Source organism: Elaeis guineensis, chromosome 13 (assembly GCF_000442705.2).
Source record: "Elaeis guineensis isolate ETL-2024a chromosome 13, EG11, whole genome shotgun sequence".
Classification (NCBI taxonomy): domain Eukaryota; kingdom Viridiplantae; phylum Streptophyta; class Magnoliopsida; order Arecales; family Arecaceae; genus Elaeis; species Elaeis guineensis.
In genome coordinates this window covers 61,047,320-61,119,408 of record NC_026005.2, presented here as the reverse complement: position 1 = coordinate 61,119,408, position 72,089 = coordinate 61,047,320, and the positions used below count along the sequence as shown (strand labels likewise).

Here is a 72,089-nt window from a genome sequence, read left to right as displayed (position 1 = left end):
GTCTATATTTATTTCTAGCCCTAGATCTAACCCTGTTAGATAACCTTATTCAAGTTAACCCATAGCCTCTTTAGTTTATGAGATATCTTAAGATCTTTAATTCTCAAATCTAGATCTTTTGATTTTTATATCTTAATTCTCAATTAAGGATATGTAATCATATATTGAAACAATTTTAATTGTAAAATTATTTTATAAAAATTTTCATACAAAACTTTACATCATATGTCATTAATTTTAGATTATAAAATTAATTTTTAGATCTGAATAAATTATAAATCTTTTAGATCTAATCTAAACTAATTTATGATTAGAACAATTCTAGGATTTTCTTTCGCTGTTCTTTTTTATGAGATATAATCATATCGGTACCCCCATACGTCATAAGAGAATCTGTCGATTGGATAAGAGAAAAATTTTAATCCCTGCTTACATTTATGACCAGATGGCTATGGTGATCAACTCAACCCGAGTGCTTCACTACTAAGAAAAATCTACACTACATATCTCATATGCAAAACATGTATAGAATAAAACAATTGTAGATTCTTATTTAATCTAATTAGATCATGATACTATAGCATTAAATTTTCAGATTTGAACCTTAATCATATCATCACATGAATTATTATTTTTAGATCTAAAAAAACTAAGAAATCTATTCAAATATTATGTATGATTGCATAGAAAAAATTCTGATTTGAGGTATGATCAAATATATGTAGATATATTGCTCAAATCAGATCTGAAACTTTGTCAAACAGATTCAGATCTGAGCCTGATTCAAGCATCAATTCTATAATTGAAATACATCTATAGAAATCTATCAAAAATAAATTTAAATCTATGTATAATCAGGTTGTAAATCAGAACAAAAAATCTACACAAAATTTTTACTAAAACAGATTTTTAACAGACTATTTTCAGGGGCTGATTTTTGATCTGATAAACTGGTCAAAATCATATCAGAAAAATACAAAAAATATTAGATTAAAATAAGGTTTAAACACATCAAAAATTTTAATTCAAAATTACATCAAAAAAATTCATAAAAATTAAGAAATTCAACTATGCAATCATGGCATGAGAACCTACTCTGATACCAATTAAAGAAAACATGCGATCCGTATCGCATGGTCAAGAGAAAAAAATTGAATAGATTAGAATTAAATTTTTTTTATAATATTTATAAAAATATATCTTGATACGCAGTGGAAAGAAGATCAAGGTTGGAAGAATTCTTGAAACTGGTTGCTTCGTGAGATCCAGATGTCTAGACCCTCTACTTCGCTCGCATGCCAAGCAATATAGGAGAGAGGAAAAGATTTCTTCAGAAGAAAAGAAGAAGAAGACTTTGAGATCTGATCTCGAAGTAAGGAAGGAGGCCACATGCCACACCACCAAGGGAGAGGAAGGATGCCCAAGAGAAGGTGATGCCCAAGAGAGGGGGATGCCCGAGGGGACACGTTTAGATCAATGCTTGATTGATTTCTCTCTTCTCCACGCCCCTCCTTAAATAGATAAAAAGTTCTAGATCAAATCAAATATCTTCATGGATTAAGAATAGGACCCTCTTAGCTTAAATCAAATTCAAACTTCCTAAACCATGAGGGTTCCTAAGGGAAGTAGGAGAGGCACTAACTTGCATCTCTCTCCCTTATGCCGCAAGCCCAAGGGGAGGGGCCAATTTTTAGTGCCCTCTCCTCCATCTTGGTTAGCCAAATAAGTAAGAGAATACGAAAAAAATATGGTTGAGTGCATCAAAATCAATTTGGTTCAGATTCAAATTCAATTCAAATCTAATTCGAATCCGATTCGAACCAAATTCGAAATGGCTGCTAATCCTAATCTATTTAGGATTTAGGTCCCAGTTCAACTTGGATAATTAACCCAATTTAGCCTTAATAAAATCAAGTCTAATTAAATTTATATCTAATCTAAAGTAAGTAGGACTTGAATTCAGTCTCTCATAATTTTTTGAATCATAGATTTGATCAAATTTATCTTCAAAATTAAATCTGCACCTCATGTGTAGTGCTAGCTAGACATAGTCAATGTTTAATTCTGTATGACATATAACTTAATTTTTAATTAAATTAATCTATATATTTCATCAAATCTCATACTTTCAAATTGAACACATAAGTCTTCGATCAATTCTTTCCTACGTCATTTGACTTTGTGCGTGACTCTATAGGTTCGAATACTAAGCCGATAGTATAGAAACTCTTTCTATACTAATCGAAGTGACCATCTAGTAATGATACCTAATATCCAGATAGATCGAATAATTGTAAAACAATATTCAAGAATCTAAGTATATGATTACCGTATAATTCATCCCTTTGATCTTAATGCTTAAGATGACCTAGGATTTTATTGTCAATCCTGGATGAGTCATCTACATTGTATTTCAATCTTTCTTAAATCTTATAATAGATCACAAGGATTATCTTAACCAAAATTTTACTAGATTGAAATACAGTGATGCATTAACTCTTGTAATCTAGAGGGATCAATTTTATCTTAACTCACACACCAACTTTACAAGTACTTAACTGTACCTAGTAGCCTTCCATCACTGTATTAAAAATATAGATAGTCCGACACCAAAATACAGTGAGTTGCTTGTAAGTCACCATGATGATATCAGATCGGAGGGATATTTATTCTCATATCCTTCATGAGCTATCCTTGACAGTAGAGCACTTCACAGATGAGATACAATGATCTATACTCAATAAACATTATTATCCTTATTAATAACATATCATTTGGTCGTGAATAAGTTTAAGAACTATTCAATAAATCTTCCTTTATTGATTATATTATAGTTTTAAGAACTTCATCATAATACAAGAGTTCAAAGGAAGATACACATTTATGATGAACTTATCAAAAATAATTTTTATTTATTAATAATTTATATATAAATTATAAAGAGCACAATCATCTATAGATAATTAGCTTTAGGATATATTTTTCAATAGTGTTACCGTAAACTTGATATAGGATTATATCACTAACATATTTTGTTTGAAGTTTATTGATTTCTTGATTTTTTTTAAAGCTAACATTATTTTTTGAAAAAAAGGAGGGAGCCCAATCCATGTTACTATTATCTAAGTCTAAATACATAGAGATACACCATCTAATTAGTCTTCAATCTAGAATCTTTTAGTTGTTAAGTAGAAGATCATGACCCTTGTTCTCTTGCTATATAAAGGCAGGTATAGATATTGGACCAAGGATTCCCGACTCGAAATCGAATCCGTGTTGGCTGACTGGTGGTATGAGTTGGTGCAGTCCCATATCGGATCGCATTGGATCTGAATCAACGCAGAAATGAGGGATGAATTGAGAGGAAAATAGAGAGAAAGAGAGAGGATGGGTAGGGAGGGAGGGAAAGGGAAGGAAAGAGAGGCTAGTGGAGATATTGAGAGTAGTCACTGAAGGGCTACAGAGGCTATCGGAGGGCCATCGAGATTTTTCGGACTCCATACTCCTTGACGAGAGAAAATGAGAGCAAAGAGAGATAGAGAGAGGAAGAAGAAGGGAGGGAAGAGGAGGGAGGAGAAGGCAGTGGAGAGGCTGTCGGAGGATCGTTGGGTAGCCACTGAATAGCCCAAAAACTCTCCACCCCTATTTCATTATGGTTTTGCAAAAAAGTTAATAAATAATGAAGCCTGTTGCAAGATTACTTGTTAATTAGTATGAAATCCAAAATAACAACAAATAATCACATGTAGAAAAATAGGACATAATGATTTATGTGGTTCATCCTTTGGTCTACATCCATAGGTGAAAATGAGGAGAATTTCACTGTATTAAAAAGATGAAGTACAAAGAATATGCGGCGGCTCAAATAACAAAAGATGACCCCTATCTAACAAAAGAGGTAACTATAATATATATATATAGCCATTAAATCTTAAAACAAAGAGAAAAGACCAAAATACTCAAATGGATCAATAAAGTCCAAAATGAGTCAGATTCGTACTGTGGGTCACATCAAATTTAAGCCACACTCAGCAAATCTCTATTTTGGCTTGAATCCTATTAAGCTGCAATACAAAATAGTGAATTCCTCTCAATCTTCTCCAATAATGCCCTTAAGGGTTTAGCTTAATACCTTGAAACACAAACCAAGTCCAAGCAATATTTGAACTTGAGAGTGGTAAGTGACTTGGTTATCATAATCTACTGGATTATCTATTATAGGAATCTTCTATGCAATAACCTTTTATGGTACAACATCCTGAATGAAGTGGTATCTGACATCAATATGTTTGATCTTCTCATAATACATCTAATTTTTAGTTAGATATATGATACTTTGACTATTACAATAAACAATAGTCACATCCTGCTTTAAGTATAGATCACCAACCAACCCTCGAAACCAAATAGCCTCTTTAAATGCCTTTGCTACTATTATATACTTTGTCTTTGTAATAGACAAAGTACTAGTAGATGGTAAATTCACTTTTCAACTGATGGTACAATTTGAGAGAGTGAAGATATAGTCTGTCGAAGACATCCTCTTATCCAAATCATCTGCATGATTAGAGTCCACATAACCAATAAGACTACTGCAAGTGTCTGAACCCCAATTATATATCAAACAAACATCCATAGTGCCTCTCAAATAGTATAAAATCCATCCCATTGCCTACTAATAGACCTCTTCTGAATGCCCCATGTACCTGTCAACGATACTAATGGCTTGTGAGATATCTTGATGTGTGCAAACTATGACATATATGATACTCCCAATTGCACTAACTTATGGAACACATGACAAATATTCCTTCTCCTCATCTGACTATAGATACAAAGTAACTAAAAGTCTGAAATATGCTCCAAGTGGAGATTCATTGGCTTGCAATCTTATATTGATAATATAATTTTTTTTAATAAGAACAATCTGCTTGTGCATTGATCTTTATGAATCTTCATATCCAAATTCTTCTGTGGTGCATTCAAATCCTTCATCTTAAATGCACTACTAACATGAGCTTTTAACTTCTTAATCTTAAATAATATCTTTTCTATAATGAACATGTTATCGACATAGAATAACAAATAAACAAAAGAACCATCTAAAAACTTTCTATGATAAACACAACTATCATAATCACTTTGAGAATAACCAGGCCCAAGCATAAATGTATCAAACTATTTATACCACTACCTCGAAGGTTGCTTCAAACTATACAATAATTTTTTCAACAAGCAAATATGGTCCTTCTTATCCAAAACAACAAATCCCTTTAGCTGCTATATGTAAATCTATTCTTTTAACTCATCATATAAGAAAGATATCTTAACATCAAGTTGCTCAAGCTCTACTCAAACAATGAAACAATGACAAGCGACATATGATAGAGCTATGTTTCACAATGATAGAGAAAACTTCATTAAGGTCTATACTTTTTCTCTAACTGTAGCCCTTTGCAACCAAACATGTTTTGAACCTTGTTGCTTCAGCCTTTGGGATTCTTTCTTTTTTCATGAAGACTCATTCGCATCCAACAATCTTCTGGCTTGTGGTGGTTTCACTAGCTCTTATATCTAATTCTTGTGAAGAAACTCAATATCCTCACTCATAGTAATAGACCACTGTGTAGACTCACTGCTAGTGATGGCTTCATGATAACTGATAGAATTCTGAATCTCAATAAACTCTATCACAGATAATGCAAAAGAGATCAAATCTATATATCCATATCTCTGAGGGGGCTTGATTTATCTCCTCGATCTTTCAATGGCTATGGTGTACTGCTGCTCCTATGAGGTACTCTTTCATCAACAATCTTAGGCTCATCATCCTAAACTAGCTGAACTAAAGTATCACCCTATGATGGATGAACTAAAAATCTAATCTTAAGCTCCACCTGCTTATCAACATCATGATCTTGATTATAGCAACTGGCTCATTCTCGAATGAAGCATAGTCTTTTCATTAAATGTAACATCTCTATTAACTATAAATTTTTGAGAACCCGATTAACACATCACAATATGTAGCCTTTCATCCCAAATTAATAATCAAGAAAGATATATTTATGTACTATTTTTCTTAGTTTACTGCACTGACATGTGCATAAATAGGATGATCAAATATCTTCAAAATAGAATAATTAGTAGGTGCACCATATCATACTTCAATAGGAGTCTTCAACTCAATAGCAATGGATGGAGACCTATTCATTAAATAGCAAGCCATATTAATAGTTTTAGCTCAAAAATTCTGAAATAAACCTGATCAAGAAAGCATACATTATGCTCTCTCCGAAAGAGTCCTATTCATGTGTTTTGTAATACTATTCTGTTGTAGTATTTTTCTAACTGTGCGGTATCTCACAATGCTTTCAGTCTCATAGAACTCATTAAATTGATCCTCATACTTCTTTTTTTTTTTTTTGAATTTTAGAGAATCAAATTTTCAGTACCCTTCCTTTTTACAATAATTGCATTTGCCTTTCTCCTCTTTGGATTTTGATTTGCCTCTATTACTTTCCGAATTTGAATTTGAATTCGAATTCTTTGTTCATATACCCCTAGCAATCAGATTGTCTAGTTTTCATCTCAAGTTTCAGACATCTTTTTCTTTAACTCTCTCAAATTGAATGAAGCTCTCACATCTTCTACAGAAAGAGTATCCCAACCATATAGCATAGTATTGATAAAATACTCAAATGATGGAGGTAATAAACACAACAAATTATGGACTTGATCTTGATAATCAATTCACACATCAATATTTTTTAAATCTAAAAAACTTTATTGAATTCATCAAGGTGGTCATTAAGAAGCATACCTTCTTTCATCTGAAGAGTATAGAGCCACTGCTTAAGATGAAGCTAATTTGTTAAAGATTTGGTTATATAAATACTCTCCAGCTTGAATTACAATGCTGTAGCAGATGACTCAACATCTTATAGAACCTCATCTGTCAGAGACAACTGAATCACAGTGTGTATATACTTTAGAAGATCATCCATATCCTCCTTTGATAATATTGTTGATAAAGCATCTCTATCCTTTAGTGCCCTCAACAATCCCTATTGAATTAATAGAGCTCACACCTTCACACACTAAAGACTAAAATCATTCTTACTATTGAATTTTTCGATCTCGAATTTCATAGCCATCATGAAGAAATTGCAAAAAATAAAAAATAAATCAATAAATAATCAAAACTCAAAACAAATTTAATAAATAAATTTGAACCTCAGGCTCTGATGCCAATTTGTTGCAAGATTACTTATTAATTAGTGTGAAATCCAAAATAACAACAAACAAGCACATGCAAAAAAAATATGACACAATGATTTATATCGTTTGGCCTTTGGCCTACATTCATGGGTGAAGATGGGGAGAGATTTCATTATATCAAAAAGATAAAGTACAAAGAGTATATACAGTAGTTCAAATAACAAAGATGGTCCCTTTCTAACAAAAGATGTAATTACAATATATCTATATAGCCACCAAATCCTAAAATAAAGAGAAAAGATCAAAATATCCAAACAAACCAACAAAATCCAAAATGGGTTGGATTCATACCATGGCACACATCAAATTCAAGCCACACTCAATAAAGCCGATAGATAATTGCCCTTATTTTGAACCTACGAAGACTGGAGGGAGTTTTTGGGGCATCCAGCGGTCATGGTGGCCACCTGATGGTCCTCCGATGACCTCTACACCGCCTTCCCCACCCTCCTCTTTCCTCACTTTTCTTCTTTCTCTATCTCTCTCTCTTCTCGTATCTTGTGAAAGATTGTGGAGCCCCGAAGGCCTCGGTGGCCTCGCCAGGCCACTACTAGCTACCTCCGATTTTTCCCTCTCCTTCCCTTCCCTCCTCTCTCTCTTCCTCTCTTTCTTTTTTCCTCGTTCTATTTTCGCCAATGTTTCAAATCAAACATCCGAACCATACCAATTACTTGCCAGTATGGTTTGGCACATCTCAAATCATTTGGTTCAATAAATCCTGCATTGGACAAAACCTCAGTTCACCATCAACATTTTAGTAATATCAATCCTTTTGTCGTGCTAAATCCTTGTTAAGAATTTATATATCCCCTCAAATCATCTAATTTAATATTTTTAAATAGCTTTCTTTAGAAATACAACTTCATCTGCATCAAGACCTAATCGTCATCATTCAGTCACTATCAATTTTAACTGTCACAAAAATTCAAGGAGGTATGCTCCAATATCCTGAAAATAAATTCTTTTTGAAAAATTAAATTCTTATAGCATTTATGCATGCCTTACTATCACTCCATTCCTACTACATGCATCAATCACCTTGCATCAGACTTAACTGTGACTCCATGCAACTCCTTTGATTCTTAACTTTCAAAGCATTAATCGAGATGTTTAAACTTTCTAATAAAGTAGACAAGTTCTTATCTAAAGCAAGGAAAAAAATAGAGTCAATGAATTCACAGGTATCATGAACTCATTATCCATTTCTTGCACATTTTTTCACCCATATCTTTCATAACCATTTGTTAATCCAATTTAGCAATCAATTGTTTATGTTTCCAAGGGTATGAATTTTGCTCTACTATTCTAATTCATTCCTTCCCTCCAATGTGCTGCCTCACTGGTTCTATCAAAGTCATTCATCAAAAATTTATGGCCAATCTAGTTATGATTGAACAGAAGGGCAGTTTACTTGGTCAGCCAAATAGAACTTAAATTTTATGTTCATTTTAGTCTTCGCTTATCCATACTTAGTTTGGAAATCACATGACCACATCTTTCAACAGGGCTTAAAGTTGAAATTATCACAAACTTACTCAGAAAATCTCACCTGTGTCTTCTCAAGAAAGCAACCAGACATCATGCTTTATAGCAAATACCTCTTTATCAAACCTTAAAGCTTTGAGTTGTTTCATTGATCTTTCATGACATATTTTATAGAAAAATTACAATTACATCTCCTTGACTTTGACCTTTTGCAAATGCAAACCCTCGACTTTAAAAGTTTCAATTAGGCATCTTAACTTTTGAAGTTTTTTGTGAATATAATCCTTCTATTTGTCTAGTCTATGATGCCATGAATATACATTCAAAATGACCTAAGGGCTAGTTCAAGAGTGAAGGAAAATTAGGAATTGGGACAAAATCCCAACTCTCTTTATCATGCCCTACAAGATGACCAAAATGCCAACCCCCATTATCAACCTTGACCATCCTCCACTCTGGTAAGATCTTTCTCCAACGACCCTCCACTCCAATGAGGTCCTTCTCTAACAGCCTTTTTTCAAGTATCCATTCCCACTATCTCTTTTTAGACTTAGAATTCCATATAGAGTCAAGAAATTCAAATAATACTTTCTACCTAGTTTTCTTTAGGTGAGATCTTGAGTTATTATAAATGGTATGGGCCTGTAGATTAGGAAATACAGTGGTATGGGCCTGTTGACTATGAGTTAATTGTGGTTCTTGTGATTGAACTTATGGTACTTCTAATTAGATTTAAATAAATTTGGATCTTTTTCCATGTAAGGACATCAAGACTTAAAAGAGGGATTATATAAAACCTTGTGCAAGGACATGTTTAATCTCACATTAGTTATACATTGGATATATCTTGAATACCTATACAGGACTAAGAAATTCAAATAATGTCTTCTAGCTAGTATTTTCAAATAAGGTCCTAGGTTATTACACTTTCCAACCCTCCAATGCCTCCACCTTCCAACCCATGCTAGACCCTCTCAAATAGCACAACCGATGAGCAAGCCACTCCATCGAGTATGCCATATGCTATCCAAGAGATGGTCAAAGCAAAATATCAAGAAGACAAGGAATCTTTGGAGGAAAAAATCTCTCTCGCTTACGTTCTTAGTTTTTTTCACAATCAAATCTATGCTACAAAGAAAAGGTTAGGCTTTCTTTTATTTATTTATTTATTTCTATATTTAGCTTGGCATTAGCATTTGGTTACATGATAATTTATGCTAGTGCAGAGCAAAGAAGTACAGATAATTTTTCTGAAGTTTACTAAGGGTCCATTTGGTTGGGGGTAATCTATCATGAAAAAATAAATCTTATGTCAAATTATCATATTTGACAGAAAAAATAAAAGAGAGAGATGGTAAAAAAATTGATGGGCCCCATGTTTATTTTTCAAAGAGAGAAGGTAAAATAAATACCATGTGATATTGATATTTAGTAAATTTTTGAGTAGTGGTAATCCATACTTGACAAAAATATCTTAATAAAGCTGCATATGTAATCATTAAATTTGTTATGATGCCTTTTCAAATTCATTCAATAAAGAGTATTTACAAAAATATTTAGATAAAGATAGCATCATGCAAAGGGCTATATGATTGTAGTCATTATATAAAAACTAATTGAAGATGAGAATATTATCCTAGTACTAAAAAATTATTTTATCTTGAAAGGTATATTTATAAATTTAGCCATATTCCTATATATATTTACCTCCAACTAAATATAGTAATTTTTTTTCAGTATCATTTTTCGTATTAAATTTTTCACCATCCAAATATAGTAAAAGTTATTTTCTTTCATAATTATTTTTTTAATTAAGTGATTTCTAAAAATTATCAGATTATCCCATAATTTAACATACCCAAACCAAATGGACCCTAAATGATTTAGTTTGAACACTTCAAATGAATTGTTATTAGACTATCATGGACTAGAAAAGCTACTGTAGTCATCAAATTTTTAATTTGAAGACTCATATAAATATGGGAATAGTCTTTTTCATTTGTTGTAATAGACAGGCAAGTATCCTCCTCCCTAAGGAATAGCTTTCATGTAAACTTTTGAGCTATTGGAAACTATGGAGAAGAATTATCGAAGGACCTCTCCTATCCTAGAAAGAGAGAAAATGATACTACATCCATGCTTACACCCTTACATTTTTTTTCATTTTTCTTAAGTGAAAAACCTTTACATTGGTGAAATACCTATTGGAGAGAATCCAAAGAGAAAACTAAAAATTTTATTTAATTTTTTTAAAATATTTTAATCTCTTTATTATCATAATTTTAATTTTTGATCGTTGGACTCCTAATTACCAACCATCATATGTATTTATCTTATTTTTATTTTCTGATCATTCGACTCTATATTAAAGATTCTAACCGTTGGGATATTAAAGGTCTTGATGGATCATTAAAAGCCCCAATGGTCATAAACAGTCACAAATGGTCATAAATGGTCACTTTGATTCGCTATAAAAGGACCTCCTTGAGAGCTAATCCAATAAGCTATCTAAGAGCCTTTTAAACTTTTGTCTTCAATGATTCTCTCTCTTCAATTACAAAATTTTTTTTTCTCTTCATCTTTCTAGGTGCTAAAAGAGTCTTCATCAATCTTCTCCATAGTCGAACTCACAGGTGGAGGATAACAGTCATATCTTCTGATGGTATTTTTGGAGTTTTCTGCATAAGGGATAGAAATATGCTTTAGGACAGTGCCTCACATGATGTCGGTTTGATCAGTTTATATTCTTGAATTTTTGTAAGTTATTTACAATATTTTTTTACAATCAAAATTTTTATTAGTTTTCTTAAATCACACCTGATTTTTAAATATTGTTCTAACATTCTAAGACATATTTATACATAGAACTTGTTGGACCGTATTTTATCCATCCGATGACGTGTCCGACACACAAAGATGTGGTGAGCACATGGCATCATGAACTGGCAATCCAGATTGTGTGATCTAAATGACATCACATGGAACCTCAAAAAGCTCCAAAGACTTCAGCTCTTACTTGACCTCTCACTGGAGGTTGACAGCTCGACAAGACCCATATCGTCGGGCAACCACTGATCTTACTCAGTCTCCATTCCAGTCCTCTGCGAGCCATATCGAGACTCTAGAAGGCCTATAGTATGTGGGATGTCCCACTCTGACGGCCAATAGCATTGCCAGCTTTCTCTTACTCATGGAAGGCTGGTCCTATCAGGACCAACTGACATCCACTACTCTGACCCCCTAATGGCCACCTCTCCGATGGATGGTGATCAATCACCTGACAGTCCTCCCACCATAAAAGAGATTCGGATTGATACTATAGGGGGTCCTCTCTCTCCCTCTCGATCGCTCTCACTATCTCTCTTTCTTACCATTCTCTCTCTCTGATCAATTCTGACTTAACCAACAGGGTCCCTTGCCAGAGAATCCCCACCTTCTTCTTCAGTGTTCGATAATGGACTTTTCTTATAGATCCGTAGTGCTTCAATTGTATACCAATGACTCTAGCATGGCAAGAGCCAGCACAGCCTAGTCTGGCTGCTCTCACCAAACCCCCTAATCGAAGAGATGCAACAACAGGGCTAAAAAAAAATAAACAAGAGGGGGAACAAATTTTTTTTGTGCTGTTTCTAAGCTTTTTGGCTCCTATAGATGCTTTAGACACCTTGGTCCTACTTTTTTTACTCTACTTTCTTGATATCTGTTGCTAAGATATAGCCACCTCCGTGTTTGGTTAATTAGAGAAATATTTATTCAGTCATAGATTTTGCCATGTTTACTTTTGTTGAACTTTTAAGCTAAGTGCAAGACCATCAATTCTAATGGTGCGGGAGATTCCTGACTTCGATTGGAGTAGCTGGACATGGACAGAGATGATTGGTGTGGTGAGACCTATAAAACAAGTCTCGACCAGAGTTGGCTCCGATGGAGATCCTCCGACGATCAAGTCAGAAAAATGCAATAGATGAGAAGGAGAGTGAGAGGGGTAGAGGGCATACGTATGAGCATACCTAAAGGGTCTCGTTTTTACTTCTATTTATAGGGAGGTGAGAGCCACAAGGAGAAAGTGATGGAAGACCATTCTGACCTTTCTACCCGTACCCCTCGTGATGCCTGAATTTGTGAAATATAAGGGTTACTCTAGCATGTTACCCATCGTGGGAAGTGATTTACCCTGACGTGGTCCAGATAATGATTTCTCTCGATTTGGATTTTGATGGCGGACGTCACTTTATCTGGCGCGCAGTCAGCCACTCACAGAAGTGGCTTGATTTGATGTGGCATCCCTTGACGTGCAGCCAGCCATTGGAATGGTATGACCCTACATGGGATGATGTGACTTGATGTGATAGTATGGGAATTGACTTTTTCAAACATGGTAGCTGGTGTGTGTTGAAGAAAATGTTGCCTGTGGCTAAAAGCAAGGATCGATGTGGGATCCTTCGATCGAAGTGGATGTCGGGCTTAAGACCCCTCTTGGATTGATGTCTGTGTCTGAGTGTCACCATGGTGTCAGTGGTTAAGGATCTATAGGTGGAGCTATGATGGACAGCCAGAGCCAAGCTTAGCAGCCGAATCTAGGGTGGGCGGTTGAAGTCAGGATTGGTCGGATCTTCTACCAACCGTCATGATAGCTTCATCCAAAAGGGTCGGTGAGAGAGTGAGGATTGATGGGACCAGACATGAGGACCATTGCTTCATTATGTATTGAATGACTTCCTTCGGTATGGCTTTTTTCATATTTCTAGGATGGCATATCGACCATTGGATTATACTCATTTACCTTCGCAAGACACTGTGGTGGCAACCTTGGAGAGTGAAGATCGGAGAAGTCCAAAGTAAGATCCCCATTGCCACGTATCTTCGGCATGGGCTATATACTTCCCCCCAACATATGCCCCCTACTTTCGAGTTTGAATAGAGTAGGGTTTAGATGAAGGAAGTATGCTGATCGGCGATTGCTGAAGACATGCCCCTGTCATGGCTAAGATGACATGTCCATGCCTTTTCGAAGAATGGAAGGCTCATGTCAGGGGTTAATCATGACTGAGAAAAGTAAGATGATTTTGTGGGATTCGAAGGACAGTGTGCTTCATTCTGGGTGTTACCCATAAATGAGCTGTCTATCGATTTCTGCAGATCAATAGGGGTGTGCTAGATGTCAACCATCCGATAGTCAGGGGGGATTTGGTATTCAGACTATACTGGCCTTTCTGTGCCTATAAAAAGGAGCTCATCTCCTTTCTGGCTTCTCTTATGCTCCCAAAATTTTTTCTTTCTTCCTGACCAAGTTTCCAACTTCCTCCAAAATCTAAGAGAAGTTTCCCTTTCGACTGTCTCCCCCAGTCTCCTTTAAGTTGCTAGCAGCTTTCTCTAGTTAACCGTCCTTGTCTCCCACACTGTCGTAGGCGGGTCTCTTCATTCCCCTACCAATTTTTAATTTCTCTCCCTTCTTTTGGTTTTGTTAGTTTTCCTGGTCTATCTCTCTCTTCTTCTTCCTTTTATCCTTTAATGGCTGGTTTTGAGAGCTTTAGCAAGAGTTTGTCTTTTGAGTCTTCCCTTCTTCGGAGAAAAATCTTGTCGATTATGGTGTCGGGTGCAAGTGTAGACCTTGAGTCTGGATTAGATTCAGTGGATTTAGATATGATACAGATCCAGTATGAAACTCTAGCTTCATATGAATTGGAATCCCCAGGGCCCAATAGTAGGATCGGTGATCTTCCATCTAGTAGGATTGGCCTATATGAAGAAGCATTTAAGGTCGGTCTTAGATTGCCTATTTACCACTTTGTTGTAGAAATTTTTTGCTTCTTCAATATTTTTCTTTGTTCTATCATCCTGAACTCTTTCCGCTTTATCATTGACTTCGCTACCGTTTGCTTCCTGACTGGAGTCCAACTATCTATTCCTCTTTTTTGATTCTTTTATATCATAAAGAGACATACCGGAGATTGATGGTATGTCTTCCCTCCTAATGGATCCCTGCTTTGATAAAGGGGGCCCCTTCTTTGATTTATGGATGGAAGGGCTGATTTTTGTTTATTTCAGGTCTTTCTATCGAAAGTCTTTAGTTTTCTTACTGCAGTCGGTCGAGAGATTCTGTCTTTCAAATCTCGAAGCTAGAGGGAGAACATTGAATGCTCTAAGATTTTATGAGAGTACAAGATTTTTGCTCTGAAGGAATTGTTAAAATCAGAGCAGACTCTCTGCAGACTCTCTTCCATATTGGTCTCAGCCCGACTGACCCTAAAGGTCAACCCAGTGGCCTTATGATGTTTACTTTCTTTTTTCTCTTTCACTTTTTTTTTAACCTATTCTAGCTTATTGCAGATATGAGGCCTGAGAAACTTAAGGCGCCAAAGAGGAAGAATGCCTAAAAGAAAAGGAAATCATTCTGATCTGCTGCTAGAGGGGTCTTCTGTCCAGACCAATCAGTCAAGTCCAGACTCCACCGAAGTATTCATTGGATGGAGGGAGGCCAGTCCTCATTTCCCACAAATGTGACCCTTGAAGACTGGAAGGTTGTTCGTCATGCAATCAAGGGAATGCTCATTGGTGCCAATCTTGATAGGATCGAGAAGTTGAGCATCGGGAGATGATAGAGGGAGGCCGTGACCTTCTTTGTTCGGATGTGTCTATTTTCTTTTCCTTTTTTAACTCTTTCCTTGTCTTTCATCTTTGACGGTTGACTCTTCTTTTTCTTGGATGCAGCTAGGCCATCACATTGCCGCCTTCACCAACTTATTGCGGACTATCGAGTCAGAGGCCGTCGAGGTGGAGAAGAAGGTGGAGATTGCGGAGGCCACTGTGGCCAAAGCTCGGTCTAAGGTTGAAACCACTGAAGCTGAAGCTAGGTGCCTGAAAGAGATGCTAGATAAGGCTGAAGCTATCAAGGTGAAGGCCGAATCTATCCTGACCTTGAAGAAGAAGAGGTGACAGACAGCCAAGGCCAAGGCCACGGAGGCTGAAAAGAAGGTGGAGCGCTAGGTTGCTGAGGCCAGGCGTATAGCGATCGAAATTTTTCGAGAGTCAGAGATATTCTCCTGGGCAAAGATGGAGTTTGACCATGAGGCCTATGGCATCGGACAAGATGACTGCCACAGGAAGATCATGGCATGCTTCCCGGACCTTGACTTAACCTTCCTGGATGAAGGAGAAGGGGAGGAAGAGGAGGAAGAAGAAGTAGGAGATCTAGCCACTGCTTTTACATCCACGGTCTAATCTGGTGTCTGGGGATTTGCCAACACCTATTGTTACAGAAGCTCCTTCCCCGCTAGATCCCACCGAAGCTGCCTCGAGTTCCTTCATTGGTTCTCAGGTCGAGATCGTAAATATTTAAATTTTATAACCTTTCTTTTATTTTTCTACTGATGTAATGAATATTTTTATATTAATAAAAATGGTAGTTCTTATCTCCTTTGGCTTATGATGATTGTGATGTATTTATCTCAATCCGATCGATGTAAATATCATGTCGAACCTGCATGCATCCGTAATGATGGCCTTGCCTATTCAGCCTTGAGTCAAGGCCCTCGAAAGAGGCATTAAGGAGGCTAGAAAAGAAGCAACAGAAGCCAGACAAAAATTTTTGAGGATAAAAAAAAAGTATGATAAGGACTGAGATTGATCATTTGAGAATGTGCTCCAAGCAGACTCGCAAGGAGCATCTCACAGAGAGATGCAAGCTGACCGAAGAGCGGGATAGGCTTATTCGGATAGCCAGCAAAGCCAGATGGGGCACGACTGCAAGGACAGCCCTTTGTCGGGAGGAGTTCATCATGCCTGAGATGAGATCTCCAAGCTGAAGTACACTACTGCATTATCCAAGATTGTCGGAGAAGCTAAGTGGGCTTCGACTGTCAAAATAAGTCAACTTCAAAGTGAGCTCCATTCGGCTCGACTGATGATTGATGATCTTGAACGATCGATCAAGAAAGAGTGGTCAACAGTCACCAAGCTTTGGAGCGAATTTACTTTGGCTCGGAGAGCTATCGACAACCTCCTCTAGATCGTGAATAAAGAGAGGTCGGAGATGGCAGAGCTTCGGATCAGATCGGTAGGGAGTGAAGCAGGGAACAGATTCATCGAAGGCAAAGTTAAGCACTTAGAGTTTATGCTTGTTGCCGCCCGATGTGAGGCGACCTTCCAAACCAGGAAGGCCTCTACAGAGGCCTTCGAAGCTGGTCTTGGTGAATGTCAAGTCCTAGTTGCCCGACTCTTCCCCAAAGTGGACACCGGCCTTCTCAAGATACCTAATATTAGCGACACCAGTTTGGAATGCCTGGCTATCGAGGATGCCTCAAGTTTGCAATGCATTGAGACTCTGTCGACTAAAGAATTATGTATTTTCTTTCTCTCTTTTTTGTAGTCATTTGTTTTTTATGACTTGACTTCTGTCATCAAACAAGCTTATCAATAAAATACTTTAAATTAAAATCTCGTGCTTCACCAATGTCATTTTTCTTTTTTCTTTAATTTATTTGATTATGTGATTTAAACTTTTCATTCTTTGACTTTGTGTTGGAGGCAATCAGGGGCCAAAGTTTTAGGTGTGGCTGATTGCGACATGAGAGATAGGGTTCTCGTGGGTTTTCATATATAAGAGATGGGGGTATTCAAGAGCCTCAAAAAATCTATTTTGAAAAGCTGCTTTCATGGCATCTTGAGGGCATCACACTTTTGTCGCACATGCCTTGGGAATGAAAGTTCTATAAGAGAATAGGATTCAGATTCCCAGATGATGGTCGAGGTAGTTTTTGTGGTTCTTCCCAGGCTAACACCCATCCTTAATAGGCAATTGCCGGGGGAGGGTGGCCTACCTCCCTCTCCTAAAAAGGAGGACCCTTCATTGTCCTAGGATGGACATCTACTTATAACCCTTCATGGTGCGGCGGTGCGGTCCCTCTCTTCGATGAGCAGCGGATGTCCTATGCTAGGGAGCCAGTTCTTCAAGCTGGGTCACCACCAACTATGCAGACTTCAGCTCAGAATGGTAGGTATTGGATATTCTCCACCATATCGAGGGGAGGATTCGGATCAACGGTAGCTGGGGGTTGTTCCCTTGCCACACTCGAACGGGAGGTCTTTGGCTTTTTAGCGCGTCCCTCCTTCCTCTTCGATGGGATGGCTTCTTTTACAATCTCTGGTAGGGCATCCAACCGAAGGATTTATCCATCTAGACCTCTCCCACAATATACTCGAGAGACATGTGCTCCTGAGAGGGATGGCCACCTGGTCGTTAAAGAGGTATGCGAAGAGGCTGCGACCTTCGCTGGTGGGAGGATTCCTACACAGAAACCCTTAGTAGCCTATTGGTGCAGCTTGGACCCATCGACGCAATTGACTGGCGAAGCTACCATCATTTTTCTTCTTTGTATTCCTCCTTTACTATCGTCTTTGTAATGATGATCTATCTTTCAAGGAATAAATGTTCTTCCTTCTCGCTTCTTTCATTTTTGGGTTCTATATAGCTGTTGTTGATGTGCTTTGTCCAATGGAGCACCTCCAAAGAGCTCCTGGCTATATTTGTCTAAACATCAAACATATTTCTCATGGCCATATTCATTTGGAGATGAAGTGCCTGTGAGGTACTCCTTGCTATATTCATGTTCGTAAATGATGCATTCTTCTCGTAGCTATATTTGTTCAAAGATGAAGCGACTATGAGAAATTTTTGGCTATATTCATATTCGTAAATAAAGTGTCCTTCTTGTAACTATAATCATTCGGAGATGAAGTGCCTATAAGGAACTCCTAACTATATTCATCTGGAGAAAAGGCACCCTTCTCACAGCTATATTCATCTGGAGATGAGATGCTTGTGAGGTACTTCTTGGGTTTACCTTCATTTCTTACACTATCTGAGTTGATGGGCTGAGGGTCCTCACAAGTTTGCCCTCCGAAGGTCTTCTTAGGTTAGCTTATGCTTTTCGTGTGACTAAGATCTTCTGATGCTCTACTCGCTGAGGAGCGAGGAGTTGGGGGTCCTCAAGGGGTTAGCCCTCTACTTCTTAGCATTGAAGTCTTCGGCCTATATGGATTGGATCAGTGAGCGCTGGGGGTCCTTTCAGGTTTGCCTTTGTCCGAAGGTCCTCAATGGGTTAGCCTTCACTTCTTGTACGACTAAGATCTTCTGATACTCGACTCGCTGAGCAGCAAGGAGTCGGAGGTCCTCAATGGATTAGCCTCCCCTTTTTAGTCACTGAGGTCTTCGGCTCAAGATCGGGAGAAAGGCAGCCATGTCCTGAAAAAGGATCATTTTATTAAAAGATAATCAGTACATCATTGATGATACATCTAAAGATTCTCTAGTGTGGATTACTGTTGCTTGGGTTGGGGTTTGTCCATCTCCTAAAGCTTTCAACGGATGAACCTGAAGTTTCCTTTGGATGAGTTCGGGGAGCATTCAGTGGAGTGTAGTTTATGAACCTCCTTGACGGAGATGCATGTCGCCCTCCTTCTATGGGGCTCTTCTGCCAGTAGTTTCGTGGAGGGGTTCGGGACCTCCGATGTCTGGATGGAGATCAAAAGGGCTGCCGACTCTTTTCATGGTCTTTCTTCGGCAGTGGCTCCTTAACCTCTTCTTCTTCTTTTCTTTGGCACCCGATGCTGTTAGGGGCTCATTTTCGAAGGCTTCATTCGTCCGGACATATTTTTCTGCTCCAACAAGTATCGAAGATCATTCTTCAAAAATCTATCCTTTAGGATAGTTATTGCGATGGACTGATCCAGATCATGAACCTCCAGCACGGTCGCATTGAAATGGCTGATGTAGGATCGGAGCAACTCTCCTTCCTTCTGCTTGATGTTGATCAGTGAATCCAATCCCTTGTACTGCCTCCTGCTACTGACAAAACGAGTCATAAATAAGCAACTCATCTGATCGAACGAGTGAATGGTCCTAGGCTTCAGGGTCGAGTATCAGTGCTAGGCTAGATCCTTTAGAGTAGATGGGAAGGCTTAGCACAGGACAGCATCGGTAGTGCCATGGAGAAGTATCATGATTTTGAAGCTCTTTAAGTGATACACGGGATCGGTGATCCCGTGTAACTCTCTAGTTATGGCATTTTGAAGTGACTAGGGAGCAGTTCTTGCATAATTCGGGTGCTGAATAGTGGATCAATGTTATAGCCATCATCTCGCATCGGAGCTTGGAAGCGAAAAGCTTCAATCTATTGATTCATCTTTCAAAGTCTGTGGTTGATTTTTGTATCTTGGATAGTACAGGGTTTAGAATAAGGCAAGTGAGATCGGCCTGGGATGGAAACATGTTCAGAGCGAGGACTTGGGGATCACCGCGTCCTGCATTCTAATGCTCGGAGGTGGCTTTGCCAAGTTTGTCCCCCTAGCTCAGGACCTTATGGGAGGATCTGAAGCTACTTTAGTAGTGGAGTGACCGGTGGCATGGGATCCTCTGTTGCATGGTTTGTAGCATCAGTTAAATTCTAGACTTGCTAGACCAGCAAGTTGAACTGCTCCACGTTAACCACCATTCCCGATGAGGGTGGGGCCTCTGAAGGTGACACTTAGGCCTATGGGTTGGTAGAGTTCTCCACCGACTGGGAGTTGGTGATGTTGGAATGCCAGGAGGATGCTCTTTTGTGAAGTACCATGGTGTAGACCTCTTGTTCTTTCTCAAAAAATGGGTAGGATCCTTCCTTTAGCACCAATCTAGTACAGGAGATTTCTGACTCTGATCAGAGTGACCGGAGATGGCTGGTGCGGCAAGACCTGCAAAATACATTACGATCGGAGTTGGCTCCCGTGGGGATCCTCCGACGGTCAAGTCAAAAAAATGTAACTGATGAGAAGGAGAGCAAGAGGGGTGGAGGGCATGTCTATGAGCATACCTGGAGGGTCTCCTTTTTATCTCTATTTATAGAAAGGTAAGAGCCATAAAGAGAAAGTGATGGGAGACCATTCTGACCTCTCTGCTCGTACCCCTCGTGATGCCTAAATTGTGAAATACAAGGATTGCTGTGGTGTGTCACCCATCATGGGACTCGAGTGGTTTATCCGGACATGGTCCAGGTAATGATTTCTTCCAATTTGGATTTTGGTGGTAGATGTCACCTTATTTGACATGCAGTCAGCCACTTACAATGGTAGCTTGATTTGATGTGGCATCCCTCAACATGCAGCCAGCCGTCAGAGTGGTATAGCCAACATGGGGTGATGTGACTTAATGTGATGGCATAGGGTTGACTCTTCCAAATGTGGCAGCCAATGAGTGTTGAAGGGAATGTAGCCCGCAGTTAGAAGTAAGGATCGGCGTGGGATCCTTCAGTTGAATCAATATTAGGCTCAGGACCTTCTTGGATCGATGTTTGGTGTCCGAATGTCACCTTGGTATCAGTGGTTAAGGACTACAGGTGGAGCTATGATTGATAGCTAGAGCCAAGCTTAGTGGCCAAATCTAGAGTGGGTGGCCGAGGTCAGGATTGGTCAGATCTTCGACCAACTGTCACAAGAGCTTTATCCGAAAGGGTCAGTGAGAGAGTGATGATCGGTGGGATCGGAAGTGATGTCCACTACTTTATTATGTATTGAATGACTTCCTTCATCATGACTTTTTTCCACAGTTCTAGGATGAGATATCTACCACTAGAATTGTACTCATTTACTTCCGCTCGGCACTATGGTGGCAACTTTGGAGAGTTGGGGATCGGAGAGATCCGAAGTAAGATCTCCACTGCCATGTGTCTTCGGCATGGGCAACATACTTCCCCCCAATATTTACTATAGTGGTCTTGTTCATTTGAGGCAAACCTTGCATGAAATCAGTCGTTGATATTTTTTAATTCTAACTCAAACAGTATATAATGTTTTTCATATGAAAAATAAAAAAATGATTCTATCTATGTGCAGAGCCGGTCTTGACATTTTTTAGACCTAGGGCCCAATAAAAAAAATGAAGCTTTTTTATTAAAATTAACATACTTTAAACATTAATTATTATAGAAAAATTAATCTATATGCAATAATTTTTTATAGATATATTCGTTAAGCAGCATATAAAACCCATCATTAATCTATTTAATTATTTTTCTTGTTATAATATTGTAGAAAGCCATTCTTGCACCCCATTGAAATATTAATGCAGGGTCTGGGGCCTGGGGCGGTCGCCCATTTCGACCTGCTCCAAGATCGGCCCTGTCTATGTGTGTGTTCCATCACATTTGGCATGCTAACCGATTCCTTATCTTATTTCTTATTATCATGTCATTTTCTGTTGGAAGCGACAGCTTAAGTATCTTGTCATAATTGTTATTATCAAAATTAAACCTTCTGCTTAACCGTTCCAATCTAGCATATCTAGTCACTCATCCCCCTTTCTCTTATATTGTGGGCGTATGTGACTGTGTGGACGAAAAAAGAAGGAGAAAAAGAGATAAATATCTCGCAAGTTTCATGCTTCCTTCTTCTATTTTGTATAGGCGTAGTTTCATGGCTTTCATTATTTTCCAGCGAAAGAGGAATCTTACTTTTCTGAGATTATACCAGATTTTAATTTGTCTACCATATGCCTTTTTGTATGTTAACATCAAAAGCATGTGATCATTGATTAGTAGTTCTGCTGGAGGTGGCAAGTCTCCTAATTAATTGCATATTCACAAATTACGCTTCTGGTTTTCTTACACTTGGAACAAGCCACTTCAGTGTACAATGTGTTACTTCACTTGCTTGTACATGCATCTTATTTCTTCTAGCACTGCAGGCTCCCAACTTGGATCTTCTTGACATTCAAAAAGGTTACTTCAAATTTTTTTCTCATTTATAGCTGCCCTTGAGCGAGGGTGATGAAGTTGATTAGAGCATTGTGGTTAGGGTTCGTCTATGGTAAACCTGTTCGCATATGCAAACGGGTCTGGTAACCGTTAGATTTCGCATCCCCTTACCGTCCTGCGATCCCCAAACCTCCCGTACCCCCCTCCGACTCCCGTTTTCAAACAAAAAGAACTCGGCAAACCAAGATAGATGATCACTCCCCATGTACCTTGTAATTCCTAAGAGTGATCTTTCATGATTTGCTGTGAACGGACCTTGTAACCATTAGATTTGCTGCAATCTTGAACGGCCACTCCAACAAGTTTTTTTTTTTTTTTTCTTTCATGATCAGACCTTTTCATGTAATTTTGGACCAAAAAAATCCTTTCAAGTAACTCTTGACTTTGAGCTTCCACAAAATTTTTATTGCAGTTTAGTTCAATTAAAGCTCAGAAATTGCTTACATGTTATCTTTTCCACGGCCTTTCAACTATTTTAAATAATTAAACCAAAAAAAAAAAAGAGAAATATGAATTAGTTTTTTAAATATAGTACCTCAGCTACATCATCCAAAATATAACACCTTAGTTCTTAAGTATACATGACTCTCAGATTTTCATCATTAAAATACAAATACAAAAATTTTCAACAATTCCTTTAAAGCATAAGCACAAAATGTGTTCCCTTTGTAATAGCTCTTACACCGTCCCAATCTACTTGACCTGTAGTCCATTTGTGAAATGCTAAAAAAAATCAAAATCCAAAAATTACGACACTCATTCTCAATTAAGCAAAAGATATCCAAAAAATTTCCATCTGTTTATCTTTAAATTAGACCATACCAGCAACATTGAAAGTCATGCTTCCTCGCCCATTGTGTGGTCTTGACTTGGAACACAATATTCATGTTGAATAAGGTGATGCAGTTCCCTGAAGATCAATGTGATATATACATATACATATATATGGAGAGATATTATGCTTAATTAGCCAAAATATTAGAATAATCAAACAAATTGTAAGAATTGCTTAATTAAACTTTTGTACCTGAATAAGTTGTCCTACTTGTCCGTAAATGCAAGCATCAATATTATTATTTAAATCATGCATTCTATTGAAATTTCCATCACTGGCATAGTTAGAATTTGTCGGTGGCCAATACAACTTTGGCATTGTTAATTCCTGCATTAAAATTAATATGACGTCAATAAATGGCTTTTTATTGGATATTTTCTAAAAAATAAAGTGAGTTTTGTAATTACAAAGATGAGAGTAATTCAATACTTGAGTAAAAGAGAGTGGATGATACACTGAAGACCCAATGTTAGACTGTGTAGGGAAAGGCCTGTGTGGTATGTCATGGTTTGAAATTGAAGTGAGAGACATTTCTGGCCTTATTACCAATTGCTCCTGTAAATAAACAAAGATTATTACACTCCCAAAATTAAGAAATATGAGTCATTATAGGCCTTTCAACAAAAAAAAAAAAAGAATAATGACGTAGACACAAAGATAACAAAGTACAAGATAGAATCGGTATACCTTACTAAAATGTCCATGCTCATTAGCAGTGACATTAATTGTGCATCGACAACCTGCTATTATATAATTAAAATTCAGATTTATGAGTTAAAACACCAACAACTAAGTATCAAAAGATGGCGGTTGAAAAAAAAAAAAAAAAAGCATGCCGGTTGAAAAGCTAACAACAATACTAGATATGTAGTCCTAACTTTTACTTAAGTGCATTGAGAGGTTCATTAGCATTGGACATGCTCAACTGTGTTATGGTGTTCATTTGCTTCGTACTTCCCCTGCCACTCATGTTAGTTGCCTCTATGGGCATAATCCTTAGTTTCTTGCTAGTCCTTTTAGCATTAATCCTCTTCCCTTTATCTAAGTTTCTTGATTGGAGGATCAAGTAATGGCAACGATGAGCTTGAACAGTTTCTGTAGATTTTCACCTTCTTTTATCTGCCCAACAACATCAAGGGAAACATTCTTCAATGCAATTTCAACTTCTTTAGTAACCTTTGGAAACCATTCAAGGCTATGCCATACACTTCATTTTTAACTGCGGCTTTCACTGAAATATTGATTGCTTCGCAACAAAGATTGGTATACCGCAATGTCACAGACTCATGACAATCTGCTCGCATAGTGTTGCCTTGGCTAGTCACTACGGTTCCAGATTTTGCATCCTTGGTCTATCTCTTCATTACATATTGTGGTGGAATACTTTGAACATCAACTACAAGAAATATCTTCAATATGTGTCTGCATGAGTAGCCAGCAAATTCAAATAATCGACAAGTACATTCAGCATCCTCCAATTGCTGATTCTTGATCCGTAAGAATTACTTCGGGTCTCTTACCTTCCATAGCTTCATCCATGTAGAGAACACCCAAGCAAATGATTCTTCTCTTTCATCAAAAAGCAATGCACCCCCAAATATGATTGTTTGATGATTGGGACAAATGGCATGCCATATCTATTAGTTAGGTAAGTCGGATCAAAACAAACAACATCTCCAAAATAGTAGGTAGTCTATTCTTGACCTTGCATCAGCCCAAAAAAAAATTTGTCATATGACCTTCAGAATCAACTTGAATTGAATAAAAAAATGATGGATTATCTACTTGTTGTCTCTCTAAATATTCTAACATAGCTGCTGCATCTGCTTTTTGTGTTTCCTTTTGGCACTTTGAACTTAAAAAATTTCTTATCTCTCTCTCTCTCTCTCTCTCTGAAGCTAACATTTTGAGATCCCCCTACCTCAACAATCAATAAACTCATCATAATGCATATTCTTGATCATTTCTGCTTCACCATCAGACATATGCCTATGAGATCGATGATTACGGGTTTTGCTTGGAGTTGTTAAAAGGTGATTATGAGTTTCAACCACTTGCGGTACAACCCACTTCCCATCTTTTGTCTTTTTTATTGCAATACGAGGGCGTTTGGTAGAATATAATCCTAATAAAATTATATATAATTTTATAACAGATAATCAGATTATATTGTTTGTTCGTTACTTTCATAGATAATACTGTATTACATATAATGTAGCATTACCTCAAAAAGAGATAATCTGATTGCCTAAGGAAAGTGGTCAAGTGATTACATATAATCTTACAATTCTGCAATCTTGCAACAAGATAACTTCAGGATCAAAACATCTTTATCAAAATAAATTATGGGTAGTCCCAGTTGGTGAAAATAGAAAAGAAAACATAATGGATGATGTCACGAAAAATGGTTGGTCTCAAAATTAAGTTGTTCCTCTAGAAAATAGATAATAATCAATAAGCGAGAATGAAAATACTTTAGAAATATTAGCTTATATTCTATATAATTTAAATTGTATATCAAATACTGTAACGTAGGATTTTCTATAATTTTATAACAATATTACTGTACATACCAAATACTGCAATATAGAATTTTCAATAATTTTATCAGATAATCACTTTCTTTCTGTAATCATATTACTATAGCAACATTATTTGCACCAAACACTACCTAAGTGCTTGGCATCCAGTTCTTGAATCTGTTTGAATTCTTTGCCTTTCTTCATCTCCTTTTCCGAAATTCCTAAACCCCTGGAATGAGCAGCAAAACCGACGACCTATAGTATCACCAGTGCGCTGAGTTCATTTTCTTTGTCTAATTTGTCATTTTCTTCTTCAAGCATGAGTTCACATAATCGGTTATTGTACTCTTCCGATTAAAGCAAATTATTTTCCAAATCATTCATTGTAGTTTGCATGCTGTTATCTACAAAAAAAAACATACAAATTAAGGTCCTAGTTTTATTTGACACAAATTAAATTATGTGAAGATGTAAACATCAGTTTCTAAAATACAGTAAACATATGAAATTCCAATTCTAATTACACACAACAATATTATAAAAGATTTTTTTCTTGGCCATCAAGATGAAAAAATTATAATACTGTTAAAAATTAAAATTGTGAGAACATTCTCCAAAAAAATTAAAAGAAAATAATTGTGACAATATTTTACCTTTAGTTCTTCCACTGGAAAATAGCTGTGTATAGTGTAGACTAATAAAATAATTTTTCTGAGCTTCAACCAAATCGTGCTGTAGTAAAAATCTGTGGAAGCTCAAAGGTTATGCGATCGGGGATGGGGGATGGTTGTTAGAGTAACCCCGCCAAAATGGTTGCTTTTCCCGCGTTATAAACAGAGCAAACGTAAGGAGTTGAAAGGATTAATGTGTTGGACGGATGACGTCTCATTTTATTGATAAAAAAGCCACTCAGGACCGCAGCGAATCCAACGGTTATCAGACCCTTCACATATGCGAACGGGCTTACCGCAGACGAACCCTTGTGGTTAAAGGCATTAAGCCCTGCTTATTTATTAAATTTCACAAAGACTGATGTTGGTTGAGACTGCCTGGTTGTTGTCCACAATACGTAGAAAGTGGTTGGTATATTTTTTAGTGCCTACTATTGGACTCCTGCAAGGCTGCAACATTATTGATTGCTGCAAGCTTTTTTTTTTTTTTTTGGGGTAGAAGAGAGGAGCTAAGCTGGAATTAAAAGAACGAAAATGGTTCACAGATACACCAACCACCCCGGCTACAGATGATTGAACAGCCTTCAGACCTAATGCACACAACAAAATGGCTGTCCCTGAAGCAAAAGCCAGCACACCAAGAAGATGAGCTAGCAGCAAGGATTACAAAAATGTATAAAAACCCAATAGCCAAGGAAATTGCATGATCTATGTCTTTGAACTCCTGCTGCATCCTCTGACCAAGCCTTTCAAATTGAGAGCAAACTATCAGCACATCCCCAACTGTTGAATACTGGTGCGGTGACAGCAAAGGAAGTGAAATGAGCATACAGACTTCAGGCTCCCGACCCCAGCTCAATTGCTTGTCAGAAGAAACATTTGTGACAGCATAAATACAATAATCATAGAGCACCAACCAAGTGAGTGATGATGCGCCAACTTGGAGATATTTGTAATGTCTCTGTCGAGTGCGAGAAGTTGGTAGTCCAAAGTAGATCCTGTAGTGTTCCAATTTATATGCAAGTACTAAATAACGGCAAAGCCTTGAAAGTATTGCAGCATTTGTGGATTGGGATATAGAATTTGCATGATGATGATTGCATATCCAACACAATACAGTGAGAACTCTAAAGATATACAGCTGGCAGCATCGGAAACTTAAAGCAATTGGAACATAGTATCCGTCAAGTCCAAACATATGAGATAGAGACATTAGAAGGCATTGGAGAAAGCTTATGGCAACAGCAAGATTCCGGCATCCAATACAGCACCGGTAGATGGGTATGACGTTCATTAATTCAGAATCAACTGAATACCCAGCGTACTGAAGAGAATAGAAAGAACATGGTAAATAGTTATGAAGTCCAGAGCAAGCATCAGAAGACCAAGGTAAATAGTTCCTTAGCTGATTGTTATCATGCAATAGTACACATTGAAGGAAAAGCCCTGAAACAAGAGCGACATGAATAAAATCCAAAATCTTCAAATATTGTGGAGAGATGGAAGAGCTTTGAAAAGCCGCAGCTTTGTCCATGATATACTGGAACCCAGAGCAATACAATAAGATTAAGAAATGCATATCTTTGGGGCAAGAAAGAAAACATAAAGAGACATAAATTTCAAGACTTCTTTGCAGGAAATATAGATTCATCCTCCTGAGAGTTGCATTGAAAACAGAGTGTCTTAGCTTCATCTTTAATACCTTATAAAGGGAATTGACCTTCTATCAGCCTGTATAATACCTGCAAATTGAGGACCGGAAATGGCATAATAAATATCCATGACATCACCTTTTAGGGCAAAATCAGCAGCTTGGTTTCCTTCATGGTAAGTATGAGAAATGGATATAGTTCTACTTTTCTTCCACTGTTTAATGTCATTCAGGATAGGAGATTGGATCCTTATACCCTGATCTGAGTTTAATAACCAGGTAATAACAGTAATGGAATCACCCTCTAACCAAATGTTTGGAGCATTAAGATCTTTTATGGCAAAGCGAAGGCCACACCAAGCAGCTACAAGTTCAGCAAAGGATACTAAAGAGGGTTGCAAAATTTTGCACCCAACTTTTAGCGGATCCCCATTATAGTCTTGAATAATGAAGCAAATGGCGGCCTTTGTACCAGAGACTGAAGCATCAAAGTTCACCTTCAAGACACCTAAGGGAGTGGGCAGTGAAGACACAATGGCATCATTTACATGATTGGAAGGGATAGAAGAGTGATTGTCCCAGTGCCTTAATTGAATATCTAAGGGTGAGTGGAAGATGCATTGAAGAGCATCAAAGGACATAATATTTACTGTATCAATGTTGTGGAAAGGAGAAACAACACAATCCTGAAAGATCCTATCATTTCTAGCTTCCCACAAAAGCCATGGAAGATAGGCAATCATCATTTTCAAGGAGTTTTCCATCTTAGTTTTGGACAAAAATTCAATCAACACGTATCCCAATCCACTTCTACTACCAAGTAATCTCCAGCTAGCCACTACAAATGGACAAGATACAACAACATGATCACAGTTTTCTTCTGATTGACAAAGGTCACAAGTAACTCCGATAGAAGGAATGATATTTTTCTTGGTTAAATAACATTTAGTAGGAAGTTTCTTCCAAAGAAGCTTCCACCAAAAAGTTTTCACTCTTAGAGGGTTGGGTAGCTTCCAAATTCAGGTAAAGTTAATGTGAGTATCAGAATTAGAAGCATGAGAAATCAAGGGAAGGAAGTCTTATAGTAGGAGCAGAAGAATTACTTTGGGCCCACGTCAGCTGATCAGACCATGATTTTTGCACTATAGGAATGCGTTTAACATGGTTCATCATCTCAACCGAGAAAAGATTGCTTAAAAGATTTTCATTCCAGATCCGATCTGGGTTGATGAGTTCAGAGACACTTTGAAAGTCTTCAATATGATCCATATTAAGAAATGTAAGCCATGCTATAAAAGGAATATTAGAGAGCCAGGCATCTGCTATTACATGAATAGATTAATCGGATGCGACTTGCCATTGAAATGCATATTGAATTTTATTCCCCATCCAACTTATTTTATTCTAAATTGTAGAACAATATCGTGGCTTTTTATAACTAAGCCAAGAACCATTGAAATGATATTTAGCAGCTACTACTTTGACCCAAAGAGAATTAGGATGAAGGACAAGCAGGGCAGCTAATTTGCAAAGGAAGGCTTGTTTTTTAACACCGAGAGATACCAGTCCAAGGCCTCCACGGTTTTTAGGCATACAAACTGTGCTCCAAGCTATCAAATGAACTTCTTTTTTATCCAAGGGATGGATCCAAAGAAAGGCATGAAACTCTTGCTCCAAATGATTAAGTATAGAGATAGGAATGTGTATGGAAGACATATAATAGATAAGTAATGAAGAGAGAACAGATTGAAGGAGAGTGAGCCTTCTAACAAAAAATAACACCTTCCATTTCTAACCCTCCACTTTTTCTTGCACCTTATCCAACAAGGAATTGAATACAAAAAGGCGAAGGACAGAGCCAGCGATAGGAACTCTAAGGTAGTACCAGATATCTTCCTTGAGAGTAATCTGAAAAAAGCTCAAAATTTATCTTTTAATGCTTCGAGAATTGGAGAGGCTGGATCTAATATGGGATCTAGAGAAGTTAACTGATTGGCCTGATAATATACAATAAGAATCCATGATGGCTCGTAGGATGATAACATCTTTGATAGTATCTCTAAAGACCATAATGCAATTATTAGCAAAAAATATGTGCGATATCAAAGGGCCCTCACGGATCCTATAGGCTTTCAATTGCTGCAAGGTATTAAAAGTCAAGTGTATGAACTGGCATATAAAATACATAAGATATGTCATTGCAAGTTAGGCTATGTTTATACTCTCACCATTTTTAATCTGCATTGGATTTTATGGTTTAGCTAAAGTCATCACAAGGTATCAGAATTAGTGATTTAGGTTACTGTGACATTACCAAGTTATTTTAAGGGTGGAAATTATCAGGAATGTGGCATTCAGTTACATCACAATTGCTTTTTTCCTGTTGAAATGCGTGATAATGTGTTAACTTGCATCAAATCTTTATTTTGTTCTGCACACCGAGCAACTTTCAATTACCCTTTTGGGTGCTGAAGCTGATTATTATGTCCTTGCTCTTGAGGCTGATATGGCTAGAATTTCATCTTGCTATCTTTGGATAATTTATTTTTTTATAATTGCAATCCTTTTGTGATGATTTGACACTAATACTACAGAGTTATAGTTGCACTACATGATATAGAATATTATGGGCATGGATCACTGTTTTTCTCAGAATAAGCTTTTTACAATATGTGTTGTCTGTCTGTTGATATCACAAGATGAAATAATATATTATTATTGGAATTGCTCTCAAGAATACTTTTAAGCTTATCTTTTTTTTTTATCGATTTATTGAAATCTCAACTTTTAAGAAATTATGAGTAGCATCCTATGATAGAGAAATATCTTCTATTTATTTTTTTTTTATTCTAATGTATAGTTGAACAATTACAGGATATAATCAATTCCATAAGATCTGATATACTTCAGAAATTATGAGAGGAGACCTCTTGTATCAATTTGTCTTACAAAAGATTTAAATATGATTAAACTTCTAGAATCATTAAGTGGGATAGGGCTTTGCCCATAATGGACCTTCGAATAGTGGAAACCCAATTTCTGTGATAGAAGATTCCTTGAAAAAGGTTCAATGCGGTAATAATAAGCTAATTGGTTGGTCAGAAAGTACAAGTGGTTTATCTGATAAAGAAGTTATAGACTCTATCCCATTTCTATGATGATTAGTGCTCTTATGCAGCAGTTAGGAAGAGTTTTAACTCTAAATGAGATTCGAGATGGTATTTTCTACAAAATATGACTCTACATACATCCCTGGAGGGCCTCACCTATATGAAAGTGTCCATGCATGACTGCAGATATGAGATTTGGGCCATCTCTGACAACTCATAAAAAATTAAGATACATGTACAGAACTACTAATGCACAGACTAGCGATGAAGAAATTCTATACTATGTATATGGTAATTAAAGTTTGATTCAAGAAAATATAGTTCAAGATCTATTTCATTTTATTTTCTTAGATAGAAACCATTCACACTAAATAAAGTTAAGTTACCTTATCTATTGCATAGTATAAGCATCCAAAAATTTATGTTATTTTATTTTTTTGAAAATATTTTGAGTTTTTGAGGAATTGTTGGAGAAAATCCAAAGAAAAAATTTAAAATTTTATTTAATTTTATTTTTTAAATATTTTAATCTCTTTATTATCATAATCTTAATTTCTGATCGTTGGACTTCTAATTACCAATGATCATATGTATTTAATATTATTTTTATTTTTTGATCATTAGACTTTGTATTAAAGATTCTGACCATTGGGATTTTTATTAAAGGTTTTGATGGGTCAATAAAAACCCCAACGGTCATAAACAGCTACAAACGGTCATTTTGATTGGTTATAAAAAGAACTCTTTGAGACCTAATCCAATAAGTTATTCAAGGATCTTTTAATTTTCTTTCTTCAATAATTCTCTCTCTTTAATTATAAAATTTTTTTTTCTCTTCAACTTTTTGAATGCTGAAAAATTTTCATTAACTTTCTCCATGATCGTACTTATGGGTGAAAGATACTGAAAAAATATTTATTAATCTTCTCCATGATCGTGCCTCACACGCTTCCGATTTAATCATTTTTTTATTCTTAAATTTCTATAAATTATTTACAATATTTTTTTACAATCAAAACTTTTATTAATTTTTTTTAAATTATATCTAATTTTTAAATATTATTCTAATGATACCATCATTGCTTGTACGCCTGGTATCATCCTATCACCACGATCTAGTGAGATCAAGCAATCCATGAACTGGCACGCTGTGGCCAATGTATGGCCCTTTCCCTTATATCATAAACAACAACAACACCAACTTGGAATTCAGTGCCCACACTGAATAAATAAATAAACATAGAAATAGAAATTAAAAAAAAAAAACCGTCAGGATCAAAATAGAAATCAACCGTCTATTTTGAGAATAAATAGAAACTCCAGAGTCTGTGATGAAATTTATAGACCTAGGCCCGAAGCATAGTTCCATGTTTGCTTTTGAAGCACAGGCAAAAGCTTAAAAAAGGGCTTTGTTTAAGGAAAGTTTCATCCGGTATTTTGCAGGAGGAGAGGGGGAGGGAAAAGAGCATTCACTTGCATAATATACCTTAATTACATAGGCTGAAGCAAAACTTACATAGTACACTTTAATTACATAAACTGTAGCAAATACTAACAGAAAGAAACTGTAATTTTTCTTATTTTTTTGACAGACTCCGTCCAATCCCTAAGGTTTGATTACTGTAAATAAGACACATGGCAATATGAACACGGTGGAAAAATGCAAGTCACCAAAGCAGCAATTATTCCCCCAGCAGTTGCCCCAGGAAGTAGAAACTGCACTTGTCACCACTATTTTGTTCTGCATGATTGTTAAGCGAGCTTTAAAATGCTTCAGCACAGCAGTATGTCCTTGACTCCACACCCAATAGAAGATGGTGTACACTACTGATGTCCTCTCAGTTCTTGTTATCAGTTGGTTTCCGGGTTTTCGGTTGGGTACTAACAGCAAGTTGAAGATGCTTGCACCTTTCATACTCGCAATTATGATCTACTATAATAAATATAAATTACGAATGAAGGTCAGGCTAAAATGATCTAAAACAGCAATAATACTTCTTCCCCAACTTTGCAATCCTGCCAGCAGACTTCGATCCCTGCCCTTTGGAAGTTCTGCTACCATGTGAACTATCAGAAGAAGATTGATCTGAATGAGAGTCTGGAGATTTACCAGAATCAGAAGCCCTTCCACTATGAGATAGCTCATCAGCGGAAGGGGAAGGCTCCGAAGCCCGTGCTTCTTCAGGAATTGGATTGGCAGATGTGCCCCCTTCGACCACAAGATTACTTCTACTGTTACTGCAAACTGAGCCTACAAAGAAATGAATAGAATTTAATTCCAGTCTTTCTTAAATTGTCCATGCCAAACTAAGATTGTTGCAGGCTCAAGACGCAGTGCCAATTCAAGCCTCATAAGAATCTAAAGATTCACACCATAGATAGCAAGAAACTAGACAGTTAAAAGATATAGATCTCAAGGCAATAAAGAAAAAGAAGTAACAAGCAAATGAAAAGAACATATAAAGACCTTGACAATATTCAAATCAGCAAATGAAGACAGACTTAGTATGTGATGCGTTGGCTTACTGAAAATAAGAAGGGAATCCACAAGATTAGCTTGTCTTGATATAGCTTGGCCTTAAAGATGAAGGAAATCAAATAGGAATATAATTAGCTTAAAATAAGAAAGAGGTTAACTAATGATATGGATCAGGTTAACTTAAAAGTGTTTCAATGAGATCCTGAAGATAGGGATATAAGAAATGATTGTAGTAGTATGATGCCATTTAATGGATATGAAATGACTATAAAATCACTACAGCAAAGTCCACAAGTGAGAGCCAATCAATGACATTAAAGGAGTGATGGAACAAATATTGACAAATATGACAGAAAGATCATGGATGCAATCATTTATGATTAACTTGTTTATAAGCTTAGTGAGAAAAGAAAGGAATGTATATATATATTTATTAAATTAGGAAAAATAATCTGATACAGTACATACTGTGGTATAACTGGAAACTAGGTGTTGCATATAGATTATATATGGCACACTACCATCATGAAAGACATATGATGAAGCTAATAATGAGAATTAGTAGAAGATGAGGCATGATAAAAATATTTCAAGTTGATACAAAGGTTACAGTTTTTCATAAAGCAGATTGCTCAAAAAACTAGGAGGTGACCTGGTATGATCTTATTTTTGAACGATATTAGCTGAAGAGACTAGATAAGATAGAATGTTGAAATTGGTCAGGCAAAACCTTCACAAAATCTAACTATAAATAAGAAAATAAAGTATAAACAGGATGCAGTTTTAGTAATAAAAAATGAAACCCCTCAATCATGATTGATGGTGAAGATATACTATAGAGGGATCACTAATGTTGTTTTGGATACAAAACTCAGAAAAAGAAAAGAACAAAGATAAATGGATATGAAATGAAAATAAATGGTGACGAATGAAGTAGAGGAATATTTTCAAGGTGATACGTAATTGGCATGTCTTCAGTTGGAAAAATATATCTGTTGGGCAACAAACATCTAAAAAAACAAGATGAGCATGGAAAAGGTGAGAACTTTCTGGCAGATGGAATAGACAATGAGTATCATAGAGAAAAAGTGGAATTTACACCTACTAAGGCTGGTGATGAAGAAACAGCCAAAGTGGAGGGGGTATTTGCAACAAAGGATCTGGGGCGCCACATGTAAGGGGAGGGGCTGCATTTACATTAAAGCATTAAGAAAGAGAAAGGGAGGCCCTGGGATACGTAAATGGGAGATGTGGAGTAAATACTGTTTAAAATATCTAATAGAAGCTAACAACATATCCCATTAGCATTAGGTGATTCAGAGTTTGATGCACACAGTGCATGTAAAAGCTGGTTCAGATGGCTGTGAAAAAGTAACAGAGCCTTGACTTTTGAGAATGGACATTTTGGGAAATACCGACAGTGGAGTCACACTTGAAGTCAAAACCCCAAGTGCTGTCATTATGTATAGCGAAATAATTATATGTATTTGTCAAAGTGACTCTAAAAGGCACAGTTGAGGCTTGCTCATTAAAATTTTATAAATTATTATGTGCTAGAATGCTATAGATGCCATAGCTAAGTCAAAGTAAAATGCATCAATGGAAGAATTTACGACCAGACAAAATAGAAAAGCATGTTAGGCCAGAAGCCCTCTTGTCAAGCCCATGTTTAAATGGATAATTCTCTTAGAAAAATGCATAGTTATTTGAATAATGTGGCTAAATAACAGGACAAGCATACCTGGTGTTGGTGGCATGATAACCACTCGATTTGATTTGACGGATGCTGATACATTGTACCTGCACTCTCCATGCTCTTCTTCCACCCTAACGTTATGGTCATTCTCAAGATCCCTCAACAAGGCATCAGCATCAAAGAATTCATCAGAGTTTACTGACATGAGGCTTGAGTTGTCAGAACTGGATGAAGATGTCTCTGAACTACATAGGTCATTCAGTTCCAAGTAGTCTCCCTTAGAAAAATCACAAGTTGCATACTTTTCCTCAAAACGATCATCAGTTATTGGATCAGTGACACTTGTTCCAGATAACACCGACTGCCCCTGCTCATCACCACCAATCGTCTACGCAGAAATAATATAGAATCCAAAGTGAATATTTGTATAAGGAAATTGATCAGCCATTATTCTCATAACACTGGACAGAAATAAAAGGCTCAGTGCCTTCTTCTAATAAAATGGTACAATATAAGCTAACAATTGTCCAAAAAGTGAATAACCACATAGGACAATGAGCAAACAGAGTGATAAAAAAGCAAAGCAAATCATGCATGAGGATGTTCAAAACAAAACAAGGTTTATATTCTAATCTTACTTTGACATGCTAATAATGACCAAACAAGAAATTATGAAGATACCAACTAAAAACTATGCCTAAAAATAAGAAACAAGGTAGAATGAAAATTGACAGGATTCAAAAGTGAATTGGCATTCAGTGCATGAACAAAGCACCATAAGAAAATCAACTAATACAGAGAAAGACCCATCAACAAGAAAAAAGAAATGAGTTCTACCTGGGATCTGTTTTCAGCATCCCTTGAAGACAAATTGTTTTCTTCTTGTTCTAGAATATTCAGCAAGGCATATTCTACGTAATCACATTCAGCACCATCTGCAATTGCAGAATTATGTTGTTCCTCATGATTTGGCCTTTCATCAATTTGCAAGAAGACTCTACACAGAGAACTATAATCCTGTAAAAATCATGCAAGCACATCAATAGTCTATCGGAAGGTAGTGAGAAAATCCACACAATAAAAGAATCAACTCAAAACCAAGTACAGGTTGCCAAATATATGTAATACCTGTTCTTTATTAATTCCATTGATTGTCTTCTGTTCTGCTTGATATTCATGCATCATCCACCCAGTTCTATTTCCATTGGGAGCCTTCCCTACATAAAATTCCCTCATTGTTTTTCTGCCCACAGTAGGAGTACCTGTGAATATTCTGAGATCATTCCTGGATTTCCAGTACCCAATTCTTGTCACATTAAATTCACTGTCACCGTTCAAAGATTGTGGATCCTCGGGATTGTACAAGTACCATATATCTTCTGCACAACACATTCACGTGTCAGCTGCTTTCTACTTTATTTTATGGTTTATTATTAGTAAATGTAAAGTAAACTGAGGAAAGCTCTGATTACAGCAGAGGTTAAAGCTTATATGTTTGGATATGACAAAGGATTTATGCAAAAAGAATTTATTTTTTGGACTTCATGTGCAGCCAGGATTTTACAAGCTAGATGGCCAGTTGATAATATTAAAATTTCCCTCTTTTTCTATGAATTATGCAATCCTGATGATAGTTAGAAATGCCATATATCTAGCCATTTGGATCAGTTAGCATTGGATTTCAGGAATCTTTTTAGTTTAGGAGATCAAGACTCACTACGAATGATTGCCCTTCGCTCCACATATGGAAACAGTTTAGGCATGAGTTGCACATCAGACCATGCAGCCAGTATGCACCTAGTGATGAAAGTTGTCTACATTTTATCAGCCTGAACCCTGTGTGATTAAACATGACAAGCGTAAGAGGCTGAATATAAATAATAGTTACAAAAATCGGACTGGTGACCAACCCGGTCAAGGGCTCGGGCCACTGGGTCACTGGTCCAACCACCAGGTTAATTGATCAAATTGAGGGCTATAATTAAAAAATATTTTAAAAAATAAAAAAATAGATATCATGTAAAAAAATATGTCCGGTTATTTATATTTTTCTATAAGAATTATTTATAATTTTTACCCCAAATACAACCTCTTTTTTGGTATAAAAATACTATTCTTTAAAATACAATGATCTACAGCCTATACAAAACTCTAATTGCAACATAAATAGAAAAAAATGATTTATTTAATTCTGAAAAGTGTAAGTTGTATATAGCATGGGAAAACATATAAAGGTATTATCTTTTATTGTTTAACCAGTAAAGTCAGTACCCAAAAGGGTTATAATGCACTATATATATTTTTTTTAAATTTTGCACCAAAGAAGAAAGAAACTGATTATGTTTATTGAAGAAATTAATAATTAAAATATTGAGAAATAACATCTTTTGAATAACATAACATACATATTGTCCCTTGGCAAGTTTTTAACAGTTGTCCTGGTGGTTGAGATATAGCCAATCAAACCCTTGGACAATGGTTTGGATCTTTGCTCAAAGATACTTCTAAAAACTTTTTGGCGGCACTTTAGAAGTGGGCCGATTCACCTGATTTTCACCCGATTTCCTGAAAATTGGTCAGGGTAGCAGTTCTGAACCAGTTGAACCACATTTCAGTCCTTCATTGAAAACGAGCCAGCCAGGGGTCTGGTTCATCGTTTTTCAATCTGACCAGCCAGTGCAGACTGATTATTACAACTACAATATAAACTCTTTCAATCATAGAGGAAGAACCGTAGAAATAATCTTGAAGCACTACATATGATATATCTGCCTGAAGAAGATCAAGACAAGCATGGAATCTGAACAATCTAAGACCAACACCAAGTTGTTCTTGGGGAGCTGAAGAGAGTCCCAAGACTTCATCAAACCCCATGAAACTTCATGAAATTGTCCTTAGCAAGGTTACCACAATTAAATTAGAAATGCTACAAAATTAGCTGATATCATCTGCATATAAATGAATTATTCCGTGTTTCAGCAACCACTGAATTTGATTCCTAAATTGTAGAATGCAGAAAACTGAAGTAAATGCAAATGTCAAGATGGCAATAGGCCCCATACATAGCAATCCTGAAAGAATCATGCCTTAAGAGGAAAAGTTGCATTGAGGGTGCATGAACAGAAAACAATGTATAGAATATCTAAGATGAACTATATACACACCCACAAGAAGAAGGAAGCTGTCCACCCCAGATGTATCTCATGAGTTATTTTTTAGTTTTCAATGTCATCTAGTGTTCAGGCTGTGTTTGATAATGTGATCATCAAAGATGTATTAATCTTGGTCAAGCAGGTTCAAACCTTGGACTCTCCCCAATGCAACCATGAGGAGAGGGGGGCAGCAATCAAAGGACCCAAATCTATTGGCATCCCAAAGCAATTATTAAGAGGATTTAAAAATGCAACTACAAATAACAAAGAAAGACATTCTTCCTCAAATTTCAGATATCCTATCTCAAAGAAAGAAACCCTTCGATGCAGATTTAAGATGCATTGCAATTTTGTCTTCCAGAAATTTCTTTTATTATAAAAAGAATCTTCTGAACTGACAACCTTTGAATAATTGAAGAACAAAATAAAAAATTGGCAGCATAAATCATTTAATGGTGCAAACTTCAAGCCTACAATAGACATTGTCTTTACCTGACTCAGTCATCATTGCTTATTAAGTTGATCAAAAGATTTCTTTGTCTAATCACATGAGGAAAAAAGACCATAAATGTTTTGAAAGAAACTATTCCAGTTTCATATTCAAGAATCATGTGTCCACAAAACCCTTGAAAACTTCAGATACATAATTACACAGCTAGTGCATATAGGCATTGTGTTTCATGCATAAAGAACCCATAAGATCCTCCATCCTTTTGCATTTCATTCCAATCAGTTATACCAGTTGATAATCAATCTAAAACAGAATCTCATATTTTCTCTTACTAGTCTATATATTGACAATCTGATGCAGGACATGGAGAGAAGCAGTAGAAGAGGGAAAAGAAGAGAAGAAGAAGGAGAAAGAAGCAGAGAGAAGAAGAAAGAGGAAGAGAGAAACAGGAGATCTCAATATTAAGTAATCTCAATAATTCAATCTGTATTCACAATTTACATAGCAATGTGTTTACATAGACAACCAAAAGCTTAATAAGAGGCCATTTAAAAACAAAATACTAGAGTCCACATAAAATTCTAATTCTAGAGTACACAAAATTCTAGTTCTTAAGTCCACACAGAAAATAAAATTTTCTAATTTCTACATTTGCACCTAACAAAAGTGCTCCTAATTTCCTTATTATCAGACGGTCCTCCATCACAATCACTATCCTAAGTATCTAAAATATAACTGCAAATTTAGTTCTTATAACAGAAAAATATAGGCAGCAAAATAACGAAATAAGCACAAGCATTAAACCAAAAAGATGAAACTTTGCTTAATCACTGATAAAGAGACTTTGTTTCCGTACGTCTTCTTGATTTCCTATAGACCCAGAAGTCCTATCAATTACACAAGACAACAGATGAACATCTTAATTGCGAACCCACAACATTGAAATTCACGTTCCCTTAACAATACGGTGATCTAAATACTACCAATATCGAAACCAAATAACAGCGTGAAGGAAAACTAAACACATAGATCAATCTATTCAAATTTTAAGTACCTTCACTATAAATGCAAAGTAGGATAAGGGAAAAAAGAGGCAACTCGTAAGTATGATCCAATGCTAACCAGGAGAATTCCATGGTTCGATGCTGAAAGGATTCACTTCAGTGATCACGTTGGCTGGGACAGGATCCCCAGCCTTCCTTTCTCCCATGAACTGTACGAGTTCTTCATCAGTTGACAATATGTTGATATCTGGTGGCACCGAGACAGGCGCTGAAGGACACATTTGAGACCCTGACATGGAACAAGAAACCCAATAAAAGGCAGCCACGGGTCGTATATTTAGTACTTCCCCAATTTATCCAATCAGTAAGTTCACGGAAAGAGAGATGAAAAAACAAATCCAACGTTTCTTTGCTTAACATTGTTAGATATAATACAATTCCCAAGTTATTATTTGTTATATAAATTGCCCTATCTGTTATACAATGAAAAGGGAGATTAACCGAGAAATTTAAAAATTCTTCCATAATTAGAATCAAATCCATGACTGCAGATGGGTACAAGATCATGATTTTTTTCCTTCTCAAAAGCTATGCAAAAAAACACGACATTAAAAAAAGATAATTCTACATTTTTCTTTCGAGAATTAGAAAAAAATCGATATGGTTCCATACAATTTACTCACACAAAACCAAATAAATATCTCGATTCAAGAATCAATTCCGCAAAACTTCCGAATATGCTGCCACGATTCACTACAAAACTCTGCATTTGTGGAAGAAAACGACATGTTCGGGCCCGAATCATTCTGCCGCAACACTTCGATGATTCAAAGAAATATCTCCATCAACCAAAAGAAAAAGATCCACTTGGAGAATCCCCAACAACCAAAGAACCCCGAATCTCCTTTCCCATATCAACACCCAAAAAAAATCCAAGACAAATAAAATAAATCCAGAAAACGAATCTCAGAGAGCATATTCTAGAACGATTCCCCGATATCTTCCGTCGAATTATCTCAAACAAAGAATCGAAATCAAAGAAATTCGACAATTTTTCTCTAATCTAACCTCAGAGCCGATCGATCGGCGAGGGGCAATCTCCGACTCCCCTCGCTCTCACTCCCCCGACTCCCCTCGCTCTCACTCCCCCGCTGCAGCTGGGAAGACTGGCTTCATGTCTTCGCCGGGATCGAAAAAACGAGATGCGAAGAGAGAGTGAGGGGGTATTTATAGGACTAGGAGCCCAACACTAACTATGGCTCTTAACCGCGGTTTGTACCGCAGCCGGCACGCAGTTAAGTGAACGCGCTGCCGCTCCACCTCAAATGCCGCCCATTTTACTGCCGCTGTACCATGACGTCAAGCTCACCGTACGTTTCATACATCATCGTTCACCTTAATCGTAACGGCACGTCTGTTATCACATCGTCATCCTTATCATCATCATTCTTATTTTGAGATCCAACTTACCACACCATTCACACTATATATATTTTTTAATAGAAGACAATTAAGATATCAAATTTTAGAATAAATTATACTTTTAAACTTTCAAATTTAAAATATGATTCATAAACTTCAAAAATTTCTAATTATGTTCCTAAATTTCCGTTGTTTTAATGATGCCTTTTAGGTCATCATAGATGTAGTATTTTTTTTAATAATATAAATATCAAAATATAAATTATGATACATCATAATAGATGTAAATTTTAATTTTAATAATATAATATATAAATGATAATATGATATATGAATAATGATAAGTGATGTGGCACAATATATGTCATAATAAATTTTTTTATTTAAAAATTTTTTAATATTAAATATTATATTATCATTCATATATCATATCATCATCTATATATCATATTATTTATAAAATATATTTTTTATGTTTGACATTGTTTGATAAATAATTCACATTATTTTTATAATTCATGTGCATACGATGGTTAGTAGTTAAATGGTTTGAATTGCCATAAGCATTAATGGTATGAAAAAAATACCATTGAGTAATTTAATAATTATACAAAATATGTATCAAATATATATATATATATGTATGTATGTATGTATGTGTATATATATGTATGTATGTATGTATGTATATATATATATATATATATATATATATATATATATATATATATATGTATGTATATATATATATATATATGTATGTATATATATGTATATATATATGTATATATATGTGTATATATATATATATATGTGTGTGTGTGTCTATATGTATATATATATGTGTGTGTGTGTATATATATATGTATATGTATATATGTGTATGTGTATATACACATATATATATAGACACACACACACACACACATATATATATATATATACATACATACATATACATATATACATATATATATATATATATATATATATATATATATATATATATATATATATATATATATATACATACATACATACATACATATATATATATATATATATATATATATATATATATATATATATATATATATATATACATACATACATACATACATACATACATATATATATATATATATATATATATATATATATATATATATATATATATATATATATATACATACATACATACATATATATATATATATATACATACATACATACATACATACATATATATATATATATATATATATATATATATATGTATGTATGTATGTATGTATGTGTGTGTGTATATATATATATATATATATATATGTATGTATGTATGTATGTATGTGTGTGTGTATATATATATATAGGTGTGTGTGTAACATACCAATTAGCTTGTTGCTTCTCATGAAGTTGGTATACTGTCATTTTTCGCAACATGAACTATCTTTCGTAGGATCATTTAATTCGGTCATTTAATTCATTTTGAGAGTTAATAGTTTAAGTTAATATAACATATTGTTCTAAATGTAAGGCTAGAAGATTATTATTTTAATTTATTTTATCTGTTTAAAATTAAGGGCTGCCATCAGAAGATAAAATATGCTGACCCTTGCGCTCGTTCTATCTTCGAGGATTATAGCGACAGATAACGACTTTAGCCGTCAAAACAGAGATAACGGTCTCATGGCAGTGTTACCTCAAGCGGATAATATAAGCAATGGTATTAAAAATTAAACACGAAAATATTTACTCCGGTTAATAGGAAACCAACATCTTCTGCTACCATGACTCACACGTGGCACGTTCTGGTCTGCGTGGGTCCCCGTGATCTCAGCCAAATCTCCGCAAAGCTTCCCATCGCATGGTAGAACCACCCAACCGTAGCCCCAGTAGGAAATCCCGAGAGGAAATCCACGTGCAGAGGTTCATGTGAAAGGGGCCCAGTTTCAATTTTGTGAGGCTAAATTTTCCCTCTCATCGCTTCTAGAGTCTTCCACTAGTGGACGGTCAGGATTCTCATCAGCCCACTGACCGGGTCTACCGAAATTCGTGGGTTCTCTGACGGAACACGGAGTCTAAGGTGAACGGTAACGGACTTCTGATCCTTAGGACTGTGAAAGTTAGTATATAGCTATATATCACAAATACGTCTAAGCTTGGGGGGCGAAATGAATTAATCACGAGGATTTAGGTTTAATTATGGTTATGTTCTTAATACATTACTGGAGGGAAAAATCTTTAGGGACACTGATTAGTGCAAGGGGTTTGGCTTGTATCCTTCGCAAACAAATTGATTTTTTTTTTTTTTTTCATGATGGGTCACATATATCTATCTTAGTCTCATTAAGAACTTGTTTGAGCTTGGATCAGCTATAAAAGAAGTCAAGCTCAAATAATTTCTAAAGCTCAACTGACCAAAACAATCAAGCCTAAATATTGAGTTTCAAAAGCCCCAAAAGGCTTTCTTACCAAAAAAAAAAAAAACCAAAAAAAGCTAATGGTGGCTTATGTTTACATATATTATTGGTCCAATACTTTGTAATGATCTGCTTAGTTTTAGTACTATATAAAAATGTATCTGTGACAGCATTACACTTATGATAATATAGCATATGATGCTTTTTTACCCAAAAAAACCCCCAAAAAAACTTGCTTAACTTGACTAAAGTTTGGCTCATAAAAAAAAAACGTCAAGCTCAGGTAGTTTTTATAGGGCTCATTTTGAGCTCGAGTTGGGCTTGAATACAGTATCTAAACTATATATATAAAGAGAGAGAAAGATATAGAGATAGATAAATAGATAGGCAGAAAAAGATCGAGAAATAAATAAAGTGATAGAGAGAATCTACACGCACATACCTACACGGCCACAATTGCCATGGCGGCTTTGGGAAGTGGGGGACATAAAAGGTGCAAGTGGATTTTGTCTGTTTGACCTAAAGTGGTTGACTGGAATGGATTCCAAGTGCACTCATCCTGGACCCAAGACAAAATGGTAGCCCGATATTGTTTTAAATGTTTTGGGTTGTGATTATCTTGGATCTAAAGGGGTTCTCTATGTTTTAAGTAAAGGTTCTCAAAGTATTAAGCACAGAGTTTCTTCCAAATATATCACGGATAACTAGTTATTTTTTAACCAATCATTTTATATGACTGAATCTTAGATGAGATGCCATTGCCTCTGGCCCTTTAAACAAAAGATGGTGTTCGATTCTAGATAAGCATAGCTTTCCATTTTGACCGTCCACTAATATCACGCTTCCGTAAGCAACGACTTATGTGCTCTGGAACCTGGGTTCCTCATGTCTAGGTACCACCACAGTGGAGGATGGGCCTTGTAGTAGTTTTACAAGCCTCTCACCACATTATGCAAATTAATCATTTAACAATTTACATAATTTCCTTTAATTTTAAAGAATTACAATCATATATATGACGACCGTTATATGGTTAACAACAGCCAATATTTAATTTCTAAACAATTCATTCCGAACTAATTGTATAAATCATGACCATAATTTCTGATGGAACAACACGAGAGAGAGAGAGTGGATAGGTTTGAGAACGAACGAGGAAGAAAGAAAGAGCCTTGAGGTTAGGGACCAAACTTGGAAGTGATACAGACGCCCACTAGAGAGACTGAGAGAGAATCTGCTTAGAGAGAGAGAGAGAGATAGATCAGACTTGAGATTGATGGAGAAAAGGCCATCAGAGAGAAGCTCACCAGAGAATTGAAAGTGATAGAGGATGGCCACAAACAGAAGAGAGAGAAAGAGAGAGTAGCTGATGAGAGCAGAAGTGCGAGGTGGTCCACTAATTCCTCCATTGCATGCAGACAGAAACGTGGACATATATAATTAAAATAAAAAAAAGGTGAACGAAGACAAAGGAACGTCCCAAGTTTTCCACAATCGCCTGTTCACACTGCTTTAGAGCATTTCACGGCTTTTGCGCGTTGCTCGCCTTCCAAGTCGGTGGGCACTGCGCGTGGGAGCCCCATCCACCTGGAGATTCTGCCCCTCTCCCCCAAATTGTCGGTGTTCTTTAGCTCTCCAGCCCACAGAATCTAGTTCACCATCTCCAGCCTACACCACATGAAACTGCCCAGGTTTTGTTCCAAATTTATGATGGCGACCGTTACAACAGAGTTACAGCTATCAACAACGTAACATTTTTGAAAAGGTCTGGTTGCCCTGGTCTCGTATGACGTAATGGATTTTGGTGCTTGAGGCTTGCATATTTTTCTTTCAAAGATAAACAGTTACTGTCACGCTCCCGATCTGAGATTGTAAATCGAGGGTCATGACAACCACCGCATACTTATAAAGAACTCTCTCCATAAGCATGGAAGGCATCTCATCACGATATCAATATATCACAGTAGAATAAATTCAAATAATTATTATTCAACTTTAATTCAAATAATTAAAATAAATATCTTATATCCAATAAAATTTTACTAAAAATAAAACAATAGATCTAAGTTCAATGAAGTTGACAATGCTAAATCTCGCCTCTAAAAGTTCTGTCCCAATATTTCTTCTCACACTCAAAATTAATTATCTGAATCTGAAAAATAGAAAGAAAGGTAATGAGCTAGACAGCCCAGTAAGTTACAAATATCTCAACTAGATATTTCAGATATTATATAATTTTCAAAAATAATATTATAAATAAACATAAGAGTATATTTCATGCTGATTTAATACAAATCCAATATTTTCAAATATTCATATATAATATAATCATAAATCCGATTCGATTAAAAAAACACTCGTAGCTCAACAGCATTGACTATGACCAACGTTTAACTCCCATTGGCGGGGTCCACAGAATACCAGCGCACAACCCCCACTAGCAGGGTCCACAAATACCAGCGCACAACCCCCACTGACAGGGTCCACAAACACCAGCGCACAACCCCTACTGGCAGGGTCCACTGAATACCAACGTATAATCCCCATTGGCGGAGCCCACTGAAACATAGTTAGGCTGAGAGCATAAATCCGATCTGTATCAATACACTTTGTATCATAATATATCATAATTTTTCACTGAACATGTGCATAAATCGACGTATCATAATATTTCAAAAGTACTTTTCTTTCAAAACATAATTTCATAAATCATGCATAATTTCAGAGAATAATTATTTATTTTCAGAATAAATATGGAATATCTCGAGAAGATGATTCATTACTTACCTTTCACGAAGCACTGAATGAACAGATCGACTAACTTCTAGGAGATTCTTCCGTGCCTATTATCCAAAATTATATTTTTACATTAATTTTAATTCAAAATTCAATCTAAACAGATCTCAAATCAAAACTTTACTTAAAATCAGACTCTTCTCTAAACTCGATCAAAATCATCAAATGAAGCCTTCCACTACGCTAATCCTAGAGGAATAACTTTAGAGAGAGAGAAATCCATCAAGAGAGAGAAACAACCTAGAGAGAGAAAATTCTAGAGAGAGAAAGTCCAATTTCAGAGAGAGAAAGTCCAATTCCAGAGAGAGAAAGTCAGGGTTCAGACTGAAAGAAGAGAGAGGAGAGAGAGAAACTCTCTCTCTTATCATTTTTTATTATTATTATTTATTTATTTATTTATATATATATAAGTGTATATATATATATTTTTTGTTATTATTATTATTATTATATTTATTTTTTTCTTTTCTTTTCTTTTCTTTTCTTTTTCTCTTTTTTCTTCTTTTTCTTCTTTTTCTTTTCTTTTTCTTTTTTTTTTCTTCTTCTTCTTCTCGGCTCTTCCCGTGCTGGAACAGGGGACCGGCGTCCCCTCCTTTTGCTAGGCCGTTCAGGCCACGGCCGCCGCGACGGAGGCCGACGGCAGACGGGGGCCACTCCCCCGGTCACGGAGGAGTATGGCCGGCGGTCGATTACGATCGCCGGCGTTGAAAAATCAAGGAAAAAGAGGCTCAAAAATAGGATCTCTTTCCCGACCGAAAATCGGCGACACTCGTCGCCGACCGCCTCAAGCAAAGGTACGGGAAAATAGGGAAGGAAGAGAGGAAGGAAAGGAAGACTTACCCCGGCCTCCAGTGACCTCACCGGCGAGCAATCACGGCGAGAAACTGAACGGTGTCCGCGGCTTCGATCGAGAAAAACAGAGAGAAAGAGAGAGGGAGGAGGCCGATGTTCGGTCTCAAGGGAGAGGGGTCTTCTTATAGAGGGTCCTAGGACTTCGAGGGGTCTTAGGATTCCCGATTTTGCCCGATCTCGCCGGAGAAGAAGACTCCTATCGGAAGTCTTCTTCCCGGTTTGAATCCTCTGTTTTTTTTTTTTTTTTTGGGCTTTGGTGGGCTGAATTGGTTTTGGGCTATAACATTCTTCACCCCTAAAAAAAAATTTCGTCCTCGAAATTTTTCATACCTGACACCATTGTATTGGAAACCTGTGCATTCTGTTGAGTAAGCGCATAAACTCTTCCCTGAGTTTTAGAAATCTGTCCACCACCCTTATGTTGTCCTTCATGAGTTCTTTGGCCAACTTGATTTTCAGTATTTAGCGGGCAGTTAGCAATTTTATGATCCTTCTGACCACATTTGAAACAAGCACCTGTATTCCAATAGCAATCCTTGTCTGCATGATTTTTGCCACATCTGGAGCATGGCTCACCATCAATCTGTTGAGTCTTATTGTCTACTGCTCCCTTAGCTGATCTTTTGATGTTTTTATTATTCTGTCCTTGTGTATCATTTGATTTTGCTCTCTTTCTTTGCTTTCTTTCTCTTTCCATGCGTTCTTCATTGACTTCTCTTTCAATTATCAGTGCTTTATTTACCACATCTGCATAAGTTGTCAATTCATATGGAACCACTTATTTTTGAATCTCAGTTCTCAGTCCCCTCTCAAACTTGTGAACACGTTCTTGCTCACCATTCACTAATCTCGGAGCAAATTTTGCTAACTCTGTAAATTTTACTTCATATTCAGTCACACTCATACCCTTTTGCTTCAAATAAATAAACTCTTGCTCTTTCTGGATCCTTATACTTCGGAGAAAATACTGATGATAGAATGCAATCCGAAATCTTTTCCAGGTAAGTATTTCATCGTCTTGTTCATGCTTGCGCTGTAGTCGCTGACACCAGTTGTATGCTTCTCCTTGTAGTAAATAAGCTGCATATCGAATCTTTTCTTCATCAAGACACTCTTGGACAGCGAAGGCCTTCTCCATCTCCATTATCCAGTTATCAGCCTCCAAAGGTTCAGTAGTCCCCTTGAAAGCTGGAGGAGCAAGCTTTTTAAATTCTGAAATATTGTTCCGTTGTACTGGTTGCTCTCCATGTTGTGGTGGTGGATGCTGATATTGTTGTGTATCTCGTTGTATCTGCTGTTGTTCAAACATTTGCTGCTGTATTTGTTGTTGCGCTTGTACCATCCTGATTAGGGTCTGCATTAACTGAGCCATATCTGGTTCTTGACGTGCTCTCGAAGTACTCCCATTAAGATCTACGACTCCCTCCTCCTGAGGGGTGCCACTGGTCAGATGGGGGTGCTACCATCCCGTGGTTGTGATGTCTCTCTTGAAATTCCTTGAGTAGTTCTTGTCATTCTACGGGGAGGCATGGTAACCTTGTAGTAGTAAAACTTTATTAGATTCATTTATCTATTTGTTAGGATAGATTTATTATGATGCTCATACTTTAACGTCCCAATATTCCTAATGTTTACCCACCTACACTCATACTATGTCAAATTCTGTGTCATAATTTATCCACTTATGCTCTGATACCATATTAATTGTCACGCTCCCGACCCGAGATTGTGAATCGAGGGTCATGGCAACCGCCGCATACTTATGAAGAACTCTCTCCATAAGCATGCAAGGCATCTCATCACGATATCAATGCATCACAGCGGAATAAATTCAAATAATTATTATTCAACTTTAATTCAAGTAATTAAAATAAATATCTTACATCCAATAAAATTTTACTAAAAATAAAACAATAGATGTAAGTTCAATGAAGTTGACAATGCTAAATCTCACCTCTAAAAGCTCTGTCCCAATATTTCTTCCCACGCTCAAAATTAATTATCTGAATCTGAAAAATAAAAAGAAAGGTAATGAGCTAGACAGCCCAGTAAGTAACAAATATCTCAACTAGATATTTCAGATATTATATAATTTTTAAGAACAATATTGCAAATAAATATAAGAGTATATTTCATGCTGATTTAATACAAATCCAATATTTTCAAATATTCACATATAATATAATCATAAATCCGATTCGATTAAAAAAACACTCGTAGCTCAACAGCCTTGATTATGACCAACGTTTAACCCCCATTGGCGGGGTCCACAGAATACCAGCACACAATCCCCACTAGCAGGGTCCACAAATACCAGCGCACAACCCCCACTGACAGGGTCCACAAACACCAGCGCACAACCCCCACTGGCAGGGTCCACTGAATACCAACGTATAATCCCCATTGACGGGGCCCACTGAAACATAGTTAGGCTGAGAGCATAAATCCGATCTGTATCAATACACTTTGTATCATAATATATCATAATTTTTCACTGAACATGTGCATAAATCGACGTACCATAATATTTCAAAAGTACTTTTCTTTCAAAACATAATTTCATAAATTATGTATAATTTCAGAGAATAATTATTTATTTTCAGAATAAATATGGAATATCTCGAGAAGATGATTCATTACTTACCTTTCACGAAGTACTGAATGAACAGATCGACTAACTTCTAGGAGATTCTTCCGTGCCTATTATCCAAAATTATATTTTTATATTAATTTTAATTCAAAATTCAATCTAAACAGATCCCAAATCAAAACTTCACTTAAAATCAGACTCTTCTCTAAACTCGATCAAAATCATCAGATGAAGCCTTCCACTACGCTAATCCTAGAGGAATAACTTTAGAGAGAGAGAAATCCATCAAGAGAGAGAAAATTCTAGAGAGAGAAAGTAGAGAGAGAAAGTCCAATTTTAGAGAGAGAAAGTCAGGGTTCAGACTGAAAGAAGAGAGAGGAGAGAGAGAAACTCTCTCTCTTATCATTTTTTATTTATTTATTTATTTATTTATTTATTTATATATATAAGTGTATATATATATATATATTTTGTTATTATTATTATTATTATTATATTTATTCTTTTCTTTTCTTTTCTTTTTCTCTTTTTTCTTCTTTTTCTTTTCTTTTCTTTTTTTTTTTTCTTTTTCTCTTTTTTCTTCTTTTTCTTCTTTTTCTTTTCTTTTTCTTTTTTTTCTTCTTCTTCTTCTTCTTCTCGGCTCTTCCCGCGTCGGAACAGGGGACCGACGTCCCCTCCTTTTGCTGGGCCGTTCAGGCCACGGCCGCCGCGGCGGAGGCCGGCGGCAGACGGGGGCCACTCCCCCGATCACGGAGGAGTATGGCCGACGGTCGATTACGATCGCCGGCGTCGGAAAATCAAAGAAAAAGAGGCTCAAAAACAGGATCTCTTTCCCGACCAAAAATCGGCGACACTCGTCGCCGACCGCCTCAAGCAAAGGTATGGAAAGATAGGGAAGGAAGAGAGGAAGGAAAGGAAGACTCACCCCGGCCTCCGGTGACCTCACCGGTGAGCAATCACGGCGAGAAACTGAACGGTGTCCGCAGCTTCGATCGAGAAAAATGGAGAGAAAGAGAGAGGGAGGAGGCCGATGTTCGGTCTCAAGAGAGAGGGAGTCTTCTTATAGAGAGTCCTAGGACTTCGAGGGGTCTTAGGATTTTCGATTTTGCCCGATCTCGCCGGAGAAGAAGACTCCTATCGGAAGTCTTCTTCCCGATTTGAATCCTCTGTTTTTTTTTTTTTTTTGAACTTTGATGGGCTGAATTGGTTTTGGACTGTAACAGTTACCATACAAGAGGGAATGATATTCTCCATGTAAACAACGATTTGAAAAATAGCACCATTGTTTTCATTATGTCGCCATTACAATGGTCATTAAAACACTTAAAAATCATACATGTGTGTGTTGTGACGGTCGATAATGATTTTAGAAGTGCTTGGAACAATGCCATTATGAAAACCCTGGTTCTGCTCCAACTTCTTACATAGGAGAATTAACAATTAAGTAATTATATCGCAAAATAAATTTCATCATGAGATTGCGGACAATATGTTATGGTCCTTGCCTTATTGCAACGCGTAACAAATTAGCAAGTGACAGTGTGGACTGGAGCTCTAATAATATTACAGAAGACTGCAGAGTTACTTGCATGCAACCATTCCTGGCCGGTAAGTTCCACAGTGTATGATATTGATCTAGCTTCCGTCCTTTGCTCAAGGAAATCAATGTCCCACGACCCATATATACGACTGATGGTAAGGCTTCCAATGATCTAGTAACCTTTCCATCTTCACCTCAGACTGGCCGCAGCTCATGCAGAATGGTAAAATATGTGGCACAGGGAAAAGCCTAGTTCCCAATAGATAAATATTGTGCCGGTCGATAGAGTTAGTTGCAGCATAAATGCCATTCTACTCAATACCAGGGATCTGCAGAGCGTTGCTTCGAGCAAAAGGTTAGTCACTTTTATGGGACCAATTTGCTGATTGAGGGAGATTGTATAGTATCAAACCCAGCACCACAATTGCAGCACCAATAATGAAGTATGCGTTCAAGCAAGTGCCTTGAGGGATGTAAGGTAATGGCAGCGAGAGAATATAGATGGAAATGGGCACTAGAACAGCACAAAAACAACCTTTTAGTCCAAGAAAAACAACTGATTTTATGATAGCATAGTATGCCAAATAAGCCAATCATAGAGTGCCACATTAAAATTTGCGCATGCAATAAGCAAATGCCATATGAAAACCCTTGTTTCATTCAAGCAATTTCACTATTTTGCAGGTGACGCAGTTCGTTTCTTTGGGTAACACATGCATGCACAAACACATATCTTTAGTTTTTTGCTTTGGTAAATTGGCTTTGTAGATGAGCCATGCATGCACTTAGAAATGTGTGCTTGTGTACATGCGTGTGCTGTGTGTGTCTCTGTGTGCGTGCGTGTGTGTGAGAGAGAGAGAGAGAACCTGCTAGTGTTGCTGCAAGAGAAGCAACTAATGCAGATGAAATTTTCACCAGACCAAGCAAAGATATGTTGAAAGCCATATTCATCATTATAAAAAGTAGAGGTAATAATGGAGCTCCTTCACAACCTGAACAAAAGGGTTAACAGATTGATTCATATAATCTGCTGACAAAAGCAAAATATATTAACTATAATTGCACAGACACCTTTGACAGATTAGTTTTTCCTACAAGCAAGAGAGCACATGATCTTTTAATATATGTGACAGTGGAAGTAGAATATCAAGTAAAATCAGCTTCAATGCAAGTGTTTTCAACCCAGTGAAGACTGATACAAAGGTTATTTACTCCAAAATATGGGGCATGTCACCCCTGTCATCAAGAGGGGAAAGGAGTTGACAGCATGATAGAAGGTTTGGACTTAAGAGGTTATGATCGATGGAGAGGTATGGAGTTAGAGGTGGTGATGCTGTTTCAGTGCCCCTGGTTCAATTTTGTATAGGGCTATCATTTCATGTGGATTTTGGACCCATTCTATGTGATCTAACAATATATATATATATTAGTTGGGCAGTAGTTGGTAGAAGCAATAATATATTAACAGGAGTGACTATAACATCTTCCCGTCTTTGAACATCGTCTTTTGTCTTCTTTCTTCTTACCTTCTTTTGCACATCTCTCCCTCTTCATAGCCTTTTAGCCACTCTTTTTTATGGGTTGAAGTTCAATACCATAGGGCTCTCTTTCATAGATCGAAGATTGAGATCACGAGATTAGACCTATATCTATCGATAAAGTTGTGGTCTCACACCCTAACAAATTCTTCCAAACTACATATTTCCAACCAGCAAAAGAAAAGAAAAAGAAAAAGAAAATTGTCAAAGTCAAACTATTTAAAATCTGTTCTCCTATTAACGAAAATATCAGTGGTAGTGTCATATTTGTGTGCTTGGGGGTTGATGTAGAATGTAAGTTTTCAGTCGTGCATATTAGTAATAGCATCCCCATGAACCAGTTTGCTAGCTCGTGTTGTGTCCGTGAGATTCGTAACTGTTTTAATGTTTCAAACAAACAACAGCATCTAAAGAGAGAATTTAATATTCTTGATCAGACTAGAGGTCCCAAGTGAATATGGAGCTACTTTGCACAGGTCTTGAATATATTGTTTTCTAGCAGTACCCAACAACTATGCATATTTGTTATTTAGCAATACAAGCACAATATGCGATTAGCCTATATGATGATGAGCTTTCATTATCTGTTGCATTAATTACAGATTTCTACAAGATGAAGACCAATTTGTAAGACTAAGGACTCATTTGGTTCACAGAAAGTAAAGGGGGGAAGAGGCAATTCCTGGGAAGTGAAGAGAGAGCCTCTTGTTGGGTTGGAGTTCTAAGAAGAGAGATAATAAAAAAACATCTTCCTATAGAAAGACACTTTCCATATTTTATGGAAAGTGAAAACTCATGGGGGAGGTGGATTTTGAAACTTCCCACAGGATGAAAATTGATTGTGCTTTTTTCTTTCTAAAAATATCCTTCTAAGATTCATGGCTAAGATTTTACAAAATATCAATGGATCGTTAGGATGACATACTAAATAATGATATATGTCAAGATCATCATTTTCTTTTCTTGCAATACCCTTTTCTCAATATTAATATTATCCTAATATTTATATGAATATAATAAGATATTTATATTAATATTAATACTATAATATTTATGCTAATATAATATTTTTATTAATATTAATATAGTATTTATATTAATATAATAATATATTTATATCTATATTGATAAATTTATTATATCAAAATATTAATATTATATTAATGTAATATTAATATATATTAGTAGTATATTAATACAATAAACTATTATGATCTAATATTATATTATAATATATTAATATTAATATAAACATAATATTATTATTTATATAAAGTTTAGGAGTAAAAAGGTACGGTCATATATCTACTAAGGGGATAATAGATATTCTAGAGAAAATAGATGCTCAACCAAATATAAGCTATTTTGCAATAAGTTACTTTTCCATGATCAATCAAACATACCAAAATTTTATTTTTAGAAAATAATTTTTCAAAAAGTAACTTCCTGAGAAGTTACCTCCTCGAAGAAAAGCTCTTCTTGTGAACCAAACGAGTCCGAAAAAGATTTACCTCATTTGGTGATCCATTTTCATAAAGTTCTTAGAAAGGAAAACAAACAAATATCTAGATGATAAGTTTAGATTAATAAATATGTCATCTGTTTGATTAAAGATGGTTTTCATTTGGCCTTGTACTAATTTTCTAAGGAAAATGCTTATGATGGGTGGCACATTCCTAGTGTAGATGAGAAACCTTGAACTGTTGCTATAATTTACCCTTAAGTTTAATGTAATGGTTATCCGTATATAAGATTATATTCGATTAAGTTTCCTGGATCAACTGATCTGTTGTAAAATAAACTTTAACCAATCAACATCCCATAACAAGTGGTCAAGCATCTTTACGGGATTCTATAAATGGCTAGTGTTGATGCAATCAAGGGTCTTGAAAGGGATGTATCACAATACTATCAATTCTTTACGTACATGAATAGCAAAGAGTTTGATTCCTCTTCCTCTGTTCTCTCGAAACAAAACTAGTCATATGGTCGAATTTGTAGAAGACATGCAATGCAACAAAAAATGTAGCAGTTACAAGTGAAAATGTCATAAATGAATAATGAGTTTCGCTAGCATAAATTGCACCTTTGTCTTGTAGCTCAACATATTCTGCACATGAAAACCATATTATAACGCTAGTGTCACGTCATCGGTGTTTTTTTAAAATCATTATGCAGATTACATGAGCACTTATAGATGGAATCTTTGCTGTTGATTTCATGATGGTAAAAGTTCAAACAAAAAGGAAAAAAGGTTGATTGACTTCATAATCATTCTGCATCAACATTTCTTTTCCTCATAATGCAATTTGCTTTGGGTTGCATTATACTTTGTTCTTCATAAAATTTCCATGAAAACCATCAGATAATTAGTGTATGGATAATACGAACCACCAAGTTTGAGGTTTTACATTTAATACAATTAAGGAAAGTAAAGGATTTGGATCAGGAGGGAAATGGTAAAGAAAGTTTATTTTCTAAACAACTTATACAGGGATGCTGATGTTTAAACATTCATTTGTTTCCTGCATGTCTCAACTGTATCTTGAACATATTAAAGAAACTAACATAAGCGAAGGTAAACAGAGTTATTTCTGTATTAAGAAAACTTGCCTGTCATATTGCCTCCTAAGTTCAAAAAACATGTAGCACCACTTTTTATGTACGAGGGAAGTTCAGGAAAAGGAATTCCTTTCACGTTTGAAAGAAAAGGAAGAAGAAGAAACACAAAAAGAGCCTGCATATGTGGGGGATCAGGAAAATCAACTTAAACCTCCTCTTGAAATTGAATTCATAAGATATTTGAAGGAAAATAAAAATGAACACTGAAAATTCAAACCTTGCATTTTGGCAAAACTGGTTCAACTAAAATGTAGATAGACGCAACTGTTCTGAACTGCCTGTTCGAGGCGTTCCAACCCGTGCTGACAGCGGATTGATATGGTTCCGGCATTCGAAATGAAAAACCGGTGAAGGAAGAGGAAAAAGGAATAAGAAGAGGGAGGGAGAGAGAGAGAGGGAGGGAGGGAGGGAAGGAGAGTTACCAGAGGCTGCCAAAGGGCTGTGAAAGCCGTTGGAGGGCCGTGGAGGCCGTCGGAGGGTGGGAAGGGCCAGAAGAGGGGCTCTACCCTTTGGGTGATCAAAACAGGAGCCCAATGGCCCATGTTTTTCTCTTTTATGAGTTTTAAGTGAAGTCAGAAATGGGGTTATCGACTTCACTTAAATTTTTTTTTTTGTGTGCGTGTAATTTTAGGATCTTTAAGTGAAGTCGGTAATAAAGTTGCTGACTTCACTTAAAGATCCTAAAATAAAAAAACAGGGACTGTCAGGCCCTATTTTGATCAGCCGGAGGGTAGAGCCCCTCCTTCGGCCCTCTACACCCTCTAGCGGCATCCGCATCCCTCTGGCGGTTGTCCCTCTCCATCTCTTTTTTCCTCTCTCCCATTCTCCCTCTTTGCCACCTTCTATGCTGTGTTAGTACAAGCCCAAACGAAATGGCACAGGGGCGTACTAAACCATGCCACAGGTCAACCAGTCCAGCCTCCAATACCGGCACAGCGAACCCTTGGGCACAATAACTACATTTGCTAGAGTTTTTGAGAAACAAATGAATACAGAAAAGGGGGAACAATAATCATAAAAGTTTAAAGTCACCTGAAATCCAGATCCAAAAGAATTGACAACGAATATGTCAAGAGGCTTTCCCTGCATAAAGATTAGCTGAAGGTCATAAAGAATTCTAAATGACAAAAAAATAAGACCACATTCCATTCCACACTTGTTCATCACTTCACCTATGGTTTTATATGCAATGAATGACATATTTACTTGAAGAAATTACAACAAAAATTACCTGAAGGCGCTTTGCACTGTCGATGAAAACAAACTCCTGCCATTATATGTGGTTTTAGAGTTTTTTCAATATGAAATACTAATATAAACTTAATAACTAGCAGAGGCTTAAACCTTGAGAATGGAAGCAGCAGATTGAAATGCAGATGAGGCCACCATCAGTGCTGGCCAACGAAATTCAACTTCAGATAAAAACTGACCCTCATTTGCCCCACTATAGTCAATCAGGAACAAGAATTTGAAGCTTTTATAATCTTTATCATGAAAAGAATAAAGAAAAAAACAGATACCGGCAACTGACCTAATAATTAGATAAGGGTCCAATAATAAACTAAACCAAAGGTAACTTATACACACAATTGCAATCAAATTTCACAGTCCATGGGTACACCATGCTTAATTAATTATATCATAATTAAACTAATCTGGACAAATCATGCAACATGAAAAGAGAAGAAAAAAGCTAACAATGTCCAGGTTGATATCACAATTTACACTTAAAATCCTAAATTGGTTGGTACTAATTTGCTTGCCAAAATTGTTTGATATGTGGCTGGGCATGACATAGCAAAGTTCATAGTTTGGGAGCAAGTCAAAACACTTAAAAAACTAGGCAACAATATTAACAAAAGAAGACTCATCAACTAGACCAAAAAAGAAGCATCAAACTATCTTATATATAGTTTATGATATTGAGCCTGGCCAAGCAAAAAGTAAGATTTTGCTAAGTTAGTTTCTACTGCTTAGAAGAACATCCTTGATTGCAAATGCCTATGGTCATTGTGCAGAACCATTCACCAACTACTAAAATTGGAGTGTCTCTGGCAAATTTGTGAATATGAATTCACCATATCAATGATAATGTCCTTAGTTTCATCAATGACATTTTATTCAAAGTTGATCAATGAAGGAGCCAAAACATTCACTGGTTCATGTACTAGAATAAGTCATTCACATCAATGCTTAAATCATTGAAGAAAGTCACTTCCAAGCAAGGTTTGTACTACCAGTTTTTCAGTAAGTACCTATATTAGTACAATGTTGGTATGGTGTCCATATGGGTTGGTTCGCATACAAACACTCAATATACCCCTATGCCAAGTATTGGTTCAGTACCGGTAGAGTATTGCCTAGTACAAGGCGGTATGCGCCCATTACAACGAACCTTGCTTCCAAGTTTCAAATAAATTTCATTACATCAAGGTCCATGATCATGCTATGTTAGCTTTAGCTGCATTCAATACCAGACATACACAGATGAAGTTAAAAATTCTAACAAAAGATATGTGAAATTAGCAATAAGTGTCAAATATGGTTTCAAAAGACTCCAATCTCAAGAAGCATGCATTTGTTGTTTTTTTAAAAGAAGAGACAAAAATATGGAATTATTTTTGGATTACTTTGCCACTAAGATATTGCCCCAAAACTTCACCCATCTTATTGTTGTTTTCCACATAAAACAAAAATAATGAAAAGCAAGAAAAAGCAGATGAAATGGGTTATAGGAATTGTTTTTATGAGTTCCATTTAGGGGGAAAAGATAATGCTTCTTCACATACCAAAATGTCAGCATAGGACAATAATTTGGGCTATATTTCTGAACATAAAATCCAAAGAAAGAACAAGTCTAGACTTCTTGATCTTCAAAGATACATTTGGATAGAAATACGTTTAAGACACACTAGCTATGCTGTCTCCAAAACCTCAGTCCCGCAGTGCACTTTGTTTTGGCTAATTAGCTCCATGATGCTAGCCATGAAACATGTACAGAATCAATAAGCAAGTGCTTCTGAAAAGCTCTATTCACCTTCTGCACTATGGAGATGTTCTGAGACCAAACACCAATCATCGAGTTCTTGAAGTTCACATTCTCCAACAGTAGGCCTTTAAGGAAAAGAACCAACCAGAATAATAGGTAACAGTCCAAAAATTTTTTTAGGAATTAAATCATATAATGCAATGTCTTGCATAACTGATGATGAACAACAAGCTTTAACCTTCACGAGCTTTCCTACACCAATACAATGACTCCTGGCAGATGCTTTCTATGAGCAGGCAAACTTAAATGAATCACTTTGACATCTAAGCAAGGACAATAATCCGAGTTAACACTCTAAATTCCACACATGCCAGTCTATAGCTTAGATAAGCATAACAACTGGCTCAATCCAGCGCTTAAACATGCTGAGAAAGCAACAATGAAATGAGGCACCACAAGGTTAGAGTATGTATGCACCAGTCCCGTACCTTGGAAGATTTCACTTGCTTTAGTAGATCTAAATTCAAGAGAAGAAACAACACTCTATTTTATGTGCTGTCAAGTGTCAAACTGCTGAAAATAGAGTTAGATTTTAATTATAATCTAGTGTTATTATACAAAAAAGAAAATGAAATACTGGAGCACAATGGATCAGCCTTGTAGTTGAGAAGAGAGGAGCTTTAAAGTTTAAAACAATTATTGCAAGAAAACTCTCTCGATAAAAGCTCTTTCTTAGATCCAGAAGGATGAGGAAATGATAGAGGTTCATTAAGTGTGTTGGATTTCTCATGTGAGGAATGTTTCTGCAATGAAAAAAATAACATGAACAGGACTTCTTTCTTACTAGACCTAGGAAGAGAGTAAGGTCGATCTAGCATAAAGTAAGCCAATACATGCAGCAGCTATCCAAGACAACTATCTCACTATGTTGGTTGGCCTTCCTCTCTGTTCCCTCTTTACAAATATTATCTTTCAGCCTGTAAGAGAGATGTGACTGTAGCTTCATAGTTTAACAGAAGAACTAGAAATTGGAACATCAAATTGAACAGATCTTCAAACTCTATAATGATAATGAAGAATGGACTCATCTTGCTGGTTTACTAACAAATATTAGGCCCAACAGCGACTTGGATGAAGCTATCCAGGAAAAGAATAGAAACAGAAAATTTACTTGAGAGATTGTTACAAACATCTGAATGATGGTGCACTGATTGCCCTTTATTCAATGCTCTTCAAAATCAAGTGCCTCAAACAGCACAAAAATCTTCATGTGGCTGGCACTTTAAGATAATATTGACCACAAAAGAACCTGCATAAGACAGGATTACGCACCGGAGGCTAAACTTTGTGGACATTGTGAGGCAATGGCAATCATCTGTTTATTTTTTGTTCATTTACTCAACAAGCATCCAACATCTTTCTTCAAGTTATAGACATTCAAGGTAGACCTTCATCTCTCACTTCACTATGGAGAGTTTGGTGAAACAATAGAATCACATCAAGATTAGCTTGGATCAGTTGGTGATTGCCATCTGCTGGAGTATATGGAGAAAAATGGAATGGAAGATATTTCCTTGGTAAATCAAGCTCTCCTTCTGCTTTAGCTTGAAAGGTTGTAAAGCTTTTCATGACCTGGTTGAATCTCTGCAAGAAGAAGAGACTAACTAGTGTCACATATCTCTGGAGAAGGATCAGTCACCTCAGTACTTCAGTATTCTCTAGCTTTCGTATTTCTCCCCCCTCTCTTCTCTTTAATTTTGCAATCTTGAATATCTAGTAGGCCTTTGTGCAACAGTCAGGTTGCTCCATTATGACCTCAATGTCATGAGTTCGCAACACGGAAATAGCCTCTTGCATGTGGTGGTAAGGCTGCATAGATCTGACCCTCCCAGACCATGCAATGGCACGAGCCTCATGCACTAGGATGTCTTTGATATTTTCTAGTAAATTACCTGATTTTCCCTCCTCTTTAAATAAAATTCAAAAAGAAAGACAAAGAACATCTCACCCAAGGTCTAAAATATCGACATCGAGCTCCGTACTGCTTTTGTCCTAGGTTAGGACAGCACCAAGAGCTATTGTCCTAACTTTTAGGACTATCTGCATCCTAATAGCATTCTGGGATGCCAATTTTTTTTGCTTTATATTTTTTATATTTTATTTATTCATTCTTTAAACTTTCTCCTCCTAAATAAGTATTAAAGTGAATATCGATATGCTTTTTATGAGTGTTTCGCATCAAGAAGGCCAAATAGGTGTGAGGGCAGGATGGATCTACCCTCTCTCTCTCTCTCTCTCTCGTGCAGTCTCTGTCCGCACTTTCATCCTTGACTCAGCCAAATAGAAAGAGAGTGTGGCTTTGGACTTCTCACATTCTCATTTTTATTTCAAAATCAAGCAACTTGGTTGGATAAATCCTAGTATTGGCCAAGCTGGCTTTGATACCAAATGATACAGAATCGGTTCAGATAAGCAAGATGTCCCAGCCCATTAACAGACTAGTGCCTTGTAGGTGTCCATATCTCAAATCTTAAGCCTCAAAATAGTTCCTAGGTGCAATATGGGTATGCTGGGGTCCACACTTCAGTTAGCTTATCAAGGTGACAAGGCAACATGTGAAGTGAAAAGTACATCTTAAAGAGCTATAGCACCATCTAGTCCACACCTCACGTGATAGCAGGTACAGTTATGCTCTAAAAGATATTTGAAGCACAAAATTATGAACCTGGATAAAGGCTTTGATTATTTTTTTTTTTATTTCGAAAAAAGCCTTGGTCTGTCAAAAAAAATTATCATTATGTATATAACCCTACTAGGAAAGAGAGTAAACCGGTGCCTTAAAACCTTCCCCTTTAACTTACGGGAGAACAATGAGCTCATTATATGAAAGTTAGATCATTTCCAAAAAATTCCATACCAAGAAAATTGCATGACCAATATTAACTACAAGTAAATATCTAATCAATTAACAAAAAAAAAAAAAAACAATATAATCATGTCTTTACAACAATGCCTTTTATTAGTAAAATGAATTGAGCACCAAAGTTTGCAAATAAAGAATAACCGAATGAAACCAAGATGATAAGAACTAGTAGGCTTGGTCTCAAATTCCCCCAATAACATACCTTGCTACTGCTAGAACCACTCCTACAGTTACAAGTAAGCAACCAAAGATTTGGTTGAATGAATATTTTCTTCCCAAAATTATGACAGATAAGATAAGCTGCCACACCAAGAAAGACTGCAACAAAAAAACATTAGAACAAAAAATAAATAAAATTTAGCATTCTACTCTTTGAATAAGTACTCATAGAATTGCTTGCTAACTCCATAACAAAATCATGTTCGTTTATGAAGACAACATGCTTTAACTGTACTAGAAAGATTGCGAACCACACAGTAAGAGAATGAAGTAACAAAGGTAACAGCTACATTCAACCATGAAGGTGGCATTCTTTCCTTAATAAAAAGAACTCCATTTTATCCTACTCATTCAGAGTGTGCAGCCTATTTAGATTCCCATACATTAACTAAATTCTGTAGAAAGCATAAAATTTCGAAAAGGTATATAAAGAAATAGTGAAGAAAATGGGGTCCAATGACAGCATCAGGAACTAGTTACAAAATGGAAAGCACTCAAAGAAGGAAAAACAAAAGAAAACAAGAGTCATAACTTTTAAAGCCCATTATTTTTACCGAATACTGATGCCGAGAACAATTACCACAATTTTTCAAAAACCATCTGTAGAAAAGAGAAAGGAGGGAAAAATAATATCCTTCAACCTTTTCGGCATGCTATAGATGTCACCAACCGCTGCGAGCAAAGATCGTGGGATACAACAGTAAGTAAAACTTTCATGGTTTCCAACATTTTATAGTAACTATCCAAACCTTAGACTTGCAGAGTATGGGTAAGAGCCAAGGGCGCCAATTGAGGAATGCAAATATTAGTTGAGGCATTCATCAACTGAAAAGTATGGAAGTACTTCCTTAGCACAAGAATCAGGTGTTATGTTGTATGCATTTGATTTTAGCAATTCGTTACAGCAATTGGTAACAGTATGGTACATAACATTGTTCAAGAAATCATATCAATATGGTTTCCATTATTTGTCATCATTGAATACGTATAGTTGCCTTTCATAACTGCTGTCAAATAGCAGGAACTATATGCAAAGAAATCCAATGGCAACCTTATCAAGGGTTTAGCTGGACACACCAAGGTGGTACATGCAGAACAGGAACAAGGGTAGTTGTTGTGCAAATAAATTGAAAAGAAGATGGAAGAAGCCTGAGAAAGAGTTTGTCCAGAACAAAGATCGTGGGATACAACAGTAAGTAAAACTTTCGTGGTTTCCAACATTTTATAGTAACTATCCAAACCTTAGACTTGCAGAGTATGGGTAAGAGCTAAGGGCGCCAATTGAGGACTGCAAATGTTAGTTGAGGCATTCATCAACCAAAAAGTATGGAAGTACTTCCTTAGCACAAGAATCAGGTGTTATGTTGTATGCATTTGATTTTAGCAATTTGTTACAACAATTGGTAACAGTATGGTACATAACATTGTTCAAGAAATCATATCAATATGGTTTCCATTATTTGTCATCATTGAATACGTATAGTTGCCTTTCATAACTGCTGTCAAATACCAGGAACTATATGCAAAGAAATCCAATGGCAGCCTTATCAAGGGTTTAGCTGGACACACCAAGCTGGTACATGCAGAACAGGAACAAGGGTAGTTGTTGTGCAAATAAATTGAAAAGAAGATGGAAGAAGCCTGAGAAAAAGTTTGTCCAGAACACCAGAACAAAGGAAAAGAAAGTGGAAGAAGAGGAACATGGTGCTATCAGGATCTCAGTCAGCAAGTAAGGTGCATCTGCAGGGGAAGAGTTATGGGGCTCTGTTGAGGTGTAGTATCCATAGGTAGTTCAGACGTTTCATCCTATTGAGTTTATATTGTTTTCAATTCATATCAAGACAATCTTTTAGACAGGTCAGGCATGAGATTAAGTTATAATGTGACGGTTTTGCCAATGGGCTTGAGTCCATTGATTCAAACAGATAGCAACATGACCTGGTTTTTTGGACTATTATAAAGCACATGCATTTCCCTGATGCTCCTTGTCTTCCTCCTTATTGGCTAGACATTTCTAAGTCTAGAGTAACCTTGAAGCATATTGCTTCTTGGTTGTTTCATTGGAGCTTAGACTACACAATGGATACGGCAGATTTCTTTACCAGCTATGCTTTTCACATTCCAAGGCAACGTCTATCTTGCATCAATATAATGCTCAAGAATTTGATATCGATGTATAGAGGATTGATGTTAGGTCACAGGTCGGTCAAAGAGCATTCCCACATTTTAGTCAATCCTATGGGGATTTACAAAAACCAGCTTCATAGAGATGGGTCAAGTCTATTTGACCATATATTTTGCAAAAGGACTGTGGGGTAATGATTTTTGAAGATAACCATACAAGGCTTGTAATAGAGTTTAAATTGAGAAGCCATTTTAACAGAGAAATAGGCAAATGGACAGGAGCAACCCATGACAAAAATAAATCTGTCAGCAATGATCACTTGATCCAACCATTTCAGATCAATCATACCTGGGCCACAAATATGACCAAATGTACTTTGTTCATCAAAAATCTACACAATCCAAAATAAAAGAACCCACAAATAAAAGAAGATCATTCAAAATCGAATAAGTCATATCCAACTACATCACAACTAGCCTGACCAAAATGTACCTCAGATTCATAGAATCTGTTTTATCCAACTAGTTGGCACTTGGAGTTATATCTACCATATAATCTTGAGCTAAAACGGATGAGATAATAGCCACAATTTAACCCAACTTTGCCCAACATATTTACAGTTACTCACTTAGCTAAGGGTCCCATAAGTGCTTAATTCATTCTCTACCTATTATTTACGAGTATTAGTTAAATAATAGGTGATATTAAGATGCCATTGGCCACATAATGAAATTATGGGCTGGTCGCTCTTGTATTTATCTTCTCAATCTAAATCTGAGAGTTCCATAGAACAGCTTCTCCCATTTATGGCGTACTTCTATATTGAAGTTGAGAGAGATGTTGGTGCTGATTTCAGGCTTAATTATGGTAAAGAAAGTACTGTTTATCCAATTTTAAAGCTTATGTTACAGCAGGAGAAACTCTGTGAGTTTGTCTTCTCTTTTCCTGCATATATCTTCAGGATTTGCAAGACTATCTTTTGGGAGTTGTTACATCAACCTCAGCATAATATGTATAAAGAACTATTCTTCGTCCTCTTTCATGAATATTACTGCTTTTTTTCTTTTTTTTTCAAATTAACTGTATGATATTTATCTAAATTTTTCCTTATGTTACATCATATAGCCAAGTCCTTTCTTCATCTAATCCTCTGAGACTAGTCTTTTATCCTTCAAACTTAAACACATATAAGTGTTTTTTATTTTTAATTTTGAATATTAGCCAATAAAAATAGCAGTCTGGCGACCAAAAGATCATGGAGTTATCTATTTGTATTTGTTTAGATTTTCTTCAACTTAAATCACAAGACCTTTAATTTATCTATTTATCTAGATTATCTATTTGTTTAGGATCTGCAAAACTATCTTTTTGTGAGTTGCTATCATCGATCTTAGCATAATATGCATAAAGAATTATTCTTTATCCTCTATCATGAATATTTCCCTTTTTTCTTTTTTTCTCCAAATTAACTGTATGATATTTATTTAAATTTATCCTTAAAATAACATTATATAGCCGAGTCCTTTCTTCAATATAATCCTTTTAGACTGGTCTCTTATCCTTCAAACTTAAAGCCATATAAGCATGGTTTTGCCAAACCATGCCAGCCAGCTTGGGGCATGCCGAACTGGACCAATCAGCTACCAGCAAAATTCGAGGATTTGGTTCAAGGCATAAAAGGATTGAAGGTTCAACTAGCTCACTACTTCATTCGAGGGTCGAGGGTTAAAATTGTTGGCTGCCCGCTTTGTTTGCCCCTCTCTACAAAACCCTAATCCTGTCGTCGTCCCTATTTGCTACTTGCTTTAAGAATTTTTTCCTGTTATCATCCCCCACTAACCTAGTAAGTCTCCCTCTCCCCCCCCCTCCCACCCTCCTCACAATGATGAGGGTTGTTCCAGCCCTCTTTCAACCTCTCTCTCTCTCTCTTTCCCTCCTTCCCTCCCTCTCCCTCCTTGTGCCCCCCCGACGACAACTAGGAGGTTGTTCAAGCCCTTTCTCATGGCTCCTCTCTCTCTCTCTCTTCCTCTCCCTCTATCTCTTTTCTTCTCCCTCTCCCTCCTCTCTCTCTCTCTCCTTCTCCCTCTCCCCCTTCCTAACTCTCCTTGTTTTAGTACACTCCTGAATGGCATGATACAAACATGAACCGTGCCAAATCAGTCACCGGCTGGAACACCCTCTAATACCAGTTTGGTAAACCTTGCATATGAGTGCTTTTTTTAATTCTCAATACTATCCCTTAGCATTGAAATCTAGCAACCTAAAGATAATGGAGTTATCTATTTGTATTTGTTTAGACTTTCTTCAACTTAAATCATAAGACATGTAGTTTGTCCTCTGCTAAGATTAGAAATTAAATTCCCTGCTAGCCCTAAAAGGTAAACCAAATTTGGATGTTTTGTCCTAAAAATTCTGCATTAAAGTGTGTTTTCTGTAGAATGTATTTAATAGTTTTTTAAAAATGACTGGGTGAAAAGGCTATTTGGAATAATGCCATTCCATCAATTAAACATCAATGAGGTTTATATTCTTCTTTTTCTTTCTCTTTCCTTCATTTTTTTTTGAGTTCCAGAACAATGGTGCTCAAAGATGACTGCTCATCATGAAGTAGAAATTGTTTTAGTTCATTCTTCTGAAGTAGAAATTCATGCAGCAAGATGAGGTTACATCTCGGGACAAAATATTTTCCTGATGGAAGTAGATTTTACTTACCAGATAGTAATTAGGGTGGATTAAGTCTGATTGCCTACAGAATATTAGCAAGTAAATAGAATTTGTAACTTTCAGCAGAAGTACTAACTTCAGCAGGATGTAACTGCTTGCTGAAAAGTCCTTTGGCAGAAGCCAAAACATTCAATTATACAAAGGCAACACATTTTTTGTGTCATTGATGACATGTAATAAAACCCAGTTTTTGACAAAATGTTTTCCCATTTTCGATCAAAAAAAAAGTCTCACGGAATAATTAGAGATGATGAGTGATATTATGCCTCTTTCTATTAAAAAAGATGTCAGTGCTAATGGAGATTCTGTCCTTGACTCGCGCCTAGGGTTTGCAAACTCAAGGGACTACTTTGAACCCAAAAAAAAAAAAAAGAAAAAAAAGCAACAGAACAAAATGCTTTTAAGGGTATCTTCAAGAGTGATAATTGAGATACAAACTTTTTTTGTAAACATTTGCAGATATAGGATAATATCTATAGGGGATAATATCTAAGTCTATTAGTGTAGATAAATATAAAACAAATAGGTCAAGAAATAATTCGCAAGCTGATGAAAATTGAGAGAAAAAAACTATCATTTTTGAAATAATTAGTTCACTCAATACCAGAATTACCTGAGACAATATAGGAATGGCAGGTCCAGGAAGCATAGCTGCATGGAATATGAAAGAACATGTTATTTGTAAATTACAGTCTACAATGTGTTAAAGCAATTTCACTTTCCTTTGCTAATGTCCATGTACAAAGAGATCAATCAAAAACAAATGGCACTAATGATTACAAAAAGAAGATTATACATTCAAAAAAAAGACAAGGAACCTTATATTTGTTTAACTTTATTTTTGCACACATTCACTACGATAAGTTAACCTTCTGCCAACATTCTCTAAAAGAATACTAAAATCATCAATTCTAACGTTCAGCAAACCAAAAATTCAATGGTCATATCCAGCATCAAAAGTAAAACTAAAGAGAAAATTAAGACATTTTAAAAGGAAAAAGGATAAAATCTACGGTTACCTCCAGCAGCCATCCCTGAAGCAACACCAAGGGCTTCCAAGAGGCCAATTGCTATAAAACGAGATTTTGGGATGGCCAGCATTTCCTTAGTCACAGTTCCAGCACGGTATCTGAAGTAGAGAATAGAGAAATATACCACCACATATCTGCAATAAACTATGTTAAGTTTGGCATATTGTACAAATATAAACTTGCTACATCATACATGAAGAACTGCTTTATGAAGTAAAGATATCATGTGAAAAAGAAACAGAAAACCCACCCATTATTCACAACACGTTTACCAGCACTGGCAATACATAATAAGAAATTCCAACAAGCAATATATTAATAGTTTGGCGAACATAAATTAAAAAAATACATGCATCAACACATCACATCAACAAATATAATGCATAAATCCATTATCTGGATGCCATTGTATGTACAGTGAAAAAACATTATATTTTGTAATTTGGCATGTTTTCCTGAATTTGATGGCTAGCACTGCCCATTTGCATCAAGCTGATCAACAACCAGTATATGAAACACAGCAGGTCCCCGATCAATATCAGTAATAAGAATATACTTCCACTCAAAATCCATCAACAGAGTAGTGTCAGAAAATTGGCAGATTGATACCAAAGATATCAAGAGCATGAAATATAAATGTACTCAAAAGCCCATGAACAGAGTAATTCCGTACAAATCAGCAGCCAGAAGTATATGGAGACATTTCAAATCAGCAAAGGTATCAACTCAACTCAAAAACCCATCAATGAGGTCGTGTTAGAAAAATCACTAGATAATGTTGTGCAACACCAACTGAAACGAATAGTGTGCCAGGGAAAACATTCTGCACTACTCGAACAATATCGTGCCTTTTAACTTCAATCAAATCACACGACGAGGCCTACAGAAGCAGCGACGGTACAGTCTTCTAATTACCAAAGAAGCTTACCCAAAGGTGGTGACTTGGGCCAGAAAGAAAGGATAATTCTTCATCGGCACGAGGGCCAGCTTATATAGAACCCGATTCAAGACGGCGAAGAGAACCGTGAACCCCGATCCAACCAAAATCCGCCCGTCGATGCCATCGGCAAGCTCTGCCTGCCCCCTGGAAGCTTGAGTCGGAGGAAATTCCAGTGGTCTCCTCGAAGATTTGGGTAACAGCCAACTCCGCGGGCGCATCGCCAAGGGAACCATGAGACGAATCCTAGGGTTTTGGAAAGGTGGCAGTTTGGTTTTGGAAATGGTTCTGTGGAGAAGGGGAGTGTATAGAGGGCGGAAATGGAGATGAGAGAGAGAGGCCTCCATGGAAAGGCTGCGCTTTTTGATTTGAATCCTGGAGCTCAACGGCTATGTAGGAGGAAAAGGAGAGGAGAAGAATACCGGGACCTTCTCTGAGGAGCAAGTCGGCATGGATTTGCTCCCGGTGGTAGGTGGGAAAGGGGAGTTTTGCATATAGTGCCACTGGAAACATCTAAAGGACAATTGCATGCTTGCGTGCTACCACATTTCACCCACACGGAAATTGATGTTTCCATGTAAATATTGCACCGAGTATTTTTCATGGGGAATTATAATAAAACCTAATGATTATTTTTATTTGTAATTATAAAATTTTGATACCAACAAGGTGGTGATTGAGATGAGAAAATTCAGATCACTTGTCCTCTTTCTCTCCATGATATAACAATAATTTCTTCTCAGTAACATGGCTATGGGGTGTTGTGTGATAATTCTTAGTGATATGAATAATCAAATTAGCAAATCTAAAAGCCTCTCCTAACTCCTAGGGTACTTAGAGATGGATCGGGCCAGCTAATGGACCAGTAAACCCAGCCCAATTGTAAGTGTGTGGGCTTGTATTTCTATTGGTTGGCTAAGCTAGAGTCACAAACTTTTGTCCAGTTAAAAATTTGGCCTAACTTAGGTTTGCTGCGGTCTCACTTGGCACATTCTTTATTGCTACTATAGGACCATGAAGCACAGGGATTAAATTGTGTTAATTAGGTGGTCTATGGATTTTTGTTCCTCTTCATTGGTGTTTTCGGACATAAGTTTTATGTTATGTCAATTCAAACTTACTTGATTTGTTCTATAGTGATTTTATAATGCAATCACATTCTATGCTTCGATTGTTGTTTTTGTTTCTATTGGTTATGACCTTGATAGTCTAACCCAGGCCAGCTAATGCTTATATTATATTATATTATATTATATTATATGTATATACGTGCAAATATATAGCATATGCATTACACAAATATAGTAAAAGTAACGTCACATAAGTAGAAATACTAATAATTATTATAATGATCAATAAGTTTATAACTTATTGATTTGGATTATAATTTATCAATGTGATTGTCAAGGGAGGATAAGAGTATTCATTTTGAGAATTTTAATTTGCTATTATTACAAGTTGGCTTGATCGCAACTCAAGCTCACTTGTGGCATATTAGATTAATTGTGAGCCTAGACATGTTCTCTATTGAGTAGGGACTGTTTTGAGCTTGGATCAAGCATCTAATATCCTATGTCGAGCTAGAGACCATATATGGTCCAGACCAACCTATCCAATTTGCATATCTTGAAGTATCATTCTCCACTGGAGAATAGGCAAATCTAATAGCATGCCCCTTGGAATTAGTTACTCACAATGTATAGTTTATATTAGAAGAACTTTTTTAAATGTAACTAAATTTGCTTGCATAAAGGTGCTCAAAGAGCAGCTTTATGATATGTTGCTTGAAAGTAGACCTATAGGATTGCAGTTTGCATATGGGAGGTTTGACTTGCTTAGTACATGTATTCTTTTAGCGACTACTTTTCTACGTTAATTGATTCTCCTAGTGGAGGTGGAACACTAATCTCCAATCCTCTGTGGTACATCTTTTATACTACAGAGAACAATAGATGTGTAGATCATCAACAGGTGGCCCATCTCAGAAATAGAGGCCCTCTCATAATCTCTTTTTCATGCATGTTTGGCAACTACCATGTGTTTGGCATCCTAACGTGGTCCTCTCCTTTCCAATATAAGGGAAAGTCCTCCATTTTCGAGATGAATCATGTAACAGTTATATGAGCATGTATCATTCTTTGCGATGCAAAAGATGCCCCGCAAAAGATCTGGACTCTGAAATACTTCAGAATATTCTATATTACATATTTTTACGAGCTTCTAGGTCAAGGGGATTATATCCTCTCTCTCTCTCTCTCTCCTTGGCAATCAAAAGTATGCACTCTTGGAGAAATAATTTTTTTAGGAGTGAAAGTGAACCGGATGTATCCATTCAGATTCATTTTTATATTTGAATATAGTCGGATATGGTAAAAATTTGATGACTAATATCCGTATCCATATCCATATCCAATAAAAAAAAGTGAATATGAATATAGATAGATAATTATTCAATCCATATTCAAATATTTAATTCTATTTTAAATTTTATTTAATTTTATATAATATTTATGACTTTTAAAGAAAGTAAATGATTGCAACCGAAGGAGAGGGCATGAAAGCCCTCTCTCTCTCTCTCCCTGTGTTAGCCTCTTTCCCTCCCTTCCTCTCTCTCTTCTCCTTTTTTTTTTTCCTTCACTTTTTCTCCCTCCCTCATCAATTTCTCATATTAAGGGGTGGAACCAAGCCAGTCCATCCTTATTATGGTTCGGTATGCTTCAAATCATACGGTTCAAGATGTTACAAAAAAATATAATGAAACTATTGGCATGCAGTATAAATTATAGAATTCTAAAGGATTTCAGTGACTTTCCAAAATAATGCTAGTGTAACTTTCTTAGTGTTCATATGCATTAGATAACTTCTTAAGGAAATTAGCAATAAGCTGCATGATAGTTTTAGAGAATTATTTACTGATATTTAAGTTCAACGAAGCTTATTATAAAAATCACTTTTATGTCTACTTTTCTTGAAAGTTTATAGATTCTTCATCAAAGATTCCAAATATGCATGATTAGAGTTTTATGTATAAACTTATATACGTCACTACTATTATGCAACCTATTCCAACTATCCTCAAACTCAAAGAACAATATGCTTAAAAATGGAGTGTAATTTTATGATAACATATTTTTTTTTTCAGATAATTTCCATTTATTTGATAATAATGAGAGATAGCCTTGAAAACCAATTTAGTATGTAAAGACCCCTATCAAATCTTCAACCAAACCCATT

The 72,089-nt window shown here is 36.3% G+C and overlaps 2 protein-coding genes across 4 annotated transcripts; both read right to left on the bottom strand.

Moving 5' to 3' along the window:
* Positions 1-32,815: 32,815 nt before the first annotated feature.
* On the bottom strand, positions 32,816-41,347 carry LOC105060954 (uncharacterized). Of its 3 annotated transcripts, none has more exons than XM_010944848.4 (6): positions 41,193-41,347; positions 40,175-40,413; positions 36,646-36,896; positions 36,355-36,534; positions 35,563-35,905; positions 32,816-33,593 (listed from the first exon to the last, which is right to left on the bottom strand). In XM_010944848.4, the coding sequence occupies exons 2-6, from the start codon at positions 40,254-40,256 to the stop codon at positions 33,310-33,312; spliced, it is 1,140 nt and encodes a 379-aa protein (XP_010943150.1). In that variant the 5' UTR covers positions 40,257-40,413; positions 41,193-41,347; the 3' UTR covers positions 32,816-33,309. The 3 variants fall into 3 exon arrangements, with proteins under 3 accessions (XP_010943150.1, XP_010943149.1, XP_010943151.1); XM_010944847.4 differs by having other exon boundaries at positions 40,243-40,413; XM_010944849.4 differs by lacking the exon at positions 41,193-41,347 and adding an exon at positions 37,235-37,353 and having other exon boundaries at positions 40,243-40,413.
* A 10,285-nt stretch (positions 41,348-51,632) lies between these two features.
* Positions 51,633-69,365, bottom strand: LOC105060955 (protein CLT2, chloroplastic). The gene is made up of 10 exons (XM_010944850.3): positions 68,847-69,365; positions 67,907-68,052; positions 67,501-67,538; positions 62,022-62,137; positions 57,252-57,351; positions 57,139-57,174; positions 56,940-56,990; positions 55,899-56,022; positions 52,614-52,739; positions 51,633-52,261 (listed from the first exon to the last, which is right to left on the bottom strand). The coding sequence occupies exons 1-10, from the start codon at positions 69,200-69,202 to the stop codon at positions 52,104-52,106; spliced, it is 1,251 nt and encodes a 416-aa protein (XP_010943152.1). The 5' UTR covers positions 69,203-69,365; the 3' UTR covers positions 51,633-52,103.
* Between the last annotated feature and the right edge of the window lie 2,724 nt (positions 69,366-72,089).

Excerpts from the sequence above, each read along its gene's own strand:
- LOC105060954 (XM_010944847.4), bottom strand. The coding sequence starts at position 40,405 with ATGTGTCCTTCAGCGCCTGTCTCGGTGCCACCAGATATCAACATATTG. Across the intron at positions 36,897-40,242 it reads CGAACCATGGAATTCTCCTG|AAGATATATGGTACTTGTAC; the intron begins GTTAGCATTGGA and ends TGTGTTGTGCAG. Across the intron at positions 35,906-36,354 it reads ATGCTGAAAACAGATCCCAG|ACGATTGGTGGTGATGAGCA; the intron begins GTAGAACTCATT and ends ATTTCTGCGTAG.
- LOC105060955 (XM_010944850.3), bottom strand. The coding sequence starts at position 69,202 with ATGGAGGCCTCTCTCTCTCATCTCCATTTCCGCCCTCTATACACTCCC. Across the intron at positions 56,023-56,939 it reads CTTTTGGATCTGGATTTCAG|GCTCTTTTTGTGTTTCTTCT; the intron begins GTGACTTTAAAC and ends CCACATATGCAG. Across the intron at positions 52,740-55,898 it reads CTTAGGAGGCAATATGACAG|GTTGTGAAGGAGCTCCATTA; the intron begins GCAAGTTTTCTT and ends CCTTTTGTTCAG.